The 70,506-nt window shown below is 42.1% G+C and overlaps 5 protein-coding genes across 11 annotated transcripts; 3 read left to right on the top strand and 2 right to left on the bottom strand.

Annotated features, from left to right (window-relative positions):
• The first annotated feature begins 3,652 nt into the window (after positions 1–3,652).
• LOC119028081 (regulator of G-protein signaling 21-like) lies at positions 3,653–8,084 on the top strand. The gene is made up of 5 exons (XM_037113586.1): positions 3,653–4,238; positions 4,323–4,418; positions 4,507–4,562; positions 4,753–4,919; positions 6,738–8,084. Exons 1-5 carry the CDS (start codon positions 4,087–4,089, stop codon positions 6,921–6,923), a joined length of 657 nt encoding a protein of 218 aa, XP_036969481.1. The 5' UTR covers positions 3,653–4,086; the 3' UTR covers positions 6,924–8,084.
• Positions 8,085–12,959: 4,875 nt separating this feature from the next.
• Positions 12,960–14,796, top strand: LOC119029146 (regulator of G-protein signaling 21-like). Of its 2 annotated transcripts, none has more exons than XM_037115778.1 (5): positions 12,960–13,293; positions 13,631–13,690; positions 13,997–14,058; positions 14,195–14,361; positions 14,559–14,796. In XM_037115778.1, the coding sequence occupies exons 1-5, from the start codon at positions 13,214–13,216 to the stop codon at positions 14,745–14,747; spliced, it is 558 nt and encodes a 185-aa protein (XP_036971673.1). In that variant the 5' UTR covers positions 12,960–13,213; the 3' UTR covers positions 14,748–14,796. The 2 variants fall into 2 exon arrangements, with proteins under 2 accessions (XP_036971673.1, XP_036971672.1); XM_037115777.1 differs by having other exon boundaries at positions 12,981–13,293; positions 13,994–14,058.
• An 11,827-nt stretch (positions 14,797–26,623) lies between these two features.
• rgs2 (regulator of G protein signaling 2) lies at positions 26,624–28,490 on the top strand. The gene is made up of 5 exons (XM_037113469.1): positions 26,624–26,759; positions 26,900–26,998; positions 27,383–27,444; positions 27,661–27,827; positions 27,963–28,490. Exons 1-5 carry the CDS (start codon positions 26,665–26,667, stop codon positions 28,143–28,145), a joined length of 606 nt encoding a protein of 201 aa, XP_036969364.1. The 5' UTR covers positions 26,624–26,664; the 3' UTR covers positions 28,146–28,490.
• A 6,017-nt stretch (positions 28,491–34,507) lies between these two features.
• On the bottom strand, positions 34,508–42,185 carry uchl5 (ubiquitin carboxyl-terminal hydrolase L5). The gene is made up of 11 exons (XM_037114968.1): positions 41,956–42,185; positions 41,429–41,492; positions 41,239–41,344; positions 40,459–40,584; positions 38,815–38,876; positions 38,434–38,564; positions 38,133–38,196; positions 37,763–37,865; positions 35,766–35,879; positions 35,369–35,467; positions 34,508–34,872 (listed from the first exon to the last, which is right to left on the bottom strand). The coding sequence occupies exons 1-11, from the start codon at positions 42,029–42,031 to the stop codon at positions 34,828–34,830; spliced, it is 990 nt and encodes a 329-aa protein (XP_036970863.1). The 5' UTR covers positions 42,032–42,185; the 3' UTR covers positions 34,508–34,827.
• A 229-nt stretch (positions 42,186–42,414) lies between these two features.
• On the bottom strand, positions 42,415–46,785 carry glrx2 (glutaredoxin 2). 6 transcript variants are annotated; one of them, XM_037114973.1, is made up of 4 exons: positions 46,699–46,785; positions 45,407–45,470; positions 44,634–44,810; positions 42,415–43,313 (listed from the first exon to the last, which is right to left on the bottom strand). In XM_037114973.1, exons 2-4 carry the CDS (start codon positions 45,467–45,469, stop codon positions 43,149–43,151), a joined length of 405 nt encoding a protein of 134 aa, XP_036970868.1. In that variant the 5' UTR covers position 45,470; positions 46,699–46,785; the 3' UTR covers positions 42,415–43,148. The 6 variants fall into 6 exon arrangements, with proteins under 6 accessions (XP_036970868.1, XP_036970864.1, XP_036970870.1 ...); XM_037114969.1 differs by lacking the exon at positions 46,699–46,785 and adding an exon at positions 46,486–46,692; XM_037114975.1 differs by lacking the exon at positions 46,699–46,785 and adding an exon at positions 45,990–46,249.
• Between the last annotated feature and the right edge of the window lie 23,721 nt (positions 46,786–70,506).

Here is a 70,506-nt window from a genome sequence, read left to right as displayed (position 1 = left end):
CGCTGCTAATGCTAGCCAGTAACATTAAGTAACACTCATCAACACTAAGCTAATGAATGTTAACTTTGTTAACCAGTTAACGTTAGGGGAGTACAGCTTATTAGGACCTTGGTACAATATGCCGGGCCCATACTAACTCAGCCACTGGCACATTTGTCCCAGAAACTGGCAACTCCCAGGACCAGGTCGATTGCACGTGATACAAACAGCACTGTTGCCTCACAAACCCTGCTAGAGCTGAAACCAACTGTCAGAATTCTTACATACGTTCTTACATTTCTAAATGATGTAAGGGGCACTGTGTAGCGTTGGAGAAGAAATTCAAAGTTGAATTTTAATATTTATGATATTACTGAAGTAATAATACAAACTCAGAAATATTTATTTTTTTCCAGACCTAAACAAATGAGCCATTCACAGAGGAAAATAAGGTCATCAGGACACTGTTTATATCTGGTGGACCCTGCCACCTTTCTAGCTTCAAACAAAGGAAAACTGAATTGTGCCATCAGTTTTTTTATTCAGTTTATCAAGTCATGAAGATCCCAAAACTACATATTGCACCTTTAATTCACAATTGTAATTATGTTTTCATAGAAAACATATATTTTTATTTTGCACCATTCTACAAGCTCTGTAGATGTGTTATTTTGAATGATTTATCTGCATAAAACAAAGTGTAAAATGTTATCAATATAACCTTTAAGGTGTCACAATTTAAGTATCTACATCATAATAACAGTGGTAGACGAGATCTTTGAGTCATGAAACCTGACATAAAGGAGACATCTTAAAAAAAAAGTAGCTTATAAATGCCAACTTTGTTTTTGCCCTGAATATCATTGTGAACCGTTTACCGCGTGTGCTTGTGATCCAGTTGAACTTCACCCCAACATGATGTCATTCACAGCGTTAACAGAAAGTTCACATGAGTGTCATGTGAAGAAATGTTAGTATTGCAAGAGGCCCTTTGTTCTGTTAAGTGATACTTGTCGTGCGCTCCGCTACCAGCGATAGTCATCAACTATTTTCTGCCTGTGCCAACCGCCGCACAACAGGAAATGATCCCGCGGTGTGATGAGGGACAGTGATGACGTCTTTGATTCTAGCGACTGTCGGTTAAGTTGAGGTATGCTGAAGGACTGAAGAAGGTTTAACTGTGGAGTGCACCCTACATTTTGACAAGTGCAACAATAGGATAGGATTGGTGGCCTAGCTCTTTGGATGTCCAGCGTGATTGAGTGATTTCTGTACAAGGTGGTGGACGGTGGCGGTTGCCATAAGCCTCTTTCCTTTTTTAAATAACTTTAACTGAAGATCTAGATTCACTGGGTGCCTCCAATCAAATTCTCGTTCTCCGCTGGGTGGAACATTATGTAAATATTAAAAGGACACTGCCGCCGTGAAGGCTGAGTAACCCACAGGATTTTTGCATTCTCTGAACTTTCTCATGGTCCTGATGAAAAGTACCGTCCAACCAAGCATGCAATATGAAGGGCGTCGCCCGCCGAGGACTCAGCCCCATAACCACGCACACGCATCGAAGCTTATCTGTGGAAAGTTTCAAACAAACCCACTCCAGCATTCATCTAACCTCAAACGCACCATTTTACACAATAGTGGGACCCCTGAGGGAATCCTGAAAACCACCACATCAGCACCCACACCCATGCTCTGGCTTTGCATGCTGTAAAATTCCCGTTACGACACGTGCAACGACAGGCCGAGTTTCATTCATAACTGAGGTCGAGGGGACGCGTGCGCATGTGTGATTTCATATCATACGAGCACCTCACACACACGTCCACACACCTTTGTGACATTAAAGGAGGACAGTGTCAGTGCAGGAGTCGTTCTGAGAACTGGCTGGTTCACTTGCTCGGTTTCAGTACACAAAGAAACTTCCTGTCTCTGTTGTCTATGACTCAATGCGCGTTTCAGTTTCTGTGTGCAGGGTCACTTTTAGAGATATTAAGCTGTTTTAAGTTGTTTGTTTATGAGTCTGTCTTTTTTTCGGTTTCAAACTTTAAACTCGACCATGTACACGATGCACAGCACTTGAACCATCTTTTTGATCTTCAGAGTTTTTTTTTGTTTTGTTTTTTTTTTCTGCAGCTGAATCAGTCCAAGTCTTTCATTGGGTTCTGTTCCTCGACAGTTCCTCTACTCTCATCCAGTATAAAGGAGTTTAATCTCATTGAGGATTACATGCAACGTTTAGATCAGCAACAGAGTATCCAGGGTGCTATCATCATGCTTCTTTCAATCAAGGACCACAGTTCAAATGATGTTATTTTGAACAGTTTCAGACAGTCTAAGGCCTTCAGAAAGGAGTCGATGCTTTTATTTCTTTTCACTTGGACTACTGTAATTATCTTCACTCTGTCATAAACCAAAAGTCAGTATCTGGCCTGTAGCTCTGTCTAGAATTGCTAGGCTTCTAACACACAAACTCTGTGAAATGAGATACCGTCACACCCATTCTTGCTGACTCTCTCCTCGCAGCATCCTTTCAGACAGGGATTCACAACTGTTTTTAGCTTGAGACCTAAAAAAAGAAATGTGCTGTCTTCTCATAATTTAAACTTTCAAAAACAGATCATGAATCTATTCGCATACACATTATTTCTGACATTTGTTACATACACAATTAGTACAAAAATGATACACACATTACTATGGAAGCCCATTTTTCTGCCAGTTAAATGCAAAAAATAAATAAATAAAAACAATTTAATATGAATGAATGAACGTGGCATTGTAGGTCAAAAGTCATAAGTCAAAATTATGACTTTTTATTTAATCATTTTGGCATTTTATCTCATACTTCTGATTTACCATTGGAAAAGTTTTTTTTTTTTTTTTTTTTTTTCAATCAAGGCTAAGTTTTGATCATTCTTTTTCTCTGACTTGCAGAAAAAGGGTTTTGTAGATTACTGAATCTTCTGCTGTCAAACAATTACAAATAAAAACACATTTTGCCACCTAATGAACATCATGGGTAAGCTGAGGAGTCTCCTTTCTTCTATTTCAGTTAGGAAATTCACTTTATATATCTAGCGTTCACTCTGCTAACTGGCAAAATGGGTCTGTGATCCATGGTGTGGGGTAGAAACCAGAGTTTGTGAAACTCTGCTTTAAGAGATAAGACCTAGAATTCTATTTGGTTGTGATTGACAACCAACAATGTGTTTCAGCACATTTGTTCCAAATAAACCTAAGAAGATACGACAGAAATATTTAGTAATCTTCACAAGAAAGGCAAAATGAACAGTCTGGAACTAAAGTTTTATTTTAAATTTTTTATTTATTTATTTTATTTTATTTTTTTAGCAAACGTTAAAACAAGTATAAATGTGTTCTTGGACAATACTGGAGCTACAGCAGGGAGGAAAACTATGTGTCAGGCTTTGGCTGTACATGCAAATGTTGCTAGTAGGATCAACTCTGTGGATTTACTTTGCCTTTCATGGAATTTGCTGACAAGAAGAAAAATATAGGATGTCACCCGACTTGTTCTTGACAGAAACTGACTTTTAGCAGAAAACATTCTTCTAGGTCTTTCACCAACTTTAACCCGCTTCATTTTCCATTTGTTAATGTTCTTTATTGTTTTGATCTTTTTTTTTTTTTTGCTGTGTGTGTGCTCTGTTTAATTTGGAATTCTATACACCCTGTAATACAACATAGAGTTTAATGTCTGTGCATCATAACTGATACATCCTGACATATTAAAGGGTAAACTGTTTCAACAGACAGATGCCCTTTGTCTCACGGCATCATCATTTTCGCCATCATACTGCCAAACCTTATATTTAACAGTGTGCTGTCAGGCTTCTCTCCACCTCTGGGCGCCTTGAATCATTCAGTTCTGCCCTCCAGTCTGCAAACTCCATATGCACACTACCGTAACAGATACATCCAATCACACTGGAATTTTACAGCTGTGAGTCAGTGACAGCAGCAGCTGAGTCTCAACAGCAGCCGGCTGCATGTTTATCCAAATGGCATTTGGGTACCTGTACCAGCAGGCCCTGGGCGTCACAGGGAGCACACCTTTCCTGCCACGGTGAGGGCGAGAACAGGATGGAACTGTATCGTTCACAGTCTCAAGCAACGGACTACTGGAACTCCTTCGAGGACATAACCAGGGATGTCAGAATGCCAAAGCTTTCGTTTTCAAAGATTCGGTTCTATGAAATCAAGGACTTCATGCCAAATATGAAGCGGCCTAGAAGGTAAGGCAGACAGACCAGTGGTGCAGGGGAATGCTTGGGGTTGAAACAAAGTGTAAATGAAGTTACACTGTACCTGTTTTGCAGAATTGATATCGTTCTCAATCGAAAGAGGCACAAGAAGGACATCGAGTGCCTCATGGTTAAAAAGATAAACGATGAGACGTCTCCTTCACAGCTCAGGTAGTGATATGTTGTACCGTTACATATCTAAATTGTCCTGCTGGCCAATAGAGTGGAAATCAATGCCCAAGATCTCTCTTTGTTACAGCTGGCAGACTGAACACAAACCCCACCCAACTCTGGAAAAACTGCTACGGAATAAAAGTAAGAAATCCTCTTTTTGTTTTAAACTGTGGGGTGCTTATTGGCCGGCGATGAAGTACAAAAAATAAGTGACAAATAAAAGTATCTGATGGAAATCTAACCGTAAATTTGTTTCTGGGTTTGTACACTATTCACTCTTATGACCTCTGTGGTGCGATTTGAGCAAAAACTTTTTGAATCTGTCCCTCAGAATATTTAGCAGCGTTCTGCTCCTTCCTGCGGTCTGAGTTCAGCGAGGAAAACATCCAGTTCTGGCTCGCATGTGAAGACTTTAAGTCGACGGCCTCACCGGACGACATTCGCTGGAAAGCCGAGGAGATCTACCGGGAGTTTGTCGAGCCTACGGCCTGCAGAGAGGTCAGTGCCGGTGATTCATGGCGGACAGAGACAGAACTGAGGGTGCAGAGGGTGGAAATAAACTCTGTGCCCTTTGGCATTCTTAGCATGATTGACATAAACCTAAATATACACTACATTTTTCAGAACTGATTTACAGAACAGGCTTGCGTATGATTGCGTCAGTGCAAGAAATGTTGCTAACTATCAGAGAGAAGAAAGAGTAAAAGATTCACAAAGAGGATGAAGCACTACGGATGCCTACGTGTTGCAACTTTCACTGTATATGTTTCAGTATAGGTGAAGGTGTTCATGTACCCTCTGAGTTGTACTGACAAGCTTTTCTTACTATTTAGTTAAATGGTTCCAGATACATCTTGTTAATTATTCTAGGTTAACTGAAAAGAAAACACACACGGGGTCAGTGTGTGTTTAGCTCGCTGCAGATGTCTTATCCACCGACTGTGATGGATATACATGGATTGAAACACACAGAAATAGCCACAGGCTACTGAAAACACCAATCACAGCCCGGTCGCCAGGATATTATGTTAGCAGTTACCACTTCTGCAAACCACGGTAATGGCCAAGGTTGACAAGAGCACCATATCACAAACCAACAAGTTGGAAGTGCAGCCAAAACAAGTATAAGCACTGTGTTGTGACAAAAGAGAAACGGAAAATTCAACCAAAGCACACAGAAAGGCGAAATAAAAAGACAGTTTGTACACTGTGGTTTTGCTGAAAGGTGCCTGCACAGCTTTTATTCTGGCGATTGAGTCGCCAAGTCAATATCAGCATCAGCAAGTATTCAACAAATATATACAGTTATAGCACCGGTTGACTGTTTTTACTAGAAACATGTAGCTATACCGAAGCAACTAGCACTCTGGGATAGCTGGGAACCCCTCCCTTTCCGAAGACGTCGGCGAAGCTCCAGAATCCACGGTGGCCCTCGCAGACGAGAAATTGCTTTTCTAAATACAGACTTGTTCACAACAGCGTCGAGTATTTCAACTAATTAACGTGACCATTACCAGTAGCTCTCCGAGAGGCACGAACTGAGGCTACAGGTGCAAATACATCAATATTTATTCATGGAGGCATTTCCTTTCCAGTGAAATTAAAGTACTGCTAATAAACATTGTACATTTTCTAGGTTTTACAGGGGGAAATATATATGATGGTTAGTTGTAATCTTTAACGTTAATCTAACCTTTCCAGCAGAAAGCAGGACACTTCACAAACATTTTTTCTACCATCAGAGATTTCCATCCTGGAAAGGCAGCTCCAGTGTTTGTTACTGTTTGTCACTTGTCCTGAGCTCGTTTAGCGTCTTGCAGTTTTCGTCTCCTCGCCAACGAGTCACACGATTGTTCTTGTACAAAATAAGTATAATCGTCCATCCTTTATCAGATTGTGGCTTCAAACTCCTCACAGTACAGATTGTTGAGTAGGAAACAGCAGCCACTCACTCTTACTCCAACACAGTCATTTCCTGCGGCCCTCACTAGTGCCAGGTTTGTCCGTTCTGGGCTACGGTAGCAAAAGTGGCAGTGCAACATGGCGACCTCTCGCCCACTCCCTATGTAGATATGAAAACACAATGACTCATATTTCCGGGTGATAACACACTAAATAAAACTAGTATTAGTGTATTATCTTCCACATCTGCCCAGTCTGTTCTGCTAGAAATCACCACACATTACACACTGTACCTTTAATACAAGCATTATCAGATGCCGGATCAAGCTGAAACAATGAGTGTTCACGTGAATATATTTGGTGCAAATGCTGCTGTGCTCCACAGTCTTCATGATGCGTTTCCTCTTCCTCCAGATCAATGTGGACCACCATATTAGAGAGAAGATTAAGGAGTCTCTGGAGAATCCCAGCCGCTCCTGCTTCGACGAGGCCCAGAGACACGTTTACCTGCTCATGGAAAGAGACTCTTGCCCCAGATTCCTGCACTCCGACACCTACCTGAGTCTAAAGCACAAATCCAGGAGTCTCTGGTACATTTAGCTGAGACGCAAGGTCATCAGAACCTGAGCAACGCTGCTTTCTTCTGATCCTCAGTATTTGTTTCTTCTTTCGATTTTGGCTGAATTGAGAAGTTATTTCACACTGTGTGGGAGGTGAGAGCTGAGGATGACGTGTCGGCAAAAAGAAAACAAAGCAGGACAAACGCCGTACGAGGAAAAAGTGATGTGAGTGGGAAACAGTACATGCATGTAGGGGAGAAAGAAGGCTGTTGGTATGTGTCAGCACTTTAGACGATTGTGCAGAGTTTTGAGTTGAGTTGGAAATTCTGTATGTGTAAAGTCTGAAAGTCTCAGTAAGTTAGAGAACAGTGTACAGATGATAAAAGTGTCATTAAATTGTTTCTAACATGGAAAATGAAATGACCTACTTCTTAAGAAATGGGCATTAAATTCACCTTTTTTTTCAAACTTCACGATCAATACTGGATTTATTTCAGGAGATGACTGTGCCAGTTCCTGCTTATCATTCATAGCTTGTCTTAATATTCTTTCTTATTTCCATATAGTCAGACAGTTGAGACGGGTTTATATTTATCTGACTGTCTAACTGGAGGCGTGCAGATGGGCATGAGTCAAAGAAGAAAAGGAAAAAAAAAAAGAAAAGGAGAACAGTTTCCACAGCTCAGCCGGCAAGGAGATTCTGTTTTTGGTCACATGTCTGATACATCCTCTAATTGGGCGCAGAGATGACTCCACACACCAGCAATAGGGTTTACCAAAGTGGAAAGAAGTAACCCCACATTAACCCTTGATCCCGCTCGGTTCTGTAAATGGCCTTATTCCTGAAAAATGTGCCTTAAAAAGGAGTACTGAGGCAGCTAATAATAACCCAGGGGCTTAAACGACAACACTGGAGTCATCGGACGACCTGATGCGTAACAGATCAGCCTGCATGAGCTGCCTTGTTAGGGGAATAATCTCATCACCCGCAGACAACGATGGCCCAGACACACAAGTGCTTTAACTCAGAGAAATAACCTGAAAGACATCTACTTCGGGAAAAAGATCATAATGCTAAAGCAAAGAATAAGCTTTGTGTATTTATTTGAAATCAAGACTGATGTTTTATGGGTCATTTCTGTTAAAGCCTTCGCTTGAAACTCTAGTAGCTTGTTTTGATGTCAAGCAGTCTATCCAATAAATGAAGCGTCCAAAGTTAATTGTAGTTAAGGCCATTCATTTTCATTTTGGGCCCATAAAACACTCCGAGATGTCGGGAGGAAACGGGAATATAAGTGACATGTTGAGTGAGCACCACATTCTGCCATTCACAAGGTTGTTTTAACCTGATCAGGTGAAGAAAAGAAGAAAAAAAGAAGAAGGGACGTGGGTGATGTGCAGGTATTCATTTTAGGAAGAAGAAAAAAAATGTGGCTTAAACATTGTCACTTATTTTTAGATCTTTTTTTTTGTTTTTTCTCTGTACCTTCACCACCTCTGCTTCCTGTTCACCTCTCACTTCATTCGCAGAAATTCGAGGCAGAGAAAACATCAATAAGGTCCACCTACTCTCTTTTAAGAGCTTTCAACCATATGTTACAGTCTAATTTTTATCTTTAACCTACTTTATACCGCAATAAGTTCATCACGATACAAATCTAGTTACCAGCATTTGATTACCTGCACGTACTATAGTCTATACTGGACTATACTGCTGATGTTGGTGGCTGTGGTTTACATTGTGAGGTTAGACTGAGGCAACAGACATCGGTTTGAGTGAAAGATTGTGGTTTCTGTTAAATGCTGGAAGAGTCCTGTCCTGACCTTTAACTCACTGGTGGCTTTTCAAAATACCAAGACCAGTGTTGAATGAAGTACCCAGAAGTCATGCTCAGGTAACGTTTCAGAACAAGTCCCCATCTACTTTACTTTATTTAGGAGAACGCTGCAAAGCTGTTTCACTGTGACGCTTTGTGACTTTAAAAATTTGTGCCCCCCTAACTTTATATCAGCATGGGGGTGAGTAGATCATTTTTGGTTGAACTCACCCTTTAACCAAGCGCGTTATGTACCTGAGCACAACGATTCCAAAGTTGCTAATGGCAGATAATGTAGTGTAAAAGCAGGTGTTTTTGAAAAATGTAACCCAGGCATCCTTCGTGGATCTGCTGACACACGTCAGTGCTTGATTGTATACACATAAACAACGTTTCCAGGCTACCGGCTGCAACAATTAGCAGAACTCCTAATACACAGAATTCTGAGCCTTTAATATGCCAAAAACCACAGTTATCCCAGAGCCAAACGACTGTAACTCTGGGTACACTTGGATGTCAGGGGTTGTCCCTAATAAGTGACAAAAGTCTCACATCTCCCGCATCACATGCCACACTATTCCTCACACACAGTCTGGCTCTGTTTTCTCACAACCCGGCACCGTTACCATGGTAGCGAAAAAAGGAAGTGAGTACTGTCGATGGCACGATGTTAGTCAAGACAGTCACACTTGGGGAACTTCACCACCAGATCTTGTCCGCTACGTGCTGATGTATTGCACGGGGCTTTCTATACTGCTGAGTTACAGTAACTTTAGACACATAATACAATATAAAAGGGACAGCTTTCAGTTCACAGTGTTTGGTGACTCTTCATAACGCCTCAGTACTTATAACCGTGTTTGGGCAAAAGAGGGAGAGCAGCGTCAGTGAAGCCGAGCCAAAGGGCAGATCGGAACAGAATAGCGTGGGGCATCAGGTGGTGAGCAGGAGAGATGGGGGGGGGCTATGATATCAGACACTGTATGAATGTAACAGGGATCCTGTGAAGTATTTTTAATTACCCTCTGAGTCCTCCTCTTTCTTTTCCTTTTCCTCCGGCTTCTGCCAGAATCTGCGCCCTCAATAACTGTCGGGGAAATTAAACATAACAGAACCAAGACGGGCAGCCGTGGATTACATCTTTGAGTTTACAAAAGAGCTATGAATCAGTGTTTCATCCCAACGGAAATAGCGTGAACAAAGTATTTTATCTCGCTACAATTCAATTCAGATCTACTAAAACAAAGATCTTCTCGGATGAGCACTGACCTAAAAACTGCTCGAGCGTCGGACCTGCAAACCGCTGATAGCGAATAGCTGTATTTATTTATTTTTTTGCCAAATATAACTGACAGAAAAGAGACGGCAGCACCATTCTTTTCCTGTTTTGTCAACCTTTCCTGTCGGACTCCTTTGTCAGTCTAAATCTGCTTTTATTGACATTTATTTGGGCAAAAGGATACATGAATTGCTGTGTTAGGATGCAAGAATGAGCCGAATAAGGAATCTCACAGCAAATGTGTAGAAACCCATCTGACCAGTGTGAAGTGAGGGGCAGATGGTGTGACTGTTCCATCACGCTTTTAGTCAAAGCTCAGAGTGGAGCGATGAGAAATGATTTCATTTGCAGGGTCTCTCACTTATTGACACTTTTCTACAACAAGCGATAATACATCTGTTGGCGTAGTGTGGTGTGGTACTTTTCAATAGGAGGAAATAACAAACAAATGGCACAGGATTGTGTTCTCATTTCGACACAAGGTCTTAAGATATCTAAACAAGAACACTGATGTCTGGCGACCAACACTAGCATTAACCCATTCTTACCTCCCACACATCAAATGCAACAGCCTGCATTTCCCCTCTGCTGTAGTGCACAGAGCAAGAAAAGTCCGAGTCAGATGGTGGTTGGATTGGCCATACACTGAGATTTACTTCCAGAGATTGGAGTTGCGTCCCACATGTGACCAGGAGTGAAGATTGATTTGTTTTTAAGTTATGTTACCCAAGTTGACATACATAAGTGAAGTGACTGAATGTAGTTATTTTTACCCCAAGTATGATCCTTGCCCCTGTCTCTGAAAGTTTTCCTGAAGCGACACTTAATAAAAACAATCCCTTGTTTAAGAATGCCCACGCAGCTTAAAGTAAGTTCAGGATCAGATGCTGAAGCCTATAAATTCCCACAGTTCTGTCTTCAGTTCCGAGCATCTGCAACAGCAGATATTTCAACAGGACAAAATATGTGATACGACAGCAATGATTTGAACGGGAACATAAAATGTCAAGGGTCAGCGCTACTAATGCTAATTTCAGCTAACACTAGTCACCCGCCAAGAAACTGTCCGGTTCACTACAAGTTCTCACACCACAGCTGGACCTCTGGCCGAGCTCGGTCTTTTCTCTGCTCCCCCGTCTGCTCCCAGCCCCTGAACATCGAACAGGCTCAGATGTAGAAGGCTGTGGTCCGTCAAATATGTATGAGTCAGTGTTGACGTTGGCTTCAGGAGCCATGTTCTTTAGTAGCTGACCTTTTCAGCCTTTCATTTTATACCAAAACTTCTTGAATTTGAGGTTAATTGGGCTTACAGGACTGAGTCTAGCTGCGAAAGTGTGCTCACAGAACTTTTTCAAGAAAACAATGATTGACTTATTTTTCTCATATATTAACTCCCTAGTGATGTCAATCTAAAATCCCTTTCCTCTTGGCGCAGAGGTTCACAAAGCGCAGCCCACGGGCCAATGGCAGCCCACAGAAACACATTTCATGGCCCCCGAATGTGACATGAAATGCATACATTATATTTCATTACATCTCATTATCTTCATATTTTCATCTCATTTCATTACATTTTATTACATCATCATCAATCCATTTTGATATTTTCGCTCTCAGAAGCCAACACTCAGTACACTACTCTGCTCCTGCGGCAAATTTCCGACATGTATGCAAAGTTAGGATTGAGAAGTAGGTCATTTGCCACTGACTCCCAAAACAACATGATTGTTGCATCACACCAGCAACAGGTAACCCAAACCACTGTCCTGTGTTCACAGTTTGGTTCAGTTTAGGCAAGGAAACTACTTTAGTTGAGTTCAGGAAAACATCAAGGTTCGGTTAAACTAACTAGGGTTCATATGCAACTTCAGTTTCCTATGTTACCTTCCTTTCAAAACTCACTCACTGTTGACTTTTGGTGACACGTCAGACATGAAGAGCAATCTCCTGGATGGAAGTCCTTTGCTTGTTTGACCCAACCCCCATCCCCGACCTCCTCCCAACACCGACTTTGTGGCTTGTTACACTACTTTGTGTGACTTCATACTTGGCAACCGTAGCAGTTACTACAGCCACACCAAAAAAGAAAGATAAATATGTGTGGTAAATAACCTGCTGTCACGGTCGACCTCTGTGGTCATTTTTCTGATGAGGATGAGCTGACAGGCTGCATGTCGCACCTCCTGAGAATCCCAGGGATGTCCTCCATGCTAGTGCTGTTAGCTAAAGTGTGAATTAAGATGGAAAAGCCAACACAGAAAAAAAAAAAAGTAAGTTCCATGAAAAGAGAATGAACTCTCACTTCGATAGAGATAAAGTGACCTGCCGTGTCTCAAAACAGGTGAATTCAGTGCCTGAGTGTGTGTGCTGGCTCCCTGAATGGGCACTAACTTGGCTTTTCTACACCTGTGAGGATATTGGACATTCAAATAAAAATACGACACAGAGCCATGCATATTCTACCCTACTTACAGGGATATTAGTCCACAGTTTGGCCATGTAGGATATGACAATTGTCTAACTTCCTGTCGTCTTGCTGAGTCTCTCTGTTGCAATCGATTTCGCTGTTTCCTCTTTCTCGCGCCTGTGGCCTCGTGTTGCATGAATTGACGCCACACTTTTGAGTTTCCCTTTGCGGCGGATCAATTAATGTTGAATTGTGAAAAAAAACGCTGAAACGCGAGACAGAAGCGCAACCCTTCCATTTGGCTCCACTTCAGGCTTCAGTTTTCCAAGCCGCCAAGCACCACACGCATTGAGCAAAGGTCACAATTTGCCTATCACAGTCACTGTTACTGTAATTTGCATCTGTGCTGTCAGCCTGGAAGTAATGCGAACACGGCACACTTTCAGCCACAGAGTGCTTAATGGTTGGCTCATCCAGCCAGGAGGAGGGAAGGATCAGCACCAGCGGGAGGGAAAGGAAAAGGAGCAGAGAGACATAATAGGGAGTAAGGCATCAACAGGAGGGAGGCATGCACGCAGCACAGGGTGATTATGTGTTGTTTCTAACAGCGAGGTAGGAGGAGAGGAGGAACAGGAGGAAGGAGGAGGAGGAAGGGGTGCTTCCTCTTCAGTCTGGGCTGAGCCACTGATGTATCCCAGCAGCCCCCGGTCGGCAGCGACAGGAAACCTTGGTATAAAAAGCAGCGTCGCAGGGGGAACCCTCCTAAGTGTCTCTCAGCCGCAGCATGACCAGGACCGGGAGCCTGAGTGTTCGGACTTAACAAGACAATGCCCAGCCTAATCATCGAACCACTCAACACACAGCACTTCATCATGGACAGAGATGACAGGAAGAGAAACAAGAACATGTGAGTGAAACTTCTACATTCCAGTAACTATGCTGACTTGGGGCTTGATGAACAAAAAAAAAAAAGGAAAAATAAAGATCTTCATTTTGGTTTAACATATGCATTTAAGTTTCAAAGCGACGTTTTGCTTTCTTAGACACATGTGAACGGGATGCTTCGTGGTGCTGCCCGAAAATAGTTTAAGTCAATAATGTGGTCTAACTGTGCTGCAGCACATGCTGCCTTTTTTTTTTAATCACTAACATGCCCGGCGTGCTTCGAAAGGATTCACTGCAAGCTAATTTAACAGCAGTAAATCCGACAGGGATATATTCAAGCATTTCTTATCTCTCCGCAGTGGAAAGAACTTTATGTGCCGACTCCAGTGCATGTTCTCACACTCATCAAGCTCTGAGAGGTAAGGAGACTTATGGAGTGTTTTGCATACGTTTCGGTTTTAAAATAGCCAGCCTGCTCCTATCATTTCCATCTATGGCATCATGAAAGGATTCAAATGAACTTGAGACACCATGTTTGCTTTGGCACGGCACACATGCACACCAACATACCCTCGCTGGCTGGACATTTTTGTGTGAATTTGATAAGCACATCTGCTCTGCTCTCTTGATTTCACGGCTTCTGTCTCCTCCTGAGCCTCTGCATCTTTACTTTTCCCCAGTTTTGATTCCGTCTGAGTAATCTAACTTGCATTCTCTCCCAGCAGGCTAAGTTTAGAAGATACCCAACAATGGTCACAGTCACTGGAAAGGCTTCTCGAGTCTAAATGTAGGTTGCTTTTCCCCCGAGGACGAGAATACTGGCCACAAATTATGTTTGTAGGATGAAGGCTTTTTTAGAGAGCCGAGAAGAGAGAGGGTGCTGTCTGTCCTTCATGCCCGGTGTGTTTCTCTGTTTGCTTCAGATGGACTGGCGACTTTTCGCAACTTTCTGAAATCCGAATACAGCGACGAGAATATTGAGTTCTGGCTCACCTGCGAGGATTACAAGAAGATCAAGTCTTCATTCAGAATGTCCTCGAGGGCCAAGAAGATTTATGAGCAGTTCATCAAAGCAGAATCTCCTAAAGAGGTAAATCCCGCCGGAGAGATGCTTCACATTCTGTCTCTCTCTACACATACTTAGATCTCTTTATTCCGTCATGTCATATTGAAAATGAAGATACATGTTGCGCTCTGACAGGAGTATAAAATAGGGAGAGTGTCTGGTCAAACGTTGAAGACTCTTGGCTCAAATCCCCTCATTCCTATCTTTCTGCCTCATTCCAGATCAACATCGACTATCACACCCGAGAGCAGATCAAAAGGAACGTCAAGACTCCCACCATGCACTGCTTTGATGACGCTCAGAAGATAGTTTACGGGCTGATGGAAAGAGACTCGTACCCGCGGTTCCTCCGCTCGGACATTTATAGAACTCTCCTGGAAAACCTCGCCGCCGACGCCACGAAGGGTTGAAGGCGCGCTCGGAGGGAGGGAGAAAGGACATTTAGAAAAAAAAAAAAAACATAACTGGAATGTTTGAGCTCCTTCAAGGAGGAGGGGCTGACGACAAAGAAGGAAGGAAGGAGGGGTCGACCCGGGCGCCGCACGGACACATACAGAGGCCTCGCATCCCGGTGTCGTCACTATCCCCGACACCGAGCACCTCACACCCGAGGACTTCGTAACAAGAAGAGGAATCAACCGGCCCAGCCTCAATGATAGTGACCCTGTAGTGTGTGTGTGTTGGCCCTGGATGATCAGTCAGTAGTGAGTAGGCGAAGTGACTACTTTTGACAATGACCGAATCAGCGGGGCGACTGACGTCTACTGTGACGGCAGAGCTGCGACAGAAAAAAAAAAAAAACGGACTTCCCTCGGCCTTCTCTGTAGAGGTGTTTCCTGTGCAGATAACAATAGCGGATGTAAGATGCAACGGTCACACTTGATCAGTTGTGTGTGTACGTTTGAGAACATGAGAGAGCGAGTGGGTACTTGTAGCTGTAGCTGTTAACCGCCACTGACACAGAACAAGCTGTTGCAATGAGAGCCGGCCAATCATCTAATGACAGCACCGAGGAAGCCAGCAGATCCATAACGGACAGAGGACTCAACAGTGATACGTCATCCTGCGTAGAAAAGGGCTGCAGGAGGCCACTTAGTGCCACAGGAGGCATTCTGGGACACTTGGAAGGGAGATTTATTTTTTCAGAATGAAGCAAAAAGGAGTTTCCTGGGTTTTGATTGAATCTGCCTGTGGGTGACATTTTGTGCCAATATTAAATACATTTAAGGATTATTATTTTCAAACAAAACGTAAAAGCAGTAGTTTCATTTATATATATATATATATATATATATATATATATATATATATATATATATATATATATATATAAAATGGAGATAAATCAGCTTTTTCGTGTCAACAAAGCAGTCATGCACATTTCTTTGTGTGGAATCCGAACGTTCCCATTTACGGCCAGTAGTCTGAAAATAGTTCCTCAAGCACACGACGACTGGCCCTTATCTTAGTCTGAAAGAGTCAAAGGAAACACACACACACACACCACTTTCTTTGTCTGTCTGCCTTTTTCTTTTCTTTTTTTCGTGTTGTGGTGCAGGGACTCACTCACCCCCCCCAAAAAAAAATCTAATTCCAGTGGAAAGAAAAAAAAGGAGTCACTCTTTTTTTCACCGGAATCTTAGTCTAAACATGATTCTTACAGCGCTGAAGTGTCAAGAGTTATGGTTTTACTGGTTTTACTAACCTATTTGAGTGGAATTACTGTAGCGATAGGATGCTTCACCTTGCATGACAGGATGTTCAAACTCCTTTGTATACCCTGAGAATATGCCTTGTTATTTGCCTTCCAAAAAGCATGTTGTTTGAATGTATTCCTAGTGAAGTTAACTTAAAGTTTAAAACAATGTGTTATTTATTGTTAATCGTCACCCAATTTTTTTCTTTTTTTTTTGAGTAACAATGTTTTTGTTGCAGTGTTGAAGTGCTTGTTAAAATGTTAGTGATTTGAATGGCATTAAATTATTTAAATTGCCTGCTCGGAAAACACAAAGTGACATCTTTTAGTGATTATTACGCACACGCAGACACGGACACACCGAGGCCTTTTCACTCTCTGCTCCGATATCCCATGTGTTCTGTTTTAAAGAGCACGGCAACACGCTAGCAGGGGAAATAGATCTAAAAAAAAAACAAAAAACGCGGCATTAGGAAAATTAATGGGATGTTTGCTTAATGACTGTCTGGTATATGTTTAAAGCGATACTCCACCGCATAAGCATGGAAACATAAAGGCTGTGCCAAGTTCTGGTGGGGCGAAGACTTATTTTTTTTAACTGTTATGGAGAAGCAACTGCAGCAGTTGTTGGCGCGACGTAACCCTCCATCCTCCTAAGTGACAAAGTATATATACAGCATGTGTTTTATAGACAGAGCTCCCGGGCTCTCGTATTCAAACGTTTTTCAGCGTTCTGAGAAAGCCAGCACAGACAGTAATTAGGAAGATAATCCACAGACAGCGAGAGGATATTCAGACGGTGAACGCAGCACTGGCTCGGCCGCTTTGAATTTCAATTTCTGCGTTCAGTCTAAAACGGGGCCTCGTGGTATCCAACAGCGAGATACCGAGTGTCTAGAGTTTCCTGTTATCCGTCCGTATCGCCGAGAAGCATCTGCTGACTTGAAAATTAAGTGCATCGGTGCCATGTGCTGTTTTAGAAACAGGAAGGCCTGGACTTCCAGTTTCTAATGAAATCAGTCGTTGTGAGAAATGAGATTTTTCTCCTCAAGTGCAGCCGCGTGGAACAATGAAACGCTGGGCCATTCCGCAGAAGCGACGATGAGATTTGGTTTGGTTATTTGTCTCCTTTTTACTTTAAAGTCATTCAAATGTGAAAGAAAAGGAGAGAAAGAAAAGGATGTTGAGATCGAAAATGTTCATGTCATAGTCAAAATGCACATGGCTCAAAGCTGTTGGGTTGGCTGACAACAGGGAACCCTCAGATAGTGTCTCACCCTTCTTTCTTCTGTCAGAGTACAGCATGGCTGTATCACAGGCAGGATGATGGACAGACTCCTGAAGGTCACTAAGTGCATTCTGAGGAACATCACATGAGCATTTTTCATGGAAACGGCAAAGTCATTCCCTTCCTCGCTTGCGGTGTTGGAAACAGATTTGCCAGATAAACTGTGATGTTGCAAACATTCACATCATATGACTGATCAGCTGTTTCCACTGTCTGCTCTGTGCAAATAGCTGACATGCAACAACAATTACAACCTGCCCTGCTGGAAGTCCTTCCTGAAGACCTCTCTCCGTTTTCTTGCCTCTTGGTTTATTTACTTCCAAAAATCCACGCAGGACGCAGCCACGCAGCCTACACCACGTCAACCCCCCGATGAAATGTATGTCTGCTGGTTCATTCGCTCAAAACTGTTTATGGAAACACACCAGATCTGCATTTAGATTTTTTATTTTTGCAAATTTTCATTGTATGCGTTTTACATGGTGTCTGTAATAGACAAACAACCACAATCACACAGTCTTGTACTTAAAATATGAGTGAAACAGCCTGACAGCTTCTACCTCTGGTTTTATGTTTAGTAGGTCTACATGTGATGGGCTCTAGCCCCTGTAAATATACAGAGAAAACAGTCCTAATGTTTTATTCCTTCTTTTGTTTTTGAACAAGCCTCTGTCAAAGGGAGGTTCTGTGTGTACACTCTGTGCCACACACACAAACAGACACACACACACACACACACACACACACACACACACACACACACACACCTTTACAGGGTCAGAATTTATCATGGCACCACTTTGGTTCCATGCCAGTACTGTGACTGGGAGATGCTGCCACACAACAGAATGATGACGGCAAAGGCTGACTGAGCAGCAGCTTATGACGACACATATCTACTCTTATTGTTAGGCTGCAAAGGAGGAAGTCAGGTGACGTGGTTCCAAAGTGTGACACGGTGTGCATGAGGGGGAGGTGGGGGGTGGACGGTTTGGGTCAAAACGAAAAAAAAAAGACTTTCACTCAAGATCGCTTTCCATGTCCCGCGTCAATCTAAAAAGGTCAACCGGGAGTTACTTTCACTTCATGACGTACACAACAGAGAAAGATCAGCGCATAATCTAAAAACGTACATACACAGGAAACATACTTATTGAACAAAGGACTGGTATGCCTGTTGCTGCTACACTGCAACGGTCATGTCATCTGTGATAACAGGGTTATTATGGGAGTCACTCAACTGGACCTGTTCAGAAAATGTTCAAAAATGTTATTAATAATAATAATAATAATAATAATAATAATAATAATAATAATAATAATAATAATAATAACTCCTAAAGCTCACAAACTGAAGCGTGATATCTTGAGTCTTTAATTCTCACAAACATAAATTTAAAAACTGTCGACTTCTAGCTTTATGGAGTTCTGTGCTGTGACAGTCTCCCTGACATTTCTGTTTCCAGTCTTTATGTTAAACTAATCTTTACCTGTTAATATGAGTGTGGTATGGAAGTTCTTGTTCCCTTAACAGCCTTACATTTAATGATAAAAAAAACAAGATTGGCTGTAAAGTTAAAGATCCTGCACGGAGCAGAATGTCTGTGGTTTGGTTTCATACATTTACTGGCTTGTATCAACTGAGGAAATGCTTCTGTGTTTACGGGTATGATATTTTACTGACTTTGGCTGGCCCCAGAGCAGTATAATATCCTGCTGTATCTCCTTTCCTGTATGTTTTTTTATGGTTATGATCTGTCCTCTGTGTTGCTGACTGACCAAATATCCCCCCTGTGGAATGAATGAAGCCCATGTTTCATTGCGGTCAGTGGCCAACTGTGAGTTTTATCACGGTGGGATGCTAATAAAATATGTTCACAGCCGATAGCCATTTCCACCTGTTTCACTTTTGGCCTCGGAGGAGAGTCAAAAGGTGGATCCTGCGCAGCCTCAGCCAACCAACAGAACTGTAAGTTCTGCACGATCTTGCAATTTTGTCCAATTAATGCAACTTTTCCGCAAATTTGACGACATCTCACATTTAAATACCATGAGTTTGCACCCCAAACAAAAGCCATCCATTGGCAGAGATCTCTCCCACACATACACCAGAAGAATGGCACATGGTACACGTGACAACGATCAAGTCGATTGCCAGCTTCTGGGACATTCTTGATGATGCACGTAACACAAGAAAATAAAAAGAGACACAGAAGCGCAAACTCTTCTCCTGGCAAGGGCGAAAGCGTAGATCACCTCCTCCGACAACGTTTAGCAAAACTTGTATCGGCTAACATCAATCAATCAAACTCCGACTGTGGAATGACGTTCAAAACAAACCCTAGAGACTCAATACTTCCTCGTTTGATTACTGTGGTCTTCCTGGAGCTGTCACCCCATCTGAACTGTTTTCATTTCTTTGCATGTGTGCATTACAGTGCAGGACACCAGGGGCAATCAAAGCACACTCATGCAGATATATAGGTACAGTGACAGCTCTGAGCATTCTGAAATTTGTCGCGACGCACTAAATAATCTGTTTAAGCCAGTGAGACTACTCTGTTCCTTCTGTAACACAATGACCTCCGTGTTCTCGTGGCTATGTAAATGGGAGACATGGGAAGTTAATGCAGCACAGGTGTGATGGAGCACAAGACTGCGTACATCCCCGTGCAGCAAGAGGATGGAGCCTTTAAAAGTAGCATACTTCTGCTTCCACTCTTTCATTCAGCACCATTTTCTTTCACTTTCGCACAAAATAACATTTGTTGAGAGAATGTGCTGCAGTGTATTGATTCATTTAGAAACGGTCCAGAACAATATCACCCACACTGCTGAAAACCAGTTGATAGAAATTCAGACATTCCTCGGTGAATCCTTGTCGATATGTGTGGTTTGTGAAGGTGTTCTGGGCAGCCCTGACCTGAATGCCACATGAGAGGAACTTGTGTCGCTTTGCCAATCAAACGTGCAGCGATCAGGTGCAGCTGGACCTGCCGGGGGGTTTCCCCCACATTTATTAGTTGATCTTTAATCACGCGTTACAGACTTTGCTGCCAAAATGGAACAATGTCAAAGTAGTTAACCGTTCGTCCGCATTGCTTTAATTTATTGTCATCCCCTAATTGGTTCGCTCTGAACACACTTGTAGCAGCAAAGGTGTTTTAAAATGGTGTCTAATTTAATTAGACCATTTAGTCTGTCGTAAACACACAGTAATACAATAGCTGTGTCTGTTATCCACTCTGTCAGCCTTGCAGAAGTCATGTCGGTGGCCTGCAATGATGTCTATCAGTCCTATCGCCAAGATAAATGTTGGCATGCATAGCTTGCATGTCTCAAAGCCCCTGATGTTAAATCAGAAATGCCTGTTGGAGATTTCCCATCAAATCACGTCTGGAAATGTCCCAAATTCTTGTCGAAAATATCCAGTTTTTATCACCATAAAACACAAGGCTGAAAACTGTTTCGAGGTTTAGTCAAAGACACCCATTTCTATCGCCACAAACAGGGAGGAGATGAGCCGACAACATCGCTGAAAGTTGACAGGAAGTCTTGTTAAAGCAAAACTCTTGCCAAAATGCAACCTAGGCTTTTTTTTGTGAATGTACATTAGCAAATCTTCATGTAAAAGCATAATTACGATGAAAGAGGCACTTTTAAGATTGACCGTATTTTGTTTGGGGTCAAACTCATTTTCAATGGGAGTGCTATGGGTACTTTTATGCTAGCATCAAAATCACTATTTTTAAAACAACAAGAAGGCTCGACACAACATGAAACTTTGCTGGTAGTCTCACCAGGGTCTCTACACATGAACACCAGCATTAAGAACATTGTTTGTGTACACAAAGTTTAATAAAAAGAAGGTTTTTGAACGACTCATGTTAGCAGTAGCTTGTTCCGCTAGCGCCGTCCTGCCAGCCGAGAAGTATTGATCTCAGCTTGCGACGTAACATGGAGGTGAGTTACGGTGGAACGCTCCTATAGCTTAGTTCCATGTAAATGCACAGATAATTTGTTGTTTTGTCATTAGAGAAAAACAATATTGACCTCGAAGTTGAAAAAGGAGCCTCATATAAGAAACAACACTAAAATCAAAAGCCGGAAAAGTCAAGTGCGATATCGAGTGGATAGTTGTAGTTGACAGCAGTTTCAGATTAACTGTCCTCCAGGTTATGTCACATATGGAGATTGATATTTCTCAGCTGCCATGACAGTGGCTAGCGGAACGAGCTACTGTCAAAGTGAGTCGTTCAAAAACCTTCTTTTTAGTAAACTCTGTGTTCACAAACAATGTTCTCAATACTCGTGTTCATGTGTAGAGACCCTGGTGATACTAGGAGCACAGTTTCATCTTGTGTTGAGCCTTCTTACTGTTTTAAAAATAGCAATTTTGATCATAAAAGTGCCCATAGCACTCCCATTGAAAATGAGTTTGATCTGAAAACGAAAATATGGTAAATCTTAGAAGTGCCTCTTTCATCATAATTATGCTTTTACACAAAGGTTTGACTCGGGACATTCATAAAAAAAAGCCTAGGTTGCACTTTGGCGAGAGTTTCGATTTTAAAATACCCACTTTTGTTGCCACATACACATCTGGGCATTTCGGCTGAAACTTGTCCTGTAGCCTCCTTGAAATTTTTTAATAGTACCCGCTTAAAAATCTTAAAAACATTTGCCACCTCCAGACACTAAAGTTAGTTAACATGTGACCTGAACATGATAGGACAGGATTTTGTTGAAATGTCAGTATTGGTATGTAGCCCACGTCGTATACCAATGTAAATATATCAGTGGTTTCTCAGAAACCTTATGTGCCAAAAACTTATCGTGGCGACGGGGCGGCGTTGCATCCATGGTGCTGTTCACAACCTTAAGCACTTGGAGCTTCAGGCTAGCCTTCGGCACTTAACATTGCCAACAAGTGAAAGAACAGAAGCCCATAGAAGGGTTAAGAGTGCAGATTACTGCAACCTCCAAACACAAAGAGGACAAACTTTGCAAGCCCGTGCTGGGAATCACCTCCTGCGTAAGGCCCTCTGGACAAACCTCGTGCCTGAGTGGAAACTTGGCTCTGCTCTTCATCCACTTCTAAACAGACGGCTGCTTACACACACACACACTGCACACCATAATAAACACATGAGGCGAACACCATGTTTTCACCCAGCACAGCTCCAGACGGGTGCGACAGGCGGAGGGAGGGCGGCAGCAATCACAACACAACACAGCAGGTGACGCAGAAGCGTTATAGCTGCGATAACCCTGGACAAATTGTGATTGTGCTGTACATATGTGTGTCCTGTTCCTCAACAGAAATCCCCTTTTAGTGTTTTTGGGATATGATGTCAATGTCAAACTGCATTGTTACTGGAAAGCGGAGCTCACAGTGCTTAAATGGTAGGCTCCTCGCGCAGACACTGACAGGAAATGATGGTTTTCAGTGTTCTTCCATTTTAAGACAAAATGCAGGTTGTCACAGAAACTAACAAGAGCAGTTACTGCTACTTATGTTACTTAATTGCTGCTTAATTATCCAGCATGAGCATGCAAGACTGTTTTTCTTTATTCAGTTATCATTGGAATTATATGGGATTTGCATGTACTTTTCCACTGATGCATCTTCATGCAAACCGTACCTATAAAGGACTGACATTTTCATGAATACAGCTTTGTATGCAAACAGTGACTGAATGGAAACATGGCACGTGCCCAGAGAGGATGCTGATGGTTGCTCATCGACAGTGTATTAAAACCGGACCTGCAGGTTTAGCCTTACAATGATTACGCATTTTACTCATCTGATACCCTTCTACACCTGCAGAAATAGGATAAGCGCTTGTCCGTTGTACATACAAGGAAACGCAGCCAACACTTGGCACGTTTAGGTGACTGAGCTGAGCCCACGAGCTTTGGATTGGCTTCGGATATTCAATATCAGGGTGGTAGCCCCACAAAATAGGTGAAAGCTACATCAACATACTGAATCTCTATCAATCTTGATAGATTTGATACTGTTTTCTTCCGCTTTTATATTGCAAGTGGATCAGATGTGCAGTGAAAGGAATGACATGTAAAATAATCATCCAATCCTGCAGCTCCATGAAGGTTATTAGCGTTTTCTAACTCACTGGTTTGGTTTTCTGGCCCATCAGTTCCATTTCCAGCAGCAGTGGGAAGCTGCTTCTACTGGCGGAAAAAAAAAAGAAGAAGAAGAAGAAAAAGCTTAGATGAACCAAGCGAACACTACCGGCCCCGCACGAAACAGTGGACAAGGATAGGAAAGAAGGCTGAACAGCTAGCGGCTAAAAAGACCAAAGAAGGGACTCAGTGAGTTGAACATTAAATCAACTCAAATAAATGGTAAAATTGCTAATGTTTGTCCAAAAATGAGCTTAGCGATGATACGTCAGAGGACATGTCAGGGTCAAAACTGAGTTAAACTAGTCGACAGTTACACTTTTTAGACATCTGTGTTACATAAAACTAATATTTCAGACAGCACTGAGCTTTCAGTACGATCAGTATGAGCTGTTTCATATATGCTTTACAGTCTCATTTATTGATCATCAGCTGCTTTGTTACCACCAGATGTTGAAGTAACTCATTAGCAAAAGGTTGATGGAAATGGCATTATTCAAAAACAAAACTGCTGGATTTCAAAGAAGCTTTCACGCTCGCTGGAGGTGGCACTGTTGACTCGATGAGGCGAGGTTGGAACACATTTTGCAAATGAGTTCTGATGTAGCAGAAAATTATGGTATGATGGTACTGGGCAGTCCACTCCTGACTGCCAGATTGGAGCCACGAGCAGGTCATAAGCATGGCCTCATGTCAGCCAAATAAACCAGAAGCTAATCCAGATTCAGATCCAGCCCATCAGAATGATCTGTGGCTCAGATTTGGGCCAGCTCTGGATTATTTGGTTGATTTTATTTGATACCATGTGGCTGTGGTATGGCATCATTCCACACAGTGTGTCGGAGTACAGACCTGTGCCATAACAGTTTTTGCTATCAGGTAACTCTGAGTGTAACTCATGACTGATCAGCTGTCTCTACTGCGACAGAAGAATAACTATTTGTTTGCTGCCGTCTTTCCAAACAATCCCATCATATTCCCTTTTCCAGTTGAATTCCCACATTCCACCGTAGACAAACAAGGCAGCTGTTTTAGTTTCTTCTTCTTAACGGCAGTTAGCAGTTGGCTTACAACTGGTTTTCTTTCTGATTTTGGACCTCTACTTCTCTGTTTCCTGGGACGGAGAGTCATGGATATGTAGCCTAAACCATCTTCTGACGAAACTAGCCCACTAAATTTGCTCCCAGTCTGTTCAGTAAATATAACTTATTCACATTGTTTTTTGGGTTTTTTTTTTTTTTTTTTTACCTCTGTAAAAAGGAGGTCCTGTGTCCACTCGTGTTTGTTGGTTGGTGTCAGCAGTATTCCACAAGAGCTACTGAATGGATTTTCCACAAAACTCAAGCTCAGTCCAGAGTAGACCCTATTAGTTTTTTGGTGCAGATCCGGATAAAGGGACTGACGCAGGATATTCTTTCTCACTTTCATTGTGAGATTGGTCTTGGACTGTGTTCATTCCTAAGAGAATAACAGAGGGATCTATGGTATGTGAGCGGATCCAGTTAATGTAGATCCTAAATCTGGTGATCTTAAATGATGGTTATGCAGTTAGGAGTGGTCTGAATTTGATTTACAGGCCATTCGAGTTTGATATTGGATTACGCCTGATCGAATTAAAGGGGACTGCTGGTTTCAAAAGTTCACTTCAAATTTGCTTGACAATCAGATGGAAACACTGCTCCTCAGTCCTATTTATACAGGTGCACACTTCTCACTATCGATGCTGATACCCCTCATGCCAACGCACCTCAAGCTCCCTCTAATCTCCTCCTATGGCGTCGAAGTTTTCAGTACTGTTGACTTTAATAAGATCTTATGTCCGTGCATGTGTTTGTTGATGGGGGATCAGTTCCCCTGGCAGCGGCGGATTCCTTGAGCTCCCTCAAAGAGCAAAGCTTTTTCCACCAAATCTATCTGTACAACTCTTTGCTATAAATGGTCAGTATCTTGACTGAAGTGTTGCTGACTGACAGAAGCTGCTCAGCTCTGGCTATGGAGGTGCTGTTGAAACAAGTCAACCTAGACGTCTATAAAAAAACAAACAAACGACAAAATAAAACCAATGTTTCGCCATCCTTTGACCTAAAAATCAACACTGAACTGAACCACTGTCTATCAAAGTCTTTAATCAGCTGATGTTGACTGACAGGAACGTAAAACATTTCTTTTTTTAAACATCCTTAAAAGGTAAGAGGATATTACACCATCCGTGTGCCAAGGTGTCATATCACAACATGCCATCATGACAGAAGCATATTTCACTGATCCACGCCTTGTGTGAGTCACTGATTAAATATGTCCAGTCTGGGTAGTGTCACAGCGCCACAATGAATCAGTTGTGCGACAGGGATTGTCACATACAACAGATATTAGCCCCTGGCAAATGGCAACAGGAAGCACACTTTTGTTTTGTTGTATGTGGTGGCTGCTTGTGTTTTTCCTACTTCTTTCATTTAAAGGAACAGTTCACCCAGAATCAAAAGACTCCAGAAGCATCTAGAATATCAAATTGATTTGAAAACCCCTCAGCAAGCGATCAAGCTCGTACACCCGCTTCTAACGGAGCATGTGCCCGTGCTTTTAGCTTAGCAGCTAAGAGCCAAACTAGCTGTTTGTTGCAATTTCGTGTTTTGTTTTTTCATTTGTGTTTTTAAGATCCCTAATCTAATTCAGTGGTTTAGGAGAATGCTGTTTTGCTGTTTGCTGTACATGTATCCTTTAATAATATACCATGTTTCCAAGAAATTAAAGGATATCAAAGATAATAATGCCTGAGATGCTCCGTGACTGGTCTGGATTCAAATCACAGAGCAGCTGCAATATTGCATAATGCTCTCAAAATGTACAAGATGAAAGAAAAACACTGAAGAAAAGGAAGAGAAAAGTTCCATCACAAACTGACAGAGCCTTATTTAAAGAATAAGGGCACTGAGTGTGCCATGTACGTCATATCTTGACCCTACGCTTAAAAATGGAGCCATGCAGGAAAGTCAGGGAGGGAATGTTTATGCAGTGACAGCCTATGATTGCCTCGGGCCCTGAGAGTCATACCAGGGCGAATGGCTGTTTACACAGCGAGAGCCAATCGCATTAGAGATCCGTCATTCCAGGCCCGCCTCTCGCCTTCCTTGCTCCGTGGCTGGAAACTATAAAGTTGCCTGACAAGTCAAGAGGGAGCAGGAGAGGAGACCGAACCATGAGAGAGAACTCTACTAGTCTGTCATCCCAAAGCATGGCGTTCACTGACTGTATGCAACCCACTGACCTGTTCACTGAGAAGAAGGGAATAAAGTAAGTTATGAGGTGTTTAAAAACAATGTTTCTGGTTATGATGATCTTGTAAAACAAAAAAAAAAAGAAAGAAAAAGATAAAACCAGAATCACTCTGCCATCAAACTCTGAACTGATTTTTCTGTATTTTCTTTATCTAGGAGGAAAAACTGGAGGAACAGAATAAGATTTCTCTTGAAGAAAAACTCTTCCCAGTCGATGTTGCAAACAGACATTACAAACAGAAACAGATCGAGCAGGTAAGAACCTTTTTTAATGTGAAGGATTATGCTCATATTACACAACATCTCATTTGTGTGCACAGCAGCTTTTTTGTGTTTCATGGCAGTTAGAGCTTAATTTTAAATATAGAATTAAATGATAGTTGATCTGATTTTACTGATTGTTTTATTCATCTTTGAGTACCATTATCCACACTTAATTGTACCTGCACTACTTTTTCTATCTTGTATATTTTTTTATGTAAGTTATGTTTATATTGTTTCATGACTAAATAAACCAAAACAGATCACAATGATTGTATGCCTCAATTGTATTATCTTACTATATACATGTTAGAAAATTATATGTTATCATATATATTATATCACTTTTTTCTGATGGTTCTTCTTGTCTGCCCTCAGGCTAACTGCTGATGAGATCAACCAATGGGCGCAGTCCCTTGACACACTCCTCAGTTATAAATGTAAGTACCATTCACCGGACTATTGGTGCACGATTACATAAAAGAGCCTCAAAGGTCACGCGGTAACTGTGCGCTTAATGAAAGCAGTTTATTGGCCTCAATAAAACAGGCTGTAATGGCTTTGCACTTAGTTTACTTAGCCTAAATGGGCAGACAGCGATGCATCCCTCATCTTTAACACTTCTCTTCCCTCCCTCCCTCCCTCCCCCGCCACAGATGGGAAAGCTGCTTTCTGCATCTTCCTCAAGTCCGAGTTCTGCGAAGAGAACATCGAGTTTTGGACGGCCTGTGAGGATTTCAGGAACCACACGTCGTCCAAAGACCTGCTCTCCAAGGCCAACAGCATTTACGAGGAGTTCATTAAAAATGAGGCTCCAAAAGAGGTAACAGCACGTACTGAGTTATTTTATTAGTTTGCTGATCAGAATTTATGTACCTTCAACTTCTCTAGTTGTGCAAGATATTCTCCATTAAATACTGGATCCAAATGCTCATGACTGCTACTTGTTTGGTCACAGATAAACCTGGACTTCCACACCAAAAATGCCATCATCCAGAGTCTCCACGAGCCCACCACGACCAGCTTCCTGGCAGCTCAGAGGAAAGTCTACAGCCTGATGGAGAACAACTCCTACCCCAGGTTTATCCACTCCGACCTCTACAGAGAGCTGTGTGCCAGCGCCAGGAGGCAAGCTCAATAAGTCCTAGTCAAACTAGACACTGGAGTCATTTGTTTACAGCTGCGACTGCGCTAATAGACGGCTGATGATGTTCATCCCAGGCACCGCTTCCGGATAACAGACCCGTATGCAAATCCTGAGCGGTGACATTAGTGTGGAAAATGCAAAACAGACACCATTTCTATTCCATCCCGCTGAGAGCTTTCAACAATGAAGTTGGGATGATAAGGCCGGGTGCTGCATGCTGCTGCAGGCAGTACGCAGAGCCTTTCTAGCAGATGGGATTAAGGTTCCATCTTCTTCGCTGGGTCATTACCTGCACTTTCTTTACTACACACTGTTTAGTGTTTTGAGCGACGAAGCAGATCTTGAAAAAAAGCTGTTGTAGCGTAACTGCATTCAAAGCTGAAACCACTGCTGATCTCTGTCAAAACACTGAACACTGTGATGTTAGATGTGTTTGTGCGCTGGTATTCACTTGAAGACTCCGTACGGCTGTCATACACACAGGACGTCCTGTGAGACTCTGATTGTCACTCGTAATGTTGCTGTGCTGGATTTTACACAAAAGTGCAATTTTAATTTATATAATAATGTTCACAATTTGCATTGAAGACTGTGTTTGGTCTGAAATTACTGTGAGAATCGCGTGTAATGTATATATTTTGACTTCGCGTGTTGGATGTGAATTTAAGTTTGTGGCAGCCGGACTGCTTGAGAAATAAAATGCTCTCTCTAATACAGAAACGTCTCTAATGTGCTTTTTTTCCTGAACTCACTGCAGAAGTATCATCTCCTCAAGGGAAGGAAGTTAACTGTTAACATTTGAGAGCAGGGTATAAAAACCATAGCTCAAAGATCTTATAGTCTAATTTACACCTAATGAAGTCTACATTACTGCTGAAGTGTACACTGAACTGGTCATTGACTTTTGGGCGACAATGTCCAGATTTTCAGTTGAAATCATTAAAAAATGGACATCATCAACAGAACAACAGTGCAACAGTGTTGCAGAGAGGACTACTGACGCTAGCATGCTAACCAGCCAGCCCATACTGTTGCAAGACCCTGTGGTTTAATCCGAGGGAGGTAAAAGCAGCAACATTTTTACACCTTTTGTCTTTATGAAACAGAAAAATACAAATGTCTGAATTGCAGTTTGTCTCTTTTACTTAACTCTGTTTAGCTGAACTGCCTCGTTCAATCGCTGTTAGAACACGCTTCATTCAAAGTCGACACAAACAAGACCAAACTCATCAAAACAGACTTGGTTCATCTGTCCACAATCACCTCAAAAAAATGTGTGTTTTCACTGAGGAAGATGTGAAAATAATCCAGCTCCCTCAGCCAATAGCGACTACCTGAGCTCCTTGCTAACGGCAGGTACTCCCTACAGACAAAGATAGCTACAGCACAGAGGAGCAAGTCTAGGATATGTATGAGCAGCTGTAAGCATTCTTTCCTTTAATTGCACCCGCAACACATACGGAGCAACAGTATTACTTATTTAGTGTCGTGTTTCTGACCACCTGCAGACTGTACGTCCAATATTCACTTTCCTTTTAAAGGCTCAGTGTGTAGAATTATTTAGCGGCAGTGTGGCTGCAACCAACTGAACACCCCTCGCCCCACCTTCCCCTACGGTGGCAACTGAAAATGTGAAAAAAAAAAAAAAAAAGTGTGAAACGGCCTCTCTAGAGCCAGTTACCTCAGTAGATATAAGCCTTATGAAAAAAAAAAAAACACAGTGGTGCTTAGTTTCACACTGATTGCACACTAATGAAACCATAATAATGCATTATGAATATTTCATTTCTACAATCCCCCTAAATCATACCTTTAATCGCTCTTCTGAGAGAAGAGTGTCTCTTTAACTGTTGAACACACTATGTTCCCCAGCTAATCGTTAACTTTGCTTGCATATGGTTTGGAGGCGGACAGGTAGTGCACACAGGGTTTATCCACGTGTCTCTGCTTAAAGCTGCCACCTGCTGCAGCTGGAGATGAGTTTGTGTTAAATGTGATTCAGGACATTAGTTGGAGCATTTCAAACAAAGACAGTAACTTAGAAGACACTTTTGAGGATTTTCAGAAATGACTTATTTTCGACAGAAATTCATTCACCCTACCGATTATGTCAATCACCTGGAAAATGTTGCGGACACAGACATATTTTGACGCACAAAGTAATTGGGTAGTCGACTGGAAGATAGCGCTTGGTTATCAGTGTGCTGGCTAAGATGTGCTGAACCAGGTTATATTTGATCAATTGCAGATATCAATATATTGATTAGAACTTCTTTAAATCGCACAAAAGTGCCTCATTCCTTCTTAAAGACAGGGCCAGCATGGGCTAATAGGTTGCTCAGGCAGACCTACTTGTTGATCGCTAAAGCAAAGTGAAGTAATATTTTCCACTGACCATAAAATTACTATCTATCTTGAATATCAACTCCAGAAATGGCTTAATGTAAATGCGATGCACTTTGGGTGTTTGGTTTAACAGAAAGGTCAGACACATCCACTAACGGTACACACTGACATCTCTTCAGAGACAGTGTGCTCGGTGTTCAGCTGTACAACAAAAACAACATTCCTCATCTTTCTGGTACGCCGCATTCCTCCGAGTGCAGCTGATGGGGGCCGCGTCATCGCCAACCGAGTTTCCCGTATGGTAACAATGTTAAGGGTTGTAAGTACAGACGGGGAGAGAACACACTGGCTGACTGACGGCAAAGAGAGTCCTCCTCTGCCTGCTCGCTGATGCTGAGGCTGTCTCCAGCCGTGAGCTCATAGTAGCAGCTGACAGTGGCCAGACACCCGGACGTTGCTGCCGACAGGCTGACAGCTCTCTGCTCTCTGCTCAGACCTGTGGCCCGCTGTCGAGGTGTAATGAGATCATCTGTTACACCGGCAGCTCTCCAGAACCGTATGCTCTGCTGCCGACAGGTCAGAGGAGTACGGTACCTTTGTGGTCGGAACATGAATGTTTTGAAACCCAGACTAGCTGGGGAAAAAAAGGATGCAAGCGTAACTTTGTTAATAATGGATTAGTTTGCATTTTAGCAGCACAGCTCAGCACCACAATGCCATTGGTCGGTTGGTTGGTCTGCCTCGTTGGAGGTGTTTTGATAAGAACTATTTGATTGGTCGGCCATGATATCAGGAGTCTTGCTCCCTGGAGGATTAAGCCAACTGACCTTGGTGGTCCCGTTGAAGCTACACCAGAAGGGTGACATGTATGTGTTTAAGTGAAATGTGTTGACAGCTATTGGTCAGAATGCCACTCAGTCAGCTCCAGACATCCATGTTCCCCTTCCCATACCCAGGTCGCCAAATACCAACACTTTGGTTTTGCGCGTTCACATCTAGTAGGGTTTGGTAGGGTGTGTCAGTTCTTTCACTCACTGCCTCTGTTCTGAGGGTTAGAGGGAAAAAAAACTTGGAAAAGGGATTGAGCATTTTCACTCTTTTGCGAGCTGGCAATGAGACCTAGCAATCAGCCATCGTGCTCCAGAATCGCATTACTTATCATTCAGTGCCATTACTACATCACTTTGTCCAATAAAGTGGTTTATGGACAGATTCCCGCAGCACCAAGATTCCCTTTACCCTCAGATATGTATTTTGTATTAAGTGCAAATCAGCAACTAAGATGGTGATTGTGCTAATCATATGTGCTAAAACAAAGCATGTTAGTGGTGTGATTGGGAGCATGCTAACATTTCCATTTAGCTCACAGCGCAGTTTTACCCTTACATGGTACAGCCTAACATGCAACCAGCATGGCTGTAGGTCTCGTTTGGATAATAAACTCGTTGACTGATTTTGTATGAACTCTTCACTTTCTTTGCATTTCTATAAATGTCTTTGTCACGCCCACTGTACATCTGGCAGTTGGATGAAATGGTATTTTTTCACTGAATTCTGATCATATTGAATCATAGTTTAAATCATCTCTATCTTCAACAAAAAATGCTCACTATTTGCCAACTTTAGTTTCTAAACTTGGCTGCTTTCTTTGGTTTTACACCATTGTGAAACGGGACAGTTGGTCCCTTTTCACAATTGGTCAAATTGTGAAACTGTTGGTCAAACAAAAAAAAAAAAAGAAGCAATTTCAGCCCCAACTTGGGTTCTTATTAATCCGACGAGAATCAACACAGAATGCAGTTGTAAGTTGCACCCTTTATGCTAATGTTATGTTCTGTTTTGGAACCACTGCTTTTATGGGCCTCAGAAGCTCTTTCAGACTTTGTGCATTATATTGAGCTGTACAAATAAACCTTCCTTGACCTTCAAAGTAGCTCTGCGCAGCACACATTCCATTACGCAGCACTCTTTGGCTATTTATAAAACATAATTGCGCTGTGCACCTAAACACCATACAATCTGTTATATGACGTCCGTCAAGAACAAAGGATAAAACCCTAGAGAAAAGGCTGATAATTGCTATGTTAAACGTTGAAGCATGTGAGGTAGTGAAGGCATTCGTGAACACCCTGCAGAGCTGTAACGCTGTGAATACCTTCTGTTTGCTCATCCGCGTGGCTGAACTCAGACACACTGTTCCCTCTCTGAGCTGGTAGTAAAACCTAAGAGTTTTCATTTGTTGCTGTGAAGGATCTTGGCAACAGACTACTGGGATCCGATCCAATGAGTACTTAAGGTGTGTATGTAAACACTGGAGCCAAAAATAGAAAAGGGCCATGCTCTACTTTGGTCGACGGGCTGCAGATGCGTCAGACTGCATGGGTTTTCAGGGGCACGCCGCGTTCAAGCGCGACCCGGACGTCAAGTGCTTGTGGTTGTTTTGTACCGCAGGGACCAGAAGTTGATTTACAGGACGCCGCGGACTCCCACGTTCAAAACATCAACAGGCTGCGACGGGACATTGTCCAAAAAACACACAAGTCACAAAACTTTAACAGCCGTTTCTTAATGATGCACTTATAAGGAATGTGCTGCTCGTCGGCGTGCTTTCAATCAGGACAAACAGTTGAACACAGATTTGAATGCGAGATTGTTAAGAGGAATTCTAGTATTTTTAAACCCGGGCGTCCATATAAATGACTAAAACGTTCCTTCCTTCAGGGCAACACTGACAATCATGGTCCACTAAGAGCTCTGTCAGGCAGGGCACATTTTTCAGGTTGCAATAGGCAAGGTGCAGTGAGCTGCCTTTTGTTTTGTTTTTATTGTTGCTAAGCAAACACGCGTCTTTAGTATAACCATGATTTTGCTGCGAGGTACACTCACAGATCTGTGCCTTGTTATTTTGCCAGCTTGAAATAGATAGCTTCCAAGTTAGCAAACTTGGGAATAAACAGCATCTGTATAAAAGAGATCTGGCTCCAGTTGAGTACACTGGACACAGGGAAACAGTGATCTGAGAAGAAAATCACAAGGAGTATCAGCAGCTGGTCCAGGAGCTTTGCCACAATTCAAGCCTTAATATTATGCTCATTTAAGGATGAGTCAGGGAAAGGTTGACATTGACATTAGGCGCTTCTTCTGCTAATAAGTTTTTCTCCAACTCCAGTCGTTCAGAGTGCTCCTGGAAAACCACAAGCATCTTAAAATACGAAGCAATCAAGGTGCTAGGCCCTGCCTATGGAAAACAACTGGAAGAAAAACCATGCTCACTGCAAATACTGCATTCTGTTTGATCGGGCCCTGAAAGTGTTCCTCTCACACTCAGAATTTAAATGTCTGACAATATTACAGAAAGGATCCCAGTAGAGACTGAGCTTTTTATTTAGGATTCTGTTTAACACAAAAAAACAGCCGCTACAGCTCTCGCCAAGTCCACCAGACTCCATTTACAGAACCTGTAATTTTATCATTGTAAAACACACTTCATTCAAATACATGGCAAATAAAAATCCAATCTTTCCATTGTTCTGACAATCACCTATGAAAGCAGATGCGGTGGTATAGGGACAGGAGTGAGATGGAGGGCAGACTTTAGAGATGTAGCGGGGGAAACAGTGTGCACTGCCGCAATATTTTATGCATTAGCAGTCTGTGTCACAGCTACTGGCTGAAGTAATCAACTGGACCAATTACAAAACTTTTTGTACCTCTAAGTCATTGAGCATCGAGCATCCAGCATCCTAAAAATACTGTAATTCTCGTTGAATAAGTTTACAAGTTTAACTGTATAAACAAAAAAGGCTTAGCAGGTGGCTATTAGTAATGTGCTGTGAATACAAACCTTGTTGTTCCTCAGCTTCACCAGTAGGTGGAAGCAAAGATCTACCTCAAAGTCTGACAACTGAGTTGGTCTATTTCAGTTAGAAGCATGAAGGTACAAACATATGCAGACAATTCTAAAATGGACTGACACACAGGAAAAAATAAAATAAATCAGTCAAACAAACTTTTATGAACCAATTCACAAACATCTAAACATTTTATTATGAAAATAAGACGGAACATAATTTGAGCACATTTTTCCTTCAATCATGCATTAGAGCTGATGGACACACATGTAGAGAGCATGTTGCCAGACAGTCTCTCTGCTACACCTGCAGTGCAGTTCTCAATGGATGCCACGGTGAGGAAGTGCTGCAGATCATCCATGGTCATTACTATGAATATGACAGATGATGTACAGTATCTGTAGGTGGCTCAGTGATGAAAGAGTGACTGTTGGGCTCTGGATGTGTGTGTGCGTGTGTGTGTGTGTGCGTGCTGTTGTTCACTTGGCCTCCTGGGCTTTTTTGGCACTCTGTTTCTCCTTCGCCTGGAGAGAAAAAACCCAAAGACATCTTCATTAGAGTGCAGAATTTACAGAGGAACTGGTAAACAAACCTGTTTTTATGACTCCAGTCATCAATATTGAAAACATACACTCCAGAACTTTCTTTTTAATTACTGTAGCTGATTAAAACATACCTTACAGAGAAATGGTATTAAAAGGTCTTAGTCATGAACTAGGCATGGCATGCTTGTCCTCTGCTAGACAGAATAAACACTTGAGCACATGCTTCTTAAATTATGCTTTGGCATTTTCATGTTAGTTTGTTTATTGTTCCTTCCTGAGACCTTCATCTTTGATTAAAGTCTTTCATTATTTGTCCTTTAAAGTTTGTTTTAACTACTTGATGGTGGCAACCAAGATATCTCATTAAAAGTAATGACATTTTTAAACATCAAGCATGCCACGCATGAACTGAAAGTAAATGTTGTGGAAAGAGAAGAAAAGAAAAAAAGAAAAAAAAAAAAACATAAAAACATACCTTCTCCACCAATGGTATTAACTGCTGGTACTCTGCCAGTGTCTTCAGTAGCTCCATGATGAAAGGGAGGTAGTTGTGCTTTCGTCGAATATTTTCAATCTGTGCAGAAACACATAAATCCAACAAGTGAGGGAAAACTGGGTATTGCTGATGTGCTGGAAGGAAATGAACAGGACCTCTGTGATTTAAGTATATTCAGAGGTGGCTGAGAACACAGCAGGAAACACAGCCTCTACATTTATGATGCACTCAAGGTTATTCAAAAGGTATTTCTCAAAGGAAAAAAAACATTTCCATTACAGGTTAATGGGCTGTTTCCCTGTATTTCTATCACAGTGAATGTCACATGAAAAACAGCATGTAATTGTAGGGAAAGTGGCACTGAGCAGAAACCCACCTTATATCTTTTAAGTTTCTGATTTTCCTCTTCAATAAGGAGCTGGTACTTTGCAATCTCTGACTGGATGGAGCTAAGAAACGTGCTACTCTGGTCTGTGTCCATTGGTTCATCCTGGGAACAGAAGAGGAAAGCGACTTACATTAATTCATACATACATTAATAGTGGTGGCTGCCCTGCAAGGGTTTAGTGTCTTGCCCAATGACACTTGGACATGGAGACCAGGGTAATCAAGCCAGCAACCTTCCGATAACAAGACACTGGCTCTACTCCTGACCCACAGCTGCGATACAACCATGATGCCTCCGCCCCCCCCTCGGATCAAGTTAGAAACATCTAATCAAACTTAGATCAATCTATCAAAATGAGGCAGTCCCAATAAACTAGAAACCAAGATTCTGCAACTCTGTTGTCTTTTTCTTGCCTAAAATCTGTGCAGAAACATATTTTTAGTTGCCTTTTCTTGTATTGGGAAAACAGAGGTTGAAAAAAAACTAATCAAAACAGTAAACAATGAGTGCTGATCAAGTATGAACCATGATCCTGTCAACTACAGCAGCTGGAATTTCATAGTGGAAATTTCCATCATTAGAACTCAAAGCATTCCAGTTGCACGATGACAAAAGTTACCAAAAAGAACCTGGCTGACCATAACGAAGCGATGTCTCTTCGGCATGTGCACACACAAGTGAATACACAAGTGAACCCTCAGCAGTGCAGCCTCTGTCCATATATAAACAAAATACAGGATGGAAAACACACTTTTATACTTGTAAATGTATCAAAACATTTCATTCACAAGACAGACAACATACTGTTGTCTACAAACACATCCTAACACCTTTCCCATTGTTGTGTGATGTCAGATAACTGCTCCTTCATGAAATTGGGGTAGATGGATTAGCTCGGAATTTAAAAAGAATGACTGAGTGGTGTGCCATTGTACTTTTTCTAGTATGAGGTCAGAATCTTTTAAATACAGAGCTGTAGGTAGCACAACAGTAGCACCACTTTAACATACACTTGCTTCCATTCTACTGTATAGGCAGACCACTTTTATATAAGGGCCAACTTTTCAGCAGTGAGACACCTCTTTAAAGCCAGCACAACCTCTGCATTGCTGGATGGGAAACTGAAGTATATATGTATGAGTTTCCTAAGTAATAATGTTTACTGGATTATGAATATAATGAATACGAAAAATTTAAGAATACACTCCACTCCTTCAGTATATTGGCATGTGTGCTTGGACTTGCAGAATTCATTCAAGTGCTGTCAGGAACTATAGTAAAAGCTTGTGTTTGCTGACCTCCAGTGGCTGTTTAACCACGCAGCAGAAATGCAGATGTGTGCTCAGGGTGTGATCAGTATCCCTTGACATCACTGTTAGGTGTGGTTGGTGAAAGGTGTAACAGAGCACGCTTCCGACATCACCTAATAATTAGCTTGTGATGACGTTACTCTTTGACCTCTTTCAACAGTCATAAAAGCTACCATTTAATGCAACAAATGGCTTTAAGATGTACATTCTGACATAATTATAAAAAAAAAAAATAAAAAAAAAAATGAGAAGTGCACAAAATATTCATAAACGTTTCCTGATTTCAATGTTTGAAAAATGCCACTACTTCTCATAATATTCTGAGATCTCCATGATCCATAGTAGGGGTGCATCAGTGTTATTTTCTAAATGTTGCAACTCTGCTGCCAATTGCATCATTTCACTACGGTTTCATCAAGAACAGAGCAGCTGCCTCTGACACATCATGTTTGGTGGATAAATACAACGTGACAAACATGATAAACAGATATATGGAGGGAGTCCAATACAAAGCCAACACCATTTTGTTTTTACTCGACCACAGCGTAGTTATGATCTCACTTCTGAAAGCTGACAAATGATGCATTTCATATTGAGCCTCACAGCGACAGAGTGAAAAAATACATTATTCTTTGTCATGTCCATGCCAGATGCGGCTCTTTTGCTCCCACTCACCTCAGTGAGCTGGGTCTGGAGCTCTGCAATTTTTCTCTCGTATATCATCTTTCTGTCTGACACAATGGCCATTAAGTTGAATCGGATCTCTCCTTCACTGTACCTGAAGAGGGAAAAAAATACACTTTCACCAAGTACAGAATGATACACTGTCAAGACAAATCTAAGTAGTAAAGTATTTGGGAGAGAAAGTCAGAATACATTCTTCACTTTACAAGATATGAAACCATAGAAAATGTTAAGGAATGAAATGAGATGAAAGAGGTTGTCTCTGCATATATATTCTTTACACTCTTTCTCTTCAAAGTCAAATAGAAAGTATTCAATTAACCTACAAAATACTTTAAAATAAGTAAAGAAAGATATTTACTTTTGTATTCTCTTCTCGATCACTGGGCGAACTGCACTGATCCAGTCATCCTGGTTGCATGCACCTGGTGAGAAAGAAATAATAAAAATAATATGGCATACTGAATAAATAATACTGCCGGTGTCTGTACACAGAGTAAGTGAAAGCACACACTGTAAGTCATCATAAAACAGACAGTTTTAGTGGAAATGGGCCACAGCCAGCAAGAAGAAAATCAATTGTGGACAGCAGAACCTGACACTGAGGGACTTTAAACATAAAGCAATACAAGAAAAATAACAAATTCCATTTCTCTGCTTACCCAGGTCAATTGGCCCCTCTCGAAGCCCGTCCAACTCGTATAGTCGACCGTTTACAGGAACATAGCTCACAAAGTGAAAGGCGTCTTCATCCTTTGCTGACGACTTTGCATCGAACTCAAACATTTGCTGTCTAGAAATACAAAACAAAGTCGCACAATTATAAAAATCAGAATCATGAAATATTTGTATTTGCCATCTAGAAAATAAAGAGAATCAGCACAGACTAACTTTTGAAGTAACCAACAAATGATCCACCTCAGACAGACTGGTGCTTTAGCAACAAATGGACCAAAAGCTGACTTAAAATGAGGAGCTAAAAATAACATGAAGCCAATCAAACAAAGCTTCTCCGGCTGGATATGATATGAGAGGGAGCTTACCTGGCAAAGCTGTTGTGAACTTGTCGGATCACTTCAGAGTTGCTCAGAGCCAAACCTTTCATCTGGGGAGAGCGGGAGATGCAGGATTAGAATGCTGGCTGTATAACCCTTTCCTTAAAACATGCAGCCGTGTTATGAACGGCTGCATGGGACACATTACACATTCCTTTTTCAATTAACAAGTCATGGATGTAATCAGGGTTTCAATTTCAGTAATATTAAATATTACAAATTTTAAAAAATGAATAACATGTTCCTCATCATGTCTCAACAAATAGCAATTATTGCCGTGCCGTAGTCATTTGCAGCCATTTTTTAACTGACTAAAACATAAACAAAAATAAATTAGTGGCTTTATTTTATAAAAGAGTTCACTCTACTTCAAATATTTTTCAAACCAAAGGAGGAGTTGAGCATCATAAACCCGTTCCGCCTTGTTCATCAGAATTTTCTTGGCACAGACAACTGAGTCATGGCAGTTTTGAAGGTAAGAGGATCAGTGTTAAAAATGAAAGGTTGTGTAGTTAATTACTCCTCCAGAGGGAAAGCACTTCTAACATTATTTGAAAGGGTAATAATAATGTATAACTTATTGAGTAACAATACAAACGCTGAGATCATTCAAGGGGCAGGTTCATGTAGCCTGCTCACATCTGGTGTTAACATCCTCTGTCTGTTGTGATCCGATCAAAAGCCGACAGCTAAATAGTCTGTTAGTCCACACTTAGCATTAGAAAGCGTCTTCATGTGCATTTTGCGTGACCAGTTGTAATCAGCCGTCACTTCGCTCTACTGTATATGCACATAATCACGCACATCACTGGGTCAAAAGGGGACACAATGTTACCATTTCCTGTATAGTAAGATTTGCTAGGTTTACAGTTAACAAAATATTGTATTTTATGAAAGGAGACTTCAGCTGTTTAAACAGTTGCTAAATGTTGACAGGTAAGGCACACTTCTGACACAGAGCTGCAGACAGGCTGGTACAACCATGCCACAACAAAATGCCACTTTTTATCAACAAGAAAAAAAAAACCTTAATGACATTGTTAATGCTGATTACACAGAAAGTCACAGATGATTTGGAATTGGCATTCGCCTTTTATAAAGTGTTGTTTTTTTTTTTATTTCTCCTCACTGAACCACTCTAAAAATGTTGGGATTTTTTAAGGGAGTCTGGTGATATAGCAATTACTAATTCAATGGTTAGATTAGTTCCAACTGTGCATTCACACACATCTGCGGCTAACACTGACTGGTCAAGAGAGCCCCAACACATAATCTGCACTACAGATAAGACACTGTGTGAACTACTATGATTGCTGTTGTAGCGTCATCTTGTTTTGCCAAGGACATCGGTCGAGTACAAATCAGTGTGGCCCAGTACAAACATGCAGAAACACTGCGTTCTGAATGGGCAAATCTTAAGTGTGTCCTCATACATGCATTCACACTTCACAATCAAAGCTGTCCACTTGTGAGAAGATCTCTCTGGATGGATGTTATTACTGGTAGAAACAAATTTTCATATAACGCATACACTAATGGAAAACCATGTTATGAAATGAATAGACAAGTCAATTCCTGCAGAAATACACACAATGCAAAATATGAATTGAAGAGATCCAAAAAAAAACTTACAGCAGCATCGAAACTCTGTGAAAACTCTCTGAACTCTGTCAGTGTGTCTCCAAGCAACATGTCAGAGTGGGAGCAGTTGAGCAGAACGCTGACTATTGCCTGGGTGGCACAGGCGTTGTTAATAACCTGAAAACACAAAATAACAATTAAACAAACCCTGATGTTCGTGCATATGTTAGCACATTGGAAGTTGAATGATGTGACCTTAAAGTTGCATAGATAACAATTTTAGGAAGAATTAACCCTCTGCCAATTCATGTGAAGTTAAATAAATACTCCAAAAAGAATTCTCTGTATGATGTGTACGAAAGAATAAGCCAGAGTAAGAGGAGGCATCCTCACTCTCTGCTGTGGCCTGAGTGCTTAATGTCATAGGCCTGGTCAATTAAGAAGCACCGCAAATTCATTATCTAATCCAGTATTCAATTTGGCTGAACAACTCTGCACTGTAGACGATAATGACTTGCACTTACACAAGGGCTTCTCTATTGTTCTCTCTATTGTTGGTTACCTTATGTGCACCCTTTGGTGTCAGTATATGGGGGAAAGAATTTTAAAGCTCAATCATCATCTTTCTTTCTGGAGATGTGCCTGAAAGTAATGACTGAAAAACACCAGCAAGTACACAGCTGTGAAGTGGGTAGAGGCTGCCATTTTTTTCTGCTATCTGACTTGAATTTATAAATAGTTACGTGTGTTAAGGCTGCAAAACAGTCATGTCACGCTAACATCAGTAGGCTCGGTGCGTAAGGTGTTTTAAATGACAAAACTAAAACGGACCTGTTTTGCAAAGAAGATGTGGTCAAGCCTTGAATCCTGGACGATCGATCCTGCTGGCTCTTCACCTGGCTGCCACTTGAAGAGGAAAATCAACCCATGAACTGGTCTGCAACGGAATGGGTGCGTTAAAAAAAAGCCTGTCTTAATAAGAGAAACATGTAATATAGTTAAGCTGCAAGTGTGAACATACTTTAAGTTGTCAAAGTTCTCTGGCTCCATACTCCAGATCTCCTCAACCTGGGCGCCTTTGCAACCTGACAAGGACAAAAAAAGAAACACGAAGTATTCATGTACGCGTGTAGTGTTAACTGTTTAAGCAAGCCAAGAGTTAACAGAGATGAAGTGAGTAGCAGTTTTCCTCGCTGTCGGATTGACAGCAGAGCAAAACACAACAAATGGCATTCATGACTGAGGGTTTGTTTTCACGCGCCGTTGTTTTGGACGCTGAGTAATGCTAGCCAGTTAGCTTTGCCCAATTAAGTTAGCTACTGCAGCCCAATTAATATATTCACCATTTTGAAGCATGCAGCATTTGTGTTACTATTGAGGCACCAAAGCCTCTAAAATACTTTTATCCACAGAGCATTTTTTCCCTTTTTTCCATAAGCACATGCTTAGTATAAATATTGTAGTTGCCGTTAGCTTTAGAGCAGCTAGCTAGCTAGCCAGCCACGTTACACTGAATTGGCAGCTAGCGGTAAGTTACCGGTCACTCACCAAAACCTTTAATCAGTTCTGTGAACACGCCGGGGTCGCTTTCCATCAAACACCATTCTCCTGCGCTTCCAGCCATTCTTCAAAATGTTCCTTCCTTAACCTAATGTGCACATAAACAAGATGCTAATATCCTAGCTTGTCAGAACACCCGCTAGTCAAGCTAATTTCACCGGAGCACTGGAGTGACCTCACCAAGATGCGCTGCAGTGTGGGTGCGCACGTTTTATGTCACGGCGTACACGGTAAGGAGGCGGCAGATATTTGACTAAAATCCAGTTTCCAAACATTTCATTTAGATAACCACTTAAAAGAATCAACCTTTGCAAACTAAAACATTAGAATGAGAAACGTATAGCTACAGAAAGTCTCTCCCATAAGCCTGGAACAATATCCGCCTTCCTACGAGGAGATGGGTAAAAATGAAGCACCCTTCAAGAAAAACGCACAGACGTGGGCGGCTGATTTTAAACTTCCATTCATTTTTTAAAATTAATAATCATAAACATTCAAGGCATCAAGAAAACGTTAACAAGTTATGACTTAATACATTCATAAAAGAATCGACATATTCTACGATCTACAAGATTCATTAGGATATTCACCTCCCTCCTGACTTTAAAGTAATTCAACTGCAGTTACTGCTAAAAAATAAAATAAATCAGACACATTGAAGAAGAAAATATTACTTGCAAGTAAAAAAATATATATAATCAAACAACTATTCCTTCAAAAAAAAAATGCAATTGCCAATTTCTTACCAAAATAAATTGAACAAATTATACAAAAATGCTTTAAATCTTACACGATATAGACAATGACCTTAAATAAATATTAATGGAAGATTGATATTGAATCAAAGTCTATACTTAACAGCCCTGTGCTGTTCACCATGATTCTTAAAGAGGTAATGCTTTTTTATGACCGCAAGCAGTATTGTCCAATAAAACAACCATGCAAAAGAGACATATGAGAAGCAGTCCCACTATTCACAGGTTTTGTTTAAAAGATGGCAGCTTTAATAATAACAATACTGTACATCCCTGGATGAAAATGTATATAGCCTAAAATCAAGTATCCGACACACTTTGATATATAAATAACATAGCCGTGTTTGAGCAATGTACAACTTGTAACATGAGATCAAGCAAACATTGAATAAAAATAGGATTATAAAAGACTACAAGAACGGTTAGTCATTTAGCCGACTCGAACTGCCCGCTGCCCGAGCCTTCGGAGCCGGTCGCGGCGCAGCAGGGAGCACACTGTTCGATCAGAGGCAACAACTTCCCCTGCTGATGGAGCTGTTTGGTGTCAGAGCCACCCCCGATGCAGTTTCCATTAACGAACACTCTCGGCACCTGAACACACAAATCATATCACAACATTAGCACCATGGGATGAGCATTTCTAAAGCAAAGGAAACTCTCCTTCATATTGTGTTTGACTTCATAATATCAAATTATAGTTTTAAACCACAACCTTCATTATTTGGCTGAGGCAGCTCATGGAAAATAAGAATGAGTGCTCCAAAGCTGTTACTTCATCACGTTGAATACAGATTTAGGTAAATAATAGTACTAGAAGTCCAAAAAAAAGAAAGAAAATTCCTCAGTTTGAACTACTGTTCTATTTACTTTAACAAAACCTAAAGGATACTAAAAGACAACACCCACAATAGCCTTTACACAGTGTTCCCGTCTGGCAAGCTATAGAGAAGTATCTGCTGCTGTAGCAGACCACAGAGCAGCTTCTTTCTTCAGGCTGCGAGAACTCTTAACAAGTCCTCCTCCATAATCCACCATCGACAGTTGTTTTTTGTTTAGTGGAACAAGAGAGGAAACACCTTGCATTTTGTTCTACAACCATATGTTGCAAAATTAACCTAAATGTTTTGCTGACTGGCACTTGTGCTTAAGTTTTCAAGTGGATTTGGTTATCATTTTACCGGTTTAACTCATTTACTTAGATCGCCTGTCATTTTAAAATCACTTGTGAACAAACGTCAGTAGTTTTTTGACATTTTAAGGCAGATATGTTACATTAACCTTTTACTACTATTAAGTTGATCTTTGACCAGAGTTGAGCTGTGCCTGCAGACTGTAAATCTAACCAACACCTGTAACAGTTGTACAGAAAAAGAAGAAAAACACACTGAGCTGACCATATAGATAGAAGTATGTGTTTATTTATTTTAAAAAATGTTTTGCTCAAAAAGTAACTTGTATATTGTCACTGCACCCCAGATCCTAAATGTTTATTATGAAGTGTTAAGTACTGTTAGACCTTACTCCTAACATGTAATTGTTCCTATATTTTTTCAGAACCATTTCATACTGGAAATGAATGTTATACCATATATTCAAATTACCATTGCTATCAAATTGTTATTTCCATTTTTGCTACTATTAAAGACTATGGTCAGAAATAGATGCAGCTTCCCCTGGTCTTTTTCTTGACTCAGATTCAGCTATTTTGATCAAGATTATGTCCCAATTCTTGGCTGCAGGCCTAAGTAAATATTAGTTAAGTCAACCTAAATTTAACTTAAATGCAGATCTGCCAGAACAAACTAACCATCAGATATCCATGTTTTGATTCTTTTTTAAAATAGCTGCTGAAATAACAACGTCTGAAGTTCCTTTATATTACCATTCCAAGTTACAACATGAGGCTCTTACCGTTCTGGCACCAGTCATCTGAGCTAAGGCCTCTTGCACTCTCCTCCCATCATTGTGCTCATCCAGTTCAACCACTTTGTAGGTCGCACCAATTTCATTGAACACATTCTTGGCCATTCTGCAGTAAGGACAGGTCGTCTTGGAAAATATCACGACGCAGTTCTGTGCCACCATTTCCTGAAAGGTCAGGCAAGATCAACACTTGATAAAATATCACTCAAACACATGGATAGACTACACCAAACAGATCTTGAGTGAGTTTGCTAGTCAAAGGCAAATTCAGCAATTGAGTAAACAGAAGTGGAAATATTCATACTCTACAATTAAACAACTCATAAAATCATACATATTTTGGAAGTTGCGATTCAAATGTAACCCTCATCTCATCATAGAGGGGATGCAGACTACGAGACTAGACTAGAAATTTCAGGGTCACTCCAGGGTTTTGTCTGTGATAACTTTTTGGATACCGTTTGCTTTTTCACATATGAAGTTATAGCTGCTACTTCTGGGTCCACAGATTTTTGACTTAAAAATGTACAAAGAAACATCAAAACAGGTGATGGAACAAACTGAACACAGTCCACAGAAATGGTGGCTGACTGTAGGAAACGCCAACAAACAAGCAAGAAGTCAACATTTGGACATGCGCATCTAGAAATACACAAAAACAAATAGAACATAGAAAAATGAATGGTGAACTGATCAAGCACAGGCAGAACTAGGTTGCTGAGCGATCCACAGCACTCTATTGTACCACAAGGTCTCCTTACCTGAACATACTGTACGCAGGCTGTGCTGGACCCCGCAGTAGTGGAAGATGTAAAATTCCCCATTCTGAAAAAGACAAAGCACAATATGTAAGCATGGAGAAACATTTAGGCATTTGGTGTGCTGATGTATATTAGAATCTAACTAACACACACTACAAGGATTAACGCAAGACAGAATAGCCAGGTTCCTGCAATAACCTTAAACCAGCGAAGGCATCACAAGAAAGGAACTGAATGATGGTAAGCAGCATAAAAACAGTATTTAACTGGAGGATAACTGCTGGTCTGAAAATACCCATGTCCACTCTTCTGGTCGCAAATACTGATTTCACCCGTCGTTTCACTTCAGGCTACAACTGCATTAAGGTTTGTGAGCGAAGTAATCCAGGATTAGGAATACACATGCTCTTCACTCGCAGTACTAATTAGCTCAGATTTGATGAGGGTAGGCGACATGCCGAACTCCATTTGAGATCTAGCCATTTAAAGAAGGCACGGTAATGTGAAAAAGAACAACAACTGGAACACGTGGCTTCAAATGTTCAATGAAACGTGACCACCTCATTGCAAATTCGGTACACACCTGATACACCTTACGGTACTTAATTCGGTGAAATCAGATTAATCCGAATGACTTCACTAATGCCCAACGCCACCCAGTCTGTGGGAAATGGCAGAGGCTAGGTTAGCTAACGTTGTCAACAAGAGGCATGCTAATTACGTTATTTTGTGTGAAATACTAGATTGTTGGTAGACAACATGCATGCCGAATTTGCCACAGGGGCCTGTTGAGTTGTGAAGGTTACAACGAATGTGTGTTTGTCGATTAATATGGCGTTTCACTTAGATTTAACTGAACTGTGTGAGGTTATTATGAAACATTCTTGTTCGGCATGGTAAAGGTTCTTTGTACGCACGGCAGCGAAGACGACCTAGCCTGTCTGACTTCTGTGAACTAACAACGGCGTCCAGCGTTTCAGTACGTCTTTTGGAGTGTCGGTATTTCCTCCATTGCTGTATATAGTTCATTTATCAAGCTAATAGCTAGCCTTTTTTATATACAAGCTAGCGGGAATGACCTTCGGCAGCCGCTCCATGCCACCCTGGGAAGACATCCTGCTCGAGCAAACATGCTGAAAAAATAAACAGCAAAAAAGTAATCGAGCTGTTGGCCGGGATGAAACATGCGGTTAGTGTACAGACAGATGTGGAGCTACACAACACCCCTGTTACTTTACGTGTGCTTTCGCCCCGTGTGTGTGTGTGCAATGTTTATGTCCCCTGAAGCCTACCTTACGTGACCACCGGAAGTAGTTTCTGACGCAGGCCGCAGTTTGAACGTAACGTCCAAACGTCACAATACAAACGTGGAGGCGTGGCCTAAACATGTGATTACACATGTGACTGCTAAATGTTTTCCAATTAGTCCAGATGCCATAATGGGTTCATTTTTAGACAGTATGTACAGTGGGGACTGAATGTCTGAGACCACATTGAAATTGTTTCATATTTTCACATAAACGTTTTTTTTTTGTTGTTGTTGTTTTCTTTTTTGTTTTGTTTTGTTTTGTTTTTCCTGAGCAAAGACTATCTTTATGAGTGTCAAATCATAGCTTGACTCAAATTTCTAGGGAGAAATGCATGGTATTCTAAAACACTTTACAAAAACTGGATCATTCGTGTCCAAAGGAAAACCTTGATACCCGGAAATAATTTAGCATTTTTTCTTTTCTACTTTTCTTTCGAAGAGTAGACTGATCAATTTATAGTAAATTGTGCATAGTATGGTGTAGAAAAAGGCTAAGTTGTGTTGTGACTGTGGTGTATAGCCTAACTTTTACTTCAGGTAATTGCATTTATGCTTTAAATTGGGGGTTCATCTGTGAGGATTATCTTGCTGAACAAAATACACTACTCAAACTCAGTGAAGGATATTTTAGTATCTATTGTTTGTTTATTCTGTGACATATCTGAATTTTGATTTTGTGTTTTGTGAATAATTTTGGTTCCCAAAAACAACTTTTCATTTGACTTTTATTGCATATCCATACACATACATAATACACATATCCCAATATCCCTAACTCATTTTGAGTAGCATATGTAAGTATAAACTTGTGTATAAACTTTGGGTTGTTTGCCACAGAGTTTATTATTATCCAAAAAAAAAAAATCCCATAGGCATTTTGTGAGGATCACCCTGCTTCCCTTGTCACTCCTGCACTACTCCATAGACAGTTCAAGTTCCCTGAGAGATTGAAAAGCAGCTTAATCACAGATGCAGTATTTGCTAAATAAACAACACAAGACTCCAATCAGCAAAGGTCCTGTCAAAAGGAAGCTTTTTTGTAAAGGTCCCAGAGGACAAATATCAGCTTGTACACCACTGCTCAGCAGGGGAAACAAGGCCAAACACTCAAGGTAGTCAGAGAAGTTCCAGAATTTCAGGATGACTGGAAAAAAGTCCTATTTACAGATGAATCCAAGTTTGAGATTTCTGGCAGTAAGAGAGAGGCGGATGTACAGTAAGAGAAGGGTGAATGTAAGAAGAGATACACGGGAGACCGTGAGTGTTTGTTTCAAGCAGTAAAACATGGATGTTGTGCAAGAACCAAAGTGAGGACTGTGGCTGTGTCCGAAATAACTCACCACTCCCTACATAGTGCACTACATAGTTGCTACGCCATTTTGTAGTGCTGTCTGAATGTCTAGTAGGAAATACTATACCCTATATAGTGCACTCAATTTATCCCACAATGCATCGCAAAAAGTAGTGAACAATCGATGGTCACTAACAAAGCAATATTTACCATCATGCATTCTGCTGCAGACAAACAAATGGAGGTTTCAATTCACGTGTCAACTGCGCGACAGTAGTCATGTCATTAACGGTGCCGGAGCAGTGTCCAAAAGTGCATTTTTTCTTCTGCTGATGATATCCCTATATAGTCCACTATGTAGTGACTAGGGAGTAGGGAATGAGTGGGTGATTTTGGACACAGCCTTGTGACCAGGCAACCATTCTGTGACAGAACAAGAAGCTTTGTGGAAAACTGTCAAATCATGCTTGGGTAACATGAGTCATCAGGTTCTGTGATCCATGCGAGCTTGAGTACATGCTGTCATGAAAGCAAAAAGTGGGACATAGGAAAACCTAACATTTTCAATTTTTTTTTTAAACATTCAACATTTCACTCAACCTGTTGTGTTGATATTATCCTTTGTAATGAAAATGTTATTACATTTGAAACAAATGTAAAATAGAAGTATCTCGACTTGTGTCCATAACATCATTGATGAATTATTAAAAAAAAAAAAAAGCTGGTATTCATATTTGGTATAATAAGTGTGTAAGTAACCATGGCATGTCTCCATAATGGAACAGAAAGAGTGTCTACAGAAAGGCTCTTGCAGGTGAATTCAGGAAGCATTACCAGAGTCTGACTCTTGAGCAAAAGGGTAATAATACAGGTGACAATGTGGCCCTGGCCAGTGTTAATAAAACTGAGTGTGCTGAGGTTAAAGAATGCAGACACAACATTCCCCTGTCACCACAATCTGCCTGTACAGCACAGGCATCAAAGCTGTTACAAATGCAGATTATTTCCTCTCTTATCCTCAAAGGTTTTCATTTCCCCTCCCTCTGCAAATGCAGGGGGGAAATGCATTAGTTCAGAAGTGACTACTCCCCATTTACCATGTTATCCCAGAACAGGCTCACAGGCTAGGGAATCAATCACAAATCTAAAGATATCTGATGAGGCAGCACTGAAGTGCTTCACTTCAGATACTGTCCTTTTTCCTTTTTTCAAAGCCAAGCAAGAAATGCATCATTTCAGAATGGATCCACATCATCAAAGAGATCTGCAGTTTTGCCCTAGAGTGGGTAATATCCTGACAAATATCCAGAAATGTTATTAAGGACAGTGGAGAACAGTGTTGGGGTTCAAATACCAGCTCACAGCACAGATGCAAGATAAAAGTGAAGGTGGATAGTCCTGATATCTGCAGTCCCAGTCATTTCGGTCAGGTTCAATGTCCTGCCGGGGTGTTCAGTTCAGATTTTAAAGTGCAAAAACCTTTTACCTCTAGTAAAAGAAAATCATTTGCTTGTGGGAGAATGTGTCATCCATCATCTTCGTACAAGATATGCGTGTTTGTGTGTGTGTGTGTGTGTGTGTGTGTGTGTGTGTGTGAGTGTGTGTGTGTGTGTGTGTGTGTGTGTGTGTGTGTGTGTGTGTGTGTGTGTGTTTCGATGCACTTCTTAAGACTCATCTCTGTTCGGTAGATCAAACCAGCACAGCCTCCACTTGGGTAATCTTACCTTCACCAGAGCGGGGTCATGCTGGAAGAGAAAACATGATTGCCACTGGCTGGGTTGCCATGGTGATGGACATCACCCTGCTCTGACAGGCACATAACCTCTGACTGGAGACGATGTCACGCCATTAAATTCTGTTATTGACAAATACTGTATTACCGGTCAAATCAAACATCACAGAGGCAATTTAAGCTCATTCTGGTTCAGGCGTAACGGCCCAGTAGAAAGACAAGGCACAAACACTGAATAGCCTCGACTGGCGAGACAATATGGCAATGGGCAAAAAACTCTTAAAAGTGACAAGAATTTTAAAGAGTGTATTTCATGTGCCATTTCAGGCGTGGTCAGGAAAGCGTGTGCACTCCCCCCCATGTAAAACAGTTAAGTAATGAGGCATGAAAAAAAACATTTCAAGCTGCAATGAAATCCTGACATGTGGAACGTCGGTATCTGCTGACAAATTGTTGGTGGGTTGTATTCGCACTGCTGAGCGTCATGGAACCAAATAATTTATGATACATGTAGATGTGGCCATTAAGCATCTATACAGTCTCTTGATATGGCCGAATGCCCCCATGTATACAGAATGATCTCAGCACATTTAATACGCCGGCTATATGTGATATACGATAAACAATGCAAACCATTTCGCCGTAACAGGAAGCCATGCATTAACAACAGTTAATGACGATGAGTGAGCGCACATATCAATAAGAAGATCAGCCTCGGGGGCAAAACTTTAAAACCAAGAACTCCAACGTTATTCAGAAGGAGGACTCAAGAGTCATTTGCTGTGGATAATTTGTCTCTTTGAAAAGAATGAGCAGCCATTAGTGTGATCTATCTCACACATCTCATTGGCATTAGGCGGCTGATGCTTCCCTTTGACAAATTAGAGCCAGCGTGGGGTGAGATGTTGACATTGCCTCTTCTGGTTTAACATTTGGTTGTGATAAAAATCACAATGTGTCTGAGCCCATTCCAGCGGATATTGTGCCAAAGACAGGCGGCCATGGAAATCTGTTCATGGACTGGAAACCTGTCCATCATAGTGATAGTAACAAGAGACTGTCACAGTCATGGTTATCACATCCTCCAGTCCACTCCATGTGTATTGGTGATGGAAACCCACTGAAACACCAGGTGCATGCTCGTCACAAGGAACCCAAAAAAAGAAGGAAGGGGCCTGTGGTGACCGCCGTATTGAAGCCTGTTGCACTGCGACATATATCATTAAATGCCCCACAATTGAGTTATAAAGCACTATGTCTTGAGTGGAACAGTGGATGCTGACAACCACTGACATTAAATGACAATTGGAGACTCATCTACTTGCCAGTGTGTCTTTGAAGGCTGACTTTAGTTCAAAATGATTTTAACTTGATCAATTCACGGAGGGCAAATGTAGTAATGGTGTCAGACGTGGTTACCTTTAAGTCACGTAGACTGTTTAGAACCTGACATTAACCATTTTATTTCCAATTCGAAAATCACAAAAGTGGTGTTCATCTATGGAGATTATCTTGCTGAACAAAATATGCAAATATCATAAATCTACGTTTGCCGCAGAGATTATTTCTGGCGATCATCCAAAATCCAGTTCAAAAATACCATGGGCTTTTTTTTTTTTTTTTTTTTGCGAGGGAACCAGGGCGATGCTAGCTTCCAGGTTGGCCTCCAAAAATACGTTGTCGCCACACCACTCTCTAACAAAGTATATAACAAGTAGCGTGGGATTATGGGAGTTGCCATCTCCACGTTAAAAAAACCACTGTAGCTGATGACAGTCTATTTAATGCGACTCTGATCATAGACGAGATGATATTTTAAATTCTTACTGACATTATGCTTAACTTACCTTGCATGAAAGAACAAGATTCTTCTAGTTTGATGGTTAGAAACTTTTGGAACAATGTGAGTAAACAACTCAACAAATCCTATAACAAAGGTTTAGTCATGTTTCAGAGATATTTTAATGCTGAAGTGTTACATATAATATCTTCATTATAGGTGTTCTGAAAGGTCCCACTGGAAGGCGACAACAGCACCCATTTTTGGAGCATTCACAGTTTTGCAGAAGGTTGTGCAACTGTTCAGAGTTATATGTCTATAAATAAAGAGAGCTAGAAAGACGTTCAGACCCTGGGTGCTTCCTCACCTCCTCACAGCTGGCCTGATCGCTGCGCGAAGTGGGTGTGAATGTCTGAAAGTTACAGGAATGGTCGGACGCAGCCCCCCCTATTATCCACACTTTGGAGAGATTTGAGGCAGAGGGTTTTTTTTGTTTTTTTCTTATGTGTGGAAGAGTGAGAAGATGAGTCAGATTTCCCTCCACAGTCTGCTCCTCCTGCAGAGAAAAAGAAAAAAAAAAAAAAGAAAAATGTTGAAAAATCACACGTCCGTGAACAAATCCTAATGACATGCGGTTCTGACTCATTCTGAACACTGGAGGTGTCTCACAAGCACTCACAGATTAGGCTCTTTGACTGACCCGCTGATTGGCATTTACTTCTTTGGGAACCATTTTGACGTCAGCGTGCCAATCGTGTATTGCAGGCAGAACATTTTTTTTTTCCCAAGCAGGTCCTGTAGCTCGACGCTCTTTGTTCGGGCATTTTGATGTGCAGTGGAGCAGGGAATAATGAAAGAGGGTTCACTTTCCATTTATTTTTACACACTGTGAAAGACGTAGTGAGAATAAATAGTCCTCAGTTTTATATTTTTACCACGTGTATTGTTTCATTTCTGTCATCTCAGCTTTTGAGGTCAGAAAGTGTTGAGTCTTCAGATGTCTGACTTCATGATTATAGCTTCTCTACAGTTAGCAGTCGCTCTGGGCAAAGCAGCCTGATACTATTGAAAAATCTCAATTGTAGTCTCCATTGATCAAAGCACAGCTCTCGGTCATAGCTTGATTGAGTGCTGTGGAGTTTCTGCTTAACAGGCAATCGGCAAAGTGCATAATAACTCATTTTTGGTCAGTTCATCGATGAGCTAACACTAAAATCTATAGCACTTATCATGCGAATAAGTAAAGTGTGTGTCACTGTGATTTTTCTCCCTCTCCCTTTCTTTCTCTCCCGGGTTTCAGTCGGAGCTGCAGCCAGACTGATTTTTGTGTTTTGAAAACTGTCAGCGTGCAGTCAGGACAGTCTGGGCTGAATCTAAGTCTACTTAAGACCAAGTCCAAAGGGGTCAAGACTGAGCCAACATTGAAACCAACTACTTTCTTTCTCAACAAATGATGGAGTACCAGTTGTGAGATGGTCATAAGTTTAAAATGACTGCTGACTGCATTCTGGGTCTTGTAGGCGCCAGGCTTGCAAAAGCTCGTCCATCACTGCACCCTGAAAACACTGCTGTACTCATTATGAACAGTTTAAAAACCAAATCATCAAGATCGATTCAGCAGAACCAAAGATACTGCTTATTTAATTCCACACATTCCTTTTTAAAAACTGGAGGCAGTTCTTCAGATTACAAGCAGCTTCCTCTGGAGCCACAAATCGCGTGTCTACTACTACTAAAATTTGTGGCGTAACCCTTTAATTCAAAAAGCCTTTAATTAACAAATGAAGTAAAGCAATCAATGTACATTACTTTTGCTTTCAATTACGCATTTATTTAAGATATATGACAAATTCCTTAATTATTCATTAAAGACGTAAAAGGAGTTCGTAAAGACAAAACGTTCTTCTTAATTAGAAAAACCCTTCACAAACACATTTTTACGTACGTTTTTCAAGTCCTCATGAAACAGCTGATGGAGCGCTATTTGTTTTGGCATAGTTACATGTTCCCGGTGAAACTAGCAGCAGTCAATCATGTGAAATATATGTTACGCCCCACTTAAACCCCTCACCGCCGACTCGTCGATGCTGACCCTCCATGGACTGGGAGGTCCCTGTGAACATGGCTGGACCCCCGATGGAACAGCTCAGCCTACCAGAGGACTGAGGCCAATTTGACGAGGATACTACAGCACAGAGGTGGTTTTTGCTATAGCCGACCTGGGTCTGAGTCAGCAAGGGCTGCTTACCGAGCTTCCAGCAGCCAAATACGTTTAGCAGCAGTGTCGCTCTGGCTCTGGCAGCAAAGCCAAAGGCCAGCAAAGGCTTTGGGTATCTGTCCACCAGGAAACTCCATAAACCGCCTCACCACTGTAACTAGCCTCCGTCATCGAGGCGGCGTACGGCTCCGGTCTGGAGGTGTTCATCAGCAGCATGTTTGTCAGCAGTTACTTCAGCAACAAGTGAAGCTATCGGTCCAGAGCTGCTCCGGGCAGAGCACAACGAGGGCGGCAGAAGAAAAAACAGAGAATATTTCCCCCATAAACATGACCCGGTGTCATCCAAATCACCGAGTAAAATTGTAAAGTTGTGTTTTTGTACATTATTCAGTGAGGTCCGGTCCATAGCAACAAACTCCCCAGGCGACGTTCTTCTGTTTACACATCCATAGCAGTGTCATGAAATACAGAAAGTGTTTATGAGATGGAAAATTAGTACATGCCCCCGGTGCAGGATGAGTCATCACCATTTTCTCTTAGGATTTTCAGGAAATAAAAGCCTCATGGCCTCATACTGGTGTATATGTGAGATATGGAGCAAGCCATATGTGATAGAAAAAAAACACTTCAATTTTGACCTCAAAATGAGTGACCCCTTTATTTACACACTGACTCGACACAAACCCCTCTGTTCAGATGACGGCATCTGAGCGGTAAGAGCATACAGGGTGAGCTTAGATGTAATGAGATAACGCCACCAGATTGCTCTCTGATTTTTATTTATTTATTTATTTTTTTATCTCTGGGAGCTTCATTTCACACCAAAGAGCTTTAAAAAATGTGTCCGTGGCAAGTGACAATCACCGATTATAGCTCCGGCCTGGCTCTGCCGCCGGCTGAGTGCATCGTCCCGCATCCGCACTCAGCTGTTGACTGCTTATCCGACCGCTGCCCTCAAAGGCAGAGTGGCCTTCCAGTGCAAAACAACAGATACTATGGCAGCAATATATTTCTCAGACAGAACAATTTATGGGGCCATCACTATTAATCATTGCCGTGGAAAGGAAGATTGCCTAACTCATCCCGAGCCCCCATACAAATGTAATTCCCCCACTGCCTGAAGTGCTTATAGGGGTGAGCTGCAGATGCATTTTGCCCACGCTCGGGCTCAGTCCTACACTGGCATGGCAATAAGCTGTGTTGATTTAATATCCGTTTGCCGCATGCATTTTCTTGGAGGTGTAATCAGTCCACAAGGTTCCGCGGGAGGCTGTCATGAATCCCGGCTGTATTGTCGCCCCCCTCTCTCCATACAGCCCCCCTCCTCCTCCTCCTCCAGTGGACAATCACCAGCTCGCCAGCAGGACCTGGCAGATCCGGCAGCCGGTCCTGATTACATTCATGCCTCTGGTTGCCGATTGGATGTCACGGTGCAATCAGGCATACAGTTTGTTTTCCTTTCTTTGGTTTTCTCCGGTTGCCCGTTGTCTTCTGAAACGCTGTCAAAATGATTGAGCGCATGTTGCAAACACATGATCCTCGCGCACACACACACTGAGAAGACACGCGCAATATTTTCTATCACAAGCGGAAAAGTATTTAGGAGGATGAGACACAGTTGGATGTATAGGCTCTAGTTTTAAAGATATGAAATGTAACACTATCATATTAAAATGTCTAAATGTGAGTCAAGCTTCTATCATCCCATATGTTTCTAACAATGTCGCTATAGCCTCCAAGGAAAGATCTGGTGATGCGTCTGAGGGTGAGGAAGGATAACCACAAATGTGACCAAACGTAACATAGCATAACAATCTTATGTACTTGTACTTTACTTGACTATTTCCATGTTCTGCTACTTAACACTGAAGGTTATGTTATCGCCTGTGTCCGTTCATTAGTAGATAGGTAGGTTGGCTTGTCAGCATAATTGCACAAAAATCTAACAGATTTCCATAAATCATGGAAGCAAGATGGGCTGCGGCCTTGTGTAGGCAGCTGTGGCTCAGGGCCAGAGCCTGTGGGTTGTTATGGGAAAAGTTGCTGGTTCGATTCCCTTGGTCTGCGTGCCAAAGTGTCCTTGGGCAAAATACTGAACCCCAGAAATGCTCCTGATGTGTCTCCTGGTCGGCACCTTGCGTGGCAGCCACTACCATCTCTGTATGAATGTGGGGTTCTGGACAAAGGGTCAGATCCAGGTAGGTTCTCCTCACTTTCTTTAACATTGTAAGTATTTGTTTGCTTTTTTTTTTCCTCAAGGAGTAATGCATGGGTACTGGATGTTTAGGTGGCTGGTATCTATGAGTGAGAACAGTTTGAAGTAACAAGAAATCCAGATCAAGCAGAGAGAAACGTGCACCTGCAAACAATGTGCTGAGATAATCAGAGCGGCGCCGATGCTGATTAGACTTGATTCAGTTAAAGGGGATTGATGGGCCATGTCAAAGGTATGCACTCTACTGAGTGGCCCCTAGTTGATACTTAAGTCCTTTTATTGCCAGAAAATGGCCTTTGAGGTACATTTAATATCAGTTACCTTTACTCATGTACTATTCACATGTGTGCCTCTTGATCTTTAAGCAACATTTGTAGCAACTAGGGAAAGACATCCACCAGCCCTGTCTGTATGTGGGTATTTTGAAGGTGGTGTGTGTGTGTGTGTGTGTGTGTGTGTGAGGCGCCACAGATTTTTATTTATGAGAGATATTTTCTGGGGCTGGGAACAGGCTGTTTGTTATTTCAATTATGTATTATCAGGACGCTTAAACCCTCCAGAACTTAAGCTGCTTCTTTTTCTTTTTTTTGCAATTGTATATCAAAATGTCAGCAAAGGGCTGAGAAAATAACGTGGACAGCTTGTCCAGAATAACAGTACAAAGTTCAGTGGGAACAAAAATGTTTTCGCATTTTACAGAGAGTTGTCGCCTAGATGAAGGATTACATTGCGTCCGCGGTTTTATTCTCCAGCTTTTAAAGGAATTCTGTGCTCGTCCTCCTGCTCGTGTGTCATCTTCAGTTTTTAAATGTCTCCGCTGAAAGATTGGACATGGCTCGTGTCAGCCGAGACGGGCCGCGGTATTGACGGTGACATTTGTTTTAGGGAAGGTTACGACAATGTGTCAAGTAAGTATTCTCCTGACTGCTGTCAACACGAATTGCTGTTTTTGTTGTCCCCGTTGAGGGGACGGGTGGAGGGGACCGCCGTTGACACAAATTGGATTGGTGGCATGTCAGGTTAGTGTTTAGAAGTCTAAAAAGGACAGGTCCCAATTCTTTTGACTGCTTGTGTGTGTGTGTGTGTGTGTGTGTGTGTGTGAGACAGTGGTTGTGTGTGTGTTGTCTCCTTGTTATTCAGGATGGACGCTGGCCAGTGTGTGTTTCTCTGATAGGAGAGGCGGACACCAGTTGTTTCAGTGGCTCGAGGTGTCGGAAGAGATTTCACAGCTCCTTGAGCACAGTAATCCTGGAGCTCTTGATACAAGATGGCAAATAAAACGGCCCCCCGGACGACACTGCAACGCTTACTGAACCCTACTTCCACTGATCTGTATCGCCCCGCAATGTGAAGTGCTGTTGTCCCCCACAAATCAGGTCAACAGCACCTTGTAGCACACGGTGTTATTTTCTCGGAATTGATTAAACACAGTCTTTAAATCACATCAGAGCGGTAACGCGCTCGACGTGCTGCAGAGTCGTGCAAATGTGAAAAAAATGTCCCACTCAGTCGGATTCACGTCCGACTGACGTTTAAAATCAGACGGGTGTTAAAAACCTAATACCCACAGTTATTATTTCACCGTCTGCGATACCGCCAAAGTTTTTCAGGTGAGTCAAGCCATTAAAACTTTTCCGTCCCCCGAACACTTGATTGATATTTTGACGACAACGCGCGGGCCGAGCTGTGAATGTATTATGAAAATGCAAATGGCCGGGATAAATTAGTGACAGATTAATTCAGTCTTTTTTTTTTGTAATATCACACGCTTTAATTCAGCATTTTAAAAAAAAAAAAAAAAAAAAGGAAAGAAAGAAAAAGAGTGTAAAAGGAACCAGCTTCCCTTCATTTTCCACCTGTGCTGTGTTAAGTCTGAGCCCGGGCTGAGCAGGGTGTGTTCGCTGTAATCCCCGCTTCAGACTGAAGAGGGCAGAGTTGCTTTGTTGTATTGCTCGACGGCGACGACGTGGCCTGACACAGGGCGCTTTTAGAGACAGGGTCTAATCAACTGAGGAGTGAAGGAGTGAGGCACTTTGCAGCAGCAGCTGCCACGCCGGACACGACTGCACTCGCCTGATCTGTTCCTACCTGCCGTCAAGCAGTCGCTCTCCTCGATGTCAGGTCGCCTGGCACACGCAGGTTTTATTTTCGACTTCAGTATGAGATTTGTTTTGTAAAAGCTGGTCATGAACGGCACAATTACTGATTTGTCTATGCAGTGCGCAGTGGTGTCACAGGGGGAGAAATTGCAGCATTTATCTGTATTAATCCTCGACCCCCGGGGCTCAGTGGGCCAAGGTAGATAAGTAAACGGCCTGTCGCTGCCGCTGTTCCTGTGTGGGCGGCCTGCAGCAGTCGCAGACGACGTCCTGTTGGCGGTGGAAGCTGGCGATCCATCTTTCCCCCAACTCTTCCCTTCTTCTTCTTCTTCTTCTTCTTCTTCTTCTTCTTCTCATTCTTTTCCCTCTCTCTTATCTTTTCTACCAATCCTTCCCCGGTGCAGTTTTATCAGCCGGCTTCAGAGCCCCCAGGTCTCTATGTGTTGCTTTATCTGGAGCAGGAATTACGGTGACCTTGCGGCAACTTAAACACTTTATCAGGAGCGCGGTAATCTTCTTCGCGGGGGAAAAGCGCATCAGCAGAAAAAATAAATAAAAAGGAACGGGTCGTCGGCTAGCGGGGGCCTCCGGGTTTGGTGCCGTGGGGTTATAGCGCCGCCGGCCTGAAGTCAAAGACGGCAAGGTTCCAGCGTGCCGAGCCTCATTCTCGTCAGAGAAAAGAAAAAAGACAGAGAAGCCAGGCTCTTTGTTCCATCCATCCATCCATCCATCCATCCATCCATCAGAGCACTGAGAGGAAGAAACGCATGAATAATGAATGTGTTTCATATGTAAGAAATCAGGTGCTGGATGTGTTCTGTCATTAGTATGCATATTATTTATTCCTTTTGAAAAAGCAGGCGTGTGACGCCCGTGTTATTTTTACATGAGAGAGGCTGATTTCTCATAACAGGATTACAAGTGTTTGATCAGAATGAGCGGTCTGCACTGTCTGTAAAGACCCGTGATTGACAGTTTGTTTGTTTTTCCAGAAGATTTTTGCACACGCCCCCCCCGATCCACTCTCTGAGATCATTCTCCAGGAAACGACAGTCCGCGTTTCGTCTTCACAGCCGCTGCTCCTCTTATCTGCCGGCTCCATTTCCCAAACCTCACCTTTTCGTTGACTCTATTCACACGGCACCTGAAAGTGTACCAGCTCTTTTTTTTTTTTTTTCCTTACCCAGGTGGCACACGTCTGATGTTGCATGGCTGTGAGGATACAGAATGTGCTGCATGACTAAAAAAAAAAAAAAGAAAAAAAAAAAGAAGCAATGACTCCGTGCTGGATGAGCCAGCGTTTGTATGAAGGACAAACTTTGATGATGATTTCACTCTGGAGAGCACCGCTGAACAACAGGAAAATAACCAGCCATTAAAATCATTAAAAGAGAGCTTTTATCTGTCTCAGTTTTTGAGATGACTTCTCTTTTACCAGCCAAGAACATCTGTGGGTGTAGGAGACACCAGGAGCGCTGCCGTTCTCACTCATTTCATTCTTTTTTCCCTTAGAAAAATAATCAAATCCCGGTTCCAACTAATTGTTAACATGATTTAAACAATGAGACGCGGGCAGCGCCGTGGCTGTCTGTGGGAGGAAACTGGAAACGAAGCAGAGTTTGTACGATACCCGTAGGCCGCCTCTCTCCCGGTCCTCTCTGCGCTCCGATGAGGGGTTAACTGGAGACTGCACATTTCTCGGAGGTGTGAAGCTTTACGTGTTGGACCTGTTCTGGGCTGGTGAGCTGCCCAGCATGTACCTGTCTTGCCCAGTCTGAGCTGGGACATGCTCCAGCCACCGTGACTCTACGCAGGATAAACAGGAACGCTGTGGATGGAGACTGGAGCCCTCTGCTGCTGCTGCTGCTGCTGCTGCTTTAGACATTTCTCTGCATACATGGGATTTACATGAACGGACACTGGAAGTATGTTTACAGTGTACAGGACTGCATGATCCAGTTTTGGTTCTAGGAACGGTAGTCCTTACTACAATATACTGAAGCTTAAAGAAATGAGAAGAAAAATAATGATTCTTATTCAAACAGCTGCAGCTTCACGTTTAGTGCATTAACATTCATTATATGCGAAGTATGCAGAGTTATACACCTGATGACTTGTGTACTTAACATGCTGACTTGTGTACTTAATGTGCTGACTGACTTGTTTGTGGCTGTGTACAACTACTCAACATGACTTTAATTGCCCCCCGGGGACAAATAAAGTTGTTTTTACTTTTTTTTAATTGAATTGAACTGAAGCTCAAAAGCTGGATCCTATGACTCCCATAATGCATCTCAATAGCATCCCTTCTTCAGACCCTCTCTGCCCAGTAGACACCCATGACTTTCAAACCAAAGAAGGAACTCTAAACTTAAACATCTTTTGCCACGGTGGACTCGATCACACACTGAAGATGCCCCTTTGGATCTGCTAAGATTTGAACGCTCAATTAAACTGGAATCTTCGCTGTTGACTCGCTTAGCTATAGCAGTGATAAGCAGCTAAGCTACGCTCCAGTACGTATGTCTCTCGCACTTAGCTGCTGGTAGCATAGGCGAGCCTTCAGAGATGACTACGTCGTAAACTAGCAGGAGGTTAAGGTCTAAACGTTCCGGTTTCATGGCTCATGGATGCCTCAGGACAGGAACGCTGTGCAGCACCGCCCAGAACATCACCGGTACCAATCTACTGAGCATCAGTGAGGTGAGATGTCTGCACGCAGCCTAAAGGATATTAGAAAACAACACCGACCCCAGCCACAGCCTTCAGCCTGCTGCCGTCTGGCAAAATATACAGTATCTGCTGCCGTGATAATTATGATCAAACACTCCTGCACCTCAGATGACATTTTCATATAATATCTTTGTTTGCGTGTGGACAAGGCCTGATTCCTCCTCTGCGACAGTCAACGCAACACACAGTCCCAACTATAACTGAGCTGGCTAAGGGCTTAAGACATTCTCAGCTGATGAGCAGCAGTGTTACCGTAAGTGCGATAACCAGGAGAGGCTGTGATAATGCACATGAGCCCCCCACCAGAGGGCCTCCTTTAAGTGGCGCTGCTAAATAGGCCGCTGCACGGGTGCCCACACAGTAACTCTCTCTAAGGGGCATAATTGTGCTTCTAATGACAGTGAAGCACCTCCAGGGGAGACATGGAGGGCCTGACGGTAGACGTCACCAGGTTAATAATTTCAGGCTTGAGGAAAATCCTCCAGAGCAACCGCGGCCCCCTTCACGACGAGCCGAGTAAAATTACCTGGATAGCGAAAAGTGGAGTGCCCCTCTGACAATAAATAAAAGGATGAAAAATATGCTTTGTAAAGTGGATACAATTTTAATTTTTTTTGGATTTTTTTTATTTTTATTCATTTATTTTTTTTTTTCCTTTGCACGCCTCCGTGGGTTACAAGCAACAGTTCATACAGCACGCACAGTCAGCCGCACAATCAGCAGCGAGCAGCAGTTTGAAATCGGGCATGAAAGCCTGCAGCGTGACAGTGTCGCCTCGCAGACACGGCCAAACACAAATCATTCTACATGCTGTTCTTCTTTGATCCTCCCCTCGGCATATTAGCGTGAGCCTCTCTGTGTGTGTATTGGCTGTTTTCTCACCCACCACGCCGTCACTTTCCATCCTCCGCTTCTTCTTCTTCTTCTTCTTCTTCTTCTACTTCCCACGTCATTAATATTCTCTTTCTCTCTCTCTCTACATAACTCTGGGGATCAATCACCAGTTGCCATGGCGATGGAGCCACCCAAGCAGGTGTGTGTGTTCGCCCGACTCCTCTAGTGGGTGCGTGCTCGCGCGCTCGCTCGCTCGCTGCATGCCGACTGTACCTGCTCCTCCACCAGTCAGAGCGGTGAGGCCTCCGCCGGTGACGCCGGTCTCCCGCGCTGCCCCCCCCCCTCCACATTCAGAGTGGCTTTGACAGCTGTCTGGTCGAGATGCTCTCACCTGCCACACTTGGCTTCCTCTCGGCTCTGTGCAGAATAATGACCAGATTCAAAGGGAAATAAAAAAACCGCACGCAGTGCTGTCAGGCCTGTTTTGTTTCTCTCCAGTTAAAGGCGCTCTTTGTGCGAAGGCTATTTATCGATGTAGCTCTGAAATGTTAGCAGGGGCTCGAATGAGAGAAGCTCCGCAGTGGAGCCCGTCACCCTAAAACAATGTTTTGCCCTCCCATAGTGACTCTTATGGCGTGTGGCGATTAGGTCGAACGCTCAGAAAGACATCTCTCTTGTCTTAAAAACTCTCCCAGAGCTAATAATCGCACAACTCCAGTGTGGCCAGGCAATTCAGTCGGCAGAGTAAGTGTTGGCAAAGTACATTTCTGATAAACCACACATAAGTTAATACTTACCATTACTTTATGTCACAACCTTGCATTTCTTTAGGTTTAATTTCATCAGTTGCACAGTGCTGTGCTTATCCTCTGGTTAGGTTTAGGCTTAAAAGCCACTTGGTTAGGGTTAGGAAAACAGTATGTTTTGGCTTTAAAATATCTCGTAAAAGGTCTCCTAAAAACACCCGGTTTTGTTGCCACTAACACGGCTACAGATATCCAGAGATCTCTCCAGGTGTCTCGCTTACAAATGTTGAAATGCAGACTCGAAATGCTGCCACTGCGGTTTGCCAGCCTTTGTCGGTCCTCCATACATGTGCTGTAAACATTATAAATCATCTCTTGTAGAAATGTCAGTGTGCCTTTGATACCTACAAACTTGAACACATCTGTTAACGTTAACCGGTTCACCTTTGAACCTGGTGACTGGGCTGGGCCGGGTCGCTTTAAGAGAAAAACGTGACGAGCGGTTCATCCATTTTTCAGCAGATGCCGTTTAGGACGCGTTTGATTCGCAATGTATTCAGCATTTTCGTCATCCTCTCTGTCTCTTTCATCCCTTCTCTCAGCTCGCTCTCTCCTCCCCTTGCCATGTCTTCCTCCAGATTTCACACCTTCACTTATCTCTCCCCTCCCACATGCTTTTTTTTCCTGCTTGCTTTGTCACTTCCTGCAGCCCCCCCTCCCCCTTCTTCCACATCTCTTTCTGTCCTTCTCAGCTCTTTGATTTCTCTTCTTTTCCCCTTTCAACTTTCCCAGCGATGACTGATCCAGCGTATTTATAGGAGGACAGACGGGATAATTAGAGTAAACCAAGAATGATGGCGCTCCCTTTTGCAAAGCGTGGACTTTGTTATCCCTGCAGAATGGGAATTGGGACCTGTAGCTACCGCTGACCGTCACATACAAAAGTTGACCTTGTGAAGGAAAGGTTGTTTTGCATGGTAATGAGAATGAGTGTACAAAAAAAGAGAGAAAGAGGGCCTGGCAGAGACAGACTGCATCATATTCATCAGGCCCCAGGATGCACTACACCAAACCGGGTCCCAAGTAAATTAATCATGATTTGTAATTGCAGGGAGTGCCGGAGGAGTGTGGTCATCGAGCGGTCAGAGCGATGTCAGAGGAGGAAGAAAAAAGTCTAAGAGCTGAACACAGAGTAACTACAAGAATGGTACGAACAAAATGGAAAAACTGCGAATGAAATTGTCAGCATGACCCGACATCGTCTTTCTGCATCTCTGGGTCAATTAACTTCGTTTGGGAGGATGAACCGGGTGAAGCATCCCGTTGGCAGATAAGTCGGAGATTAAAATCACATTCATCCTCCTCTTGATGCCTGCGCCTCTGTGATCATTCATTCATTTGGCTGCTGCAATAATGTATTTTTTAGAATTTGTGCCCAACGGAGAATTCAAAGAAGAGGAACGAACATCCCACAGCCTCCTTGAAAAATATCAAATGACAAAAACAAATGCACAGACACACATAAGAGTCTTCAAAGGGAATGTTCTGATGTGTTATCTTTTTTTTTCTTCTTTTTTTTTTTTGCATTTTGTCTGAAGATGCTTTTATTTTTCTATTTGATGAGATCGGGAACTTTGGAGAAACCCACTGAGTTATTAATGAATATCAGGGGTGGTGGTTTGGGAAAAGGGAGAGGAGAAATGAGAGGGAATATAAATAAATAAATCAAAAAAATACAAAAAACTCCTCGGCTGCAGACACAGGCTTTTGTTCCTCCAGACAAGCACGATTGATGCCCCCTCCCTCCAGAGGGTAATATCGCCCAGACCAGAAACCAGCCAACCTTGAATTCCTGCATCACTTCTGAAAGTTGTGCCTTTGGTGTAGCAGCAGCTGCTGCAGTTGCACTTCATAAAATGTTACAGTGGATGGATAGCCAGTGAAGGATGTACTGAATAAAGAGTCTTTAGAGGTTGAACAGACTGTTCTGCTGCACATCAAAATCTCTCAAAACTCCCAGCCAATGAAATGTTGAGTCTGTTTACCCAGACTCCACATGTCTTTTATTCATGCAAATCTTAACATGCAGAGCTTTCCCACATGTCTCTGATGGTGAGAAAAAAAATAGACTTAGACACACATGAGAAAACAGCGCTCTCTGGCAGGGCGACAGGCATGTACAGTCTTGTCAGTTTTTTTTTTTTTTTTCAACTTAAAGCAAGCGAAAAAGCATCTGCTGATGGAATGAGATCATTCGTTGTTTCAGAACGTTTTTTTTTTTTTTCACCCATTTAGAGCGACGCCTAGAAATAAATATGTGTGTCTTCAAATACTGCAGCTCTCTCCACTGGTATCAAGATAACAGGACTTCTTCAAGTCATTTCTTAAGATCATGAAGCAGCAGATGTAGTTCACATTGTATCTAGGGCTTATGTGGATAGTTATTATCATAAGAAGTGGCCTCATCTGCCTTTTACAACAGCCACTGAAACTAAATTGCGTCCATGAGGTCCACGTTTTGAGCATTTAACCACATTTAATGACGTTCAGGTGCTTGTGTATGAGGGGGGAGATTATCACATTTTCAGGATTTAACTGCAGTAAGGGGCAGTTTGTAAAATTGTAAATTGAAACAATAAAAAAAAAAACATTAACGACAGAGTGAAGACACAAGACTGTCGACGTTATGTCAAAGACATCTGCGTATAGTTTTGCAGAGATACAACACAGTGCTTACCAGCCAGCCCTGGCCCATCCTGTCACGTAATTCAACTTTGTACCACAAGAGGCGATAATGAGCCCTCACATTTTCAGCGTTGTGGAGCAAATTTGCGCATTTCTTCAAAAGAGAGTGCTCATATTCCTGAAGTAGGGCCCACTCTCTTAAAGCAACATTATGTAGAAATGGACATTTTGTGCAATTTGGCGCCCCTACACAGTTTCTGGTTGCAGCACCACACATACAAATCCCAGGTCACTGAAGGTACATAGTGCAGAAACAGGTGATGGGTGAAGTGTGGCTGAGACACAATTCACCCTATTACGAGACACTGTACCATCAACATGATTTTGAAGCTGTTATTTAAGATTAAAAGTTATGTAATATTTCTTTGATCATTTCCATGATTGATTAGTTTGTTTTTTGAATAAGTAATTAGTGGCTTGGCCTGTAAAATGTCAAAAAATATGGAAACTGTTTACCACAAGGGCATCAAATACCTTTGTTTTTATTGTAAATAACTCAATGACAGTCGATCTGTGATTAGGTGCCAAGAAAATCTGTCAAGCCTTACATATTAACCAGAAAATGATTGGACATTGTTGCTTAACAAATGATTTAAATCCGTTCTCACTGTTAAAAAGTTAAAGTCTGTTTGACTACATGTAGAGTTGGATTTAAAGTAGTGAACTAAGAGAATACTGCTCTACAGTGACCTGAGGCCACAGACCTGTAAACAATCTTTAATATATCACATTGGTGGAGGTACCCCTCAAGAAAGTCAGACAAAAGGGCTAAATAATCCTTTTCAGTAACTGACGTGTAACAAAGACACACCCAGCACTTCTCCCACTGATTGCCACTCTGTATCAAAGTGAATGAAAGAACTTAACTTGCTGACTGCACCGCAGAAGCCTCCTGTTCAGTAATGAGACAAGGCCAGCCAGAACTTACCTGGATGTAACTCAAGTTCTTTAATGATGACGGCATCCCACTGTTTCTTTATATCGCAACGCTGAAGAATGTTAACTGTCACCGTGGGTGATTCTGTCAGCGGATTAAATCTGACTGAAAAATCAAAAACTGTCATCAGTCCCTAGCTTCAGATGTAAACCCAGCTTAATTCATCCAGCTGTAGCAGACTGAGGTGTAGTCTGCTCTACTTCATGAAGTTACGGCTTATAGTGGCATCAGGTAATTTGCAATGCAAAATAGCATCAAGAGGAAGAAATTTTCATCCTCATTAGCCAGAAATGATGTGAGGTGATGTCAGTAAACTGCACACCGCACACAGTTAATTACCAACGCAGCTGGTTTGTAACGCTTGATGATAAAGGATAGCATAAGCATGATTACAGAAAGATCCGATGTTGTCAGTCCCATCACGCAGTTTTGTTTCAGTCTATTTTCTGCCATCGCTTCGTCTTCACTTACTGTGTTAGGTAGAAAGAATTGAAGGTTTTTTTCTCAAATGCAGCCTAACTTTGTACTTATCGTGGAAAACCAGAGGGTGACTTTGCTGTCCTGTCTGCTGTATGAAGGTCACTTGACCATCGGGGGGGCAGGTAGAATAGGTATGGAGTCCGGGTTGAGTGATGTCCAGGCCACCATGGGGAAGGGAAAGCTGCCAGTTACAATGGGGGGGAAGAGTGTCGGTGCGTAAGGCTTGACGGAAGGCCAGACAATACAAGGTTACACTTCCATTAGCAGCAGGGTTTTGAATTTGGTATAAGCTGCCACAGAGAAGAGAGTGGCGGAAGGAATTATATAGAACAGGAAAAAACTGAGAGGCTGGCACTTGGACTGCACGTCAGGCCGAAGAGCTGGCATTTAAAAGACCCAGAGTCAGAAACTGAAAACTAGGTGGTGGAGTGTCACTGAATACAGTAAGTCAAGTACTTAAAGGGGTAAATTTTAATATACAGCCAATTAGGAGTTAAGAAACACCAACGTTGATGCTTTGAGAACGACGCCTATGCTCTGTGTTGCAGAGATGTCCACTGAAGTTAGCATTCAAACAGGCTAGCCCATCCTGTCCTGTCTCTTAATACCACTGTGTACCACAAGAGGTAGCAAGTTCACTAAGTTGTCTAATAAATAAACAGGATAAACTCACAAAATGTCGAAGGAAACATTTTTACACCCACTACCCAATACTCAACATAAAAATAGAAAACCATACACCAATTAAATTTAAGTTTCCTTTTATCAAACCAAGATGAGACATATATCAAATAAAACTGAGCTGCTATGTTGGTCTGATTTGAAATACCCTCACAGACAGCCTACAAGTGCTGTTCGTCCACTGAGAGTTGGCCTGATTGTTGGAGGGTAGCGCTCAAAGCTGGGAAGCAGCCCTTGCATCCAAAAACTCCCCTGAGGACATGCACCATCGCTCCTATGCTGCTTTATGCCTCTCCATTCCATTCCTTGGACTCTTAGTCCTGGTTAGAGCTGCTGTAAATCACCTCCATACTGAATCCCCTGTCTTCAGACTGGCATCTGTCTGTCTCAGAGGCTGTTTGAAGTCCCAGTCTGGCCATATTCAATAGGACACGACTGAACCCAGTCAAGCTGAGCCCTTTTGACCACGTTGACTCCCTCCATCATCTGGGGTTGCGGCACAGGTGGTCTCGTCTCAGAAAGTAGGGCCAATTAGCTCCACGGCTAACTGAGCGTCTCGGTACAGCAGAGTATGGTGGTGGCTGTTAGCAGTGAGGCTGCCCCCTATAGTTTTGGAGCAACCTTTGAATTCTGTCCATTTCCTACAAATTGCACATTTAAGTACACATTCAAGTATTTCTATGTTATGCCTCTTTATATGTCTACTACAATACATTTCATCGGGAAATGTACTTCACCACATTAATTTGACAGTTTCAGTCCCTTGATGCATTTTTGATGTGAATGCTGGAAGCTGCCACTTTTCTTGACTGCCTCGGCTCTCACATTTTTGACAGTCCGCTCAAATTTCACTCAATGTGCTCGGCAGGGTCTCCTATTTCTCACCATGTCGCAAGTTGAGCGTCAGGATTGTCTGTCTTTGAGGTAGAAACAGGAGCGTGAGGGGTGCACCTCAGCTGCAATCTCTATGATATGAACGCTCTGAACCAGGAGTCACACGAAGTTGTGGCTGATATAGATTTGCTAATGAGCGCAGTTTGACACACATCTTAGACAACTAATACTTAGAGGACAGTTTATGTGTCCTTGTGATAAGTTGCGGCCTTCGTTTTCATTGATCTGACTGCTGACAGATCACTGGTAATTGCTCTGGAATTAATAATTATTTTAGCAATTTTCTCAGCAATGTTTGCTGATTTTTTTTTTCTTTTTTTGGTTGTGGGTGACTTTTGATATAGAAATTAAAGTCAGAAGCAGCCACTGATTTAAGCAACAATGGCAAACTGAGACCAACAACCAATGTCTACAATTTCCGCAGAATCTTTCATAGTGGCCATTAGATCAAGCTCGACAACATAAACCAGCACTGCCCTTCGATCTGCAGGATCTTAGTTGTTTAAATGTCAACTGCAATACATCTGACAGGATGCAGCTGTGAGGACCCAGCTTCTCATCTGTGATCACCTGACTGTGAAACAGGATTTGGGGTTAGCGAGGTAACTCCAGGTTTAACTCTGGGTTTTCAGTTTCACTTCTTCCCGGGGTACTTTGCCACGGTAACTCAAACTGCACACCTCACCTGCTCCAGTGCACGTTATGTTCAAGATGACAGATCAACACATGTAACAGCACCACCTTCTAACCAATCAGTTATCTGGAAAAGGGGTTAGCAATGACTTATAGGAGAGCCTGTAGAGCTCATTGTGTGAACCACGAGAGGTGCATTCCGCGAGCAATGCCGGAGCCTTTTTATTGTGCTTTGCTGATGCAGATATCAGGGCAGATTGAAGCCTTGCACTAGCCATAAGATATGAAAGCACTGCTCTGAATTATGTTTTTACATAAATGTTTTATTTACTCTCAGCCTCCATTTGGCACCGCCGGGGTTGCAGATGAAAGAGTAAGACTAAAATTGTCTGGGACACAGAATAAGAACACATCCAGTCAACGTCTCAATTTGATAGAATACGCAGCTGTAATTACAGAATGATCGGGCAGTGATAAAATAAGCCTATATTTACATATTCACAGTCTGATCTTTTTTCTCAGCCATCCTTCCTGCATTTGGCAGCAGCAACTTTGTCGTTTTTAGCCTGGTAGTACATATCAACGTGTTCTTTTTGCCAAACAGTGTGCACTTCATTTGTAAAATACAATATGTAACATGTTGCATTCACTTCCCCCTTATAAGTGAATGCACATGTGGAAAACCTGGGCTGACCTATTGATCTGATAATCACCTGGCTGGCTGCTTAGTGCAGTTGTCATTGTTAGGGTGTAGTAAAGCCAGAAACTGGAAATGTATCCTGGGTATGTTGAACTCTTTGTGTTGTAAAGTGGAATTGCGAATTGTAGTTTCACATAGAAATCTTTAACTTGTGGAAAGAAGTCCCAACACTGGCACAAATACTCCTTGTGATGTGCAAATAGAATGTCATTTTTTCTACATCCTTTCTACCAACAGTTTTGCTGAAATAATGTTGTATTTCTAAAGTAAATAGTAAAGTAAATAGCTGAAGGCGATAAAAAAGACACTAGAAATCATCAAAATTGGCCTGAACAATGACATTCAAAGCCTAAGGTAAAAAAAAAAAAATGGCTGAAATAACAGCCATCTATAGTCCTGTTCTTGATAAACCATGTGCCAAACAGAGAAAGTTTATGGTCTGAGGAATTGCCGTTCGATGTGCAGTCAGGTTTGTTTGCAAGCAGCGTCCTAATAGAGAGACAAACTGAGGTTCACAAGCCTGACTCAGGCTTTGAGAGTCAACAGCATGGTGGGCTGAGCAACACAACAGCAACCGGAGTTTGGCCCCAGGCAATTATGTTCAGCGCAGGCACGGCTCCTCATGTTGCGTTTTTCATGTGTAAATCTGAGCAATGTCGACGAGGAACAATGTGAACGTTCACTCAAACTTTTATCATCGGGTTTCCATGCCGAAATTCAAAAAAGGTAAATAGATGAATAAATAAAGCCAAAAACAGCAATAATACAAGAAAATAATGAAAAGAATACACTTCATAATCATAATAGGTGGACCAGATTTCAGCCCAGAGACTGTGAAGACCAGACAGAGCTGCCTTTCAGAAAACCATTCCATTCAGCACTCTGTGGTATAATCACTGTTTGTCCGTGTTTTTAAACCTTTTAAATGCACTAGCACCACTTCCTCCTCCCCGCCAGGTCCCGTGAGGTTGACTAATCTCACAGCTTGTCCAAACTTGTGTTTATTCACTCAATACACGACGGACCGGTGGCTTTGTCAGGTTCCATTTTCATTTATATGCCGCAATCCCCAG

The sequence above is a fragment of the Acanthopagrus latus genome, chromosome 11, assembly GCF_904848185.1.
Source record: "Acanthopagrus latus isolate v.2019 chromosome 11, fAcaLat1.1, whole genome shotgun sequence".
NCBI lineage: Eukaryota > Metazoa > Chordata > Actinopteri > Spariformes > Sparidae > Acanthopagrus > Acanthopagrus latus.
Note: the sequence above shows the minus strand (reverse complement) of the source record. Positions and strands in the feature narration are given on the sequence as shown.

Coding starts and splice junctions, on each gene's coding strand:
- rgs2 (XM_037113469.1), top strand. CDS start 26,665: ATGAGAGAGAACTCTACTAGTCTGTCATCCCAAAGCATGGCGTTCACT. Junction 26,760..26,899: donor ACTGAGAAGAAGGGAATAAA/GTAAGTTATGAG, acceptor TTCTTTATCTAG/GAGGAAAAACTGGAGGAACA. Junction 27,828..27,962: donor AAAATGAGGCTCCAAAAGAG/GTAACAGCACGT, acceptor GTTTGGTCACAG/ATAAACCTGGACTTCCACAC.
- LOC119028081 (XM_037113586.1), top strand. CDS start 4,087: ATGGAACTGTATCGTTCACAGTCTCAAGCAACGGACTACTGGAACTCC. Junction 4,563..4,752: donor AAAACTGCTACGGAATAAAA/GTAAGAAATCCT, acceptor TCTGTCCCTCAG/AATATTTAGCAGCGTTCTGC. Junction 4,920..6,737: donor AGCCTACGGCCTGCAGAGAG/GTCAGTGCCGGT, acceptor CTCTTCCTCCAG/ATCAATGTGGACCACCATAT.
- LOC119029146 (XM_037115777.1), top strand. CDS start 13,214: ATGCCCAGCCTAATCATCGAACCACTCAACACACAGCACTTCATCATG. Junction 14,059..14,194: donor AAGGCTTCTCGAGTCTAAAT/GTAGGTTGCTTT, acceptor TGTTTGCTTCAG/ATGGACTGGCGACTTTTCGC. Junction 14,362..14,558: donor AAGCAGAATCTCCTAAAGAG/GTAAATCCCGCC, acceptor GCCTCATTCCAG/ATCAACATCGACTATCACAC.
- uchl5 (XM_037114968.1), bottom strand. CDS start 42,031: ATGGCTGGAAGCGCAGGAGAATGGTGTTTGATGGAAAGCGACCCCGGC. Junction 41,345..41,428: donor GAGAACTTTGACAACTTAAA/GTATGTTCACAC, acceptor ATTCCGTTGCAG/ACCAGTTCATGGGTTGATTT. Junction 38,197..38,433: donor AGAGGGGCCAATTGACCTGG/GTAAGCAGAGAA, acceptor CTTTCTCACCAG/GTGCATGCAACCAGGATGAC.
- glrx2 (XM_037114969.1), bottom strand. CDS start 46,592: ATGTTTCATCCCGGCCAACAGCTCGATTACTTTTTTGCTGTTTATTTT. Junction 45,471..46,485: donor GCATGGAGCGGCTGCCGAAG/GTCATTCCCGCT, acceptor TGTCTTTTTCAG/AATGGGGAATTTTACATCTT. Junction 44,811..45,406: donor CCTGCGTACAGTATGTTCAG/GTAAGGAGACCT, acceptor CTGACCTTTCAG/GAAATGGTGGCACAGAACTG.